Below are 58,952 nucleotides of genomic sequence, written 5' to 3' on the forward strand. Positions count from 1 at the left end.
GCTGAGCGTGGGTCAGGCATCCCTACTCCTCCTCAGAGAATTCTATGGCCACATCCATGAATGTCAGTTGTCCCTGCAATAAATACCACAGTCACCAAGTGGCCATTGACACAGTTCACGATGGTCCCTAAGATGAGAGAGGAAGTTAATGTTCACCTCTAAACCCAAGATCCAAACTTTATTGGCCCTGCTTGTACCCTCTGAACTTTCTACCACATTTTACTTACCCTCTTGTTTCCACCTTATCTTCATTTTATTCAAAACACCCATGGACAAAGTCTGCTCCCAGGAAAACAGAAACTATCCAACTAAGGGCACTTACAGCCCTGAGGAAGAGCTTGGTCTGGTGCAATTTGAACTTCACCCCCATGACAAGTAGATGGACCAAGCAGTAAATGTTGGAGTGATCTAAAGTCCCCTTTATCTCATGATAATATGAAAATCTCCACCGAAGAAGGTACACAAAGTCCATTTACATGAATACAAAGTATGTAGACAAGGTTTTCTTGAGGCTCTTGTGCCATCTAATGCCCAGCTCTACAGAAGACAAGGCTCCAGTTTCTGAATATGCACCCTAACCCCAAATAATAGGAAATCCTTCTCCCTTGTTCTAGGAGTCTCTATGTTGCAAGTTATTTCCTGTGATTTTTTTTTTTTTTTTAGGCAAATCAAGTTTGCATTCTGTGACAACACCATCAATTGTAGTTTCTATCTGTGACTCACCAAGCAGTGAACTCCTGTTAGTCCAGTTTTATTAGGACAACTGGTTCTGCCTTCAGAGAACATCCTCCTTTGTACAGGAAGATCATTTTTTTTTAAAGATTTTATTTATTTATTTGACAGAGAGAAATCACAAGTAGATGGAGAGGCAGGCAGAGAGAGAGAGAGAGGGAAGCAGGCTCCCTGCCAAGCAGAGAGCCCGATGCGGGACTCGATCCCAGGACCCCGAGATCATGACCTGAGCCGAAGGCAGCGGCTTAACCCACTGAGCCACCCAGGCGCCCAGGAAGATCATTTTTAACCCAGTAATAGGCTCTAATGTATTCTGTGACTTTGAGGTAAGAGGATGGCATAGGATCCACAAAACCAGTATAAATACTGTGGGTTTATCCAAAATAATTTGTCAAATGAAGTCCTCAACAAAGGAATACACGGTTTTGAGTACTGTGTTACTATCATACAGTATTAGTTGTGGCTACTTCTTAGGTGGGATGTTTTAGTGGGTTACAAATGTACTTATCACATTCTATTGTGAATTTGAATTTTAAATCAGTGCATTGGAGATCTTGTAAAAATGTAGATTCTCCAACATCACATCCCTGTACAGTTCCCGCTGAGCGTGGGTCAGGCATCCCTACTCCTCCTCAGAGAATTCTATGGCCACATCCATGAATGTCAGTTGTCCCTGCAATAAATACCACAGTCACCAAGTGGCCATTGACACAGTTCACGATGGTCCCTAAGATGAGAGAGGAAGTTAATGTTCACCTCTAAACCCAAGATCCAAACTTTATTGGCCCTGCTTGTACCCTCTGAACTTTCTACCACATTTTACGTACCCTCTTGTTTCCACCTTATCTTCATTTTATTCAAAACACCCATGGACAGAGTCTGCTCAAGTTCAGAAATACTGGGGTGGGATGGGAGTCTGCATGTCTAAGGAGGCAATAGCACATGACCCAAGAGATCTATTTTTTAATGAGAGTTAGAACTCCAAGGCATGAATTATTGGAGGACTTGGAATTGAAATGGTTGGTCTTTTGTTTTGTTTTACTGATTTTCATTTAATTTCAAACACAGAGAGAAAGAGAGCAAGAAACAGCATGAGCTGGGGTGTGGGCAGTAAGGTGAGGTTTGCAGAGAGAGAGGGATAAGCAGACTCCCCACTGAGCAGGGAGCCCATCACAGGGCTCCATCTCGGGACTCTGGCACCATGACCCAAGCCAAAGGCAAACAGTGCACTGACTAAGCCACCCAAGTGTTTCTGAGTAGGTTTTATACCAATGACAGATTCTAACTGGAATAGCAAGAAAGTCAACAACAATCCTTTTCTCACCATTTCCTAGTTTCTAGAGAGCATCTAACAATTGTTCATAAATTAAGGTGAAATGAAGAATAATAATCTTAGAGAAGAAAACATTATTCTTCTACTTTTACGGGAATATTTTGTCAAACATCCAGTAACATGGAAGGGATCAGGCTTTCACCAAGGTTATCTGACCTAGAGTTGATCTAAAATGGCACTCAGGTAAATATACAGAGAGACCCTAAAGCAGTGTTCATAGAAGGTGCCCAACCTGAGAAGAATGATGAAAACAAGAAGGATCCACCCAATGCTGATCTACCATTGTACATTCATGCACACATCCATATATTTACAAAGTACTTATACCCACAGGAAAAGTGATAGAATAGAAAATTTTTGTGATGCCTAATTTAAGAAACAGTTTCAATGACATGACATTCATAAATCTTTTTGCTGCTGATGATGCTTTTTTTAAAAAGATTTTATTTATTTATTTGACAAACAGAGAGTCAGTGAGAGAGAGAACACAAGCCCGGGCATTGGAAGAAGCAGACTTTCCACTGAGCAGGGAGCTGGATCTGGTGCTCCATTCCAGGATCCCAGCATCATGACCTGAGCCCAAGGCAAAGGCCAAATGACTGAGCCACCCAAGTGCCCTGATGATGATGCTTGTCTTTTATTACACTATCAACACAAACACACTGGATGACAGAAAGAAAACAACTCTTTATTTCTGACACTACCATGATAAGGGCTAGAAGCAAAAAATGTTCACTTGTAGTCCAGAGGGCTGACCTACAGCTGGCATAGTTTTTCTGTTGTTGTAGTTTTAAGATTTTATTGAGAGAGAGAGAGCATGAGCAGGGCAGAAGGAGAGGGAGAAGCAGCCTCCCCACGGACCAAGGAGTCTGATGTGGGCTCAATACCAGGACACTGAGATCATGACCTGAATCAAAGGCACACCCTTAACTGACTGAGCCACCCAGGCATCCTGCCTGCATAGTTCTAGAAGTATCACCTAAGGCCAAATTGCTACATTCTCAGTGGATCTTGAAACTACCTGTACATCTCCCCCATATTAATATCAAGTGGAATAAGTGTCCGAGGAATCTTGCAAAAGGAGTTTTACAAGTATAGATTCAAAGAAACATTTATGATCTTATACTCCTTGCACAGCCCCTCCCCAATGAACATAAAGCACAGAACCACCAGTTTGATGCAGCCAAAGTGCAGCTCTTCCTGCCCATTGATACAGTGCTGTTAAAATAAACTTACTCGGGGCACCTGGGTGGCTTAGTGGGTTAAAGCCTCTGCCTTCTGCTCCAGTTATGATCCCAGAGTCCTGGGATGGAGCCCCAGGTTGGGCTGTCTTCTCAGTGGGGAGCCTGCTTCCTCCTCTCTCCGCCTGCCTCTCTAATTGTCATCTCTGTCTTTCAAATAAATAAATAAAACCTTAAAAAAAGAAAATAAATTTACTAACTTGCACCATATATCCTCTCAAGAATTCTCTCTTTCTTGGCCATTGTAGTCAATGATCCTGTATCATAGTAGTTCATTGAAAATTTTGATTAAATTATGATTTGTGTTGTATTAGATCTCAGGATTTTAAAATACTGAACAATGTTCATTTTGTGATTCTTGGTTTTTTTCTGAAAACACAAAGAAGTAAATAGAAGAGTAAGTCTGTGATAGGAGTGTCCAATAGAAGAAAAACTATGGGATGGCGGGTTGACTGAATGAGAATCTCCAACCCAGAACTCATATATACCAACTACACAGAAGTGAGAGCCCTTCTTGTCCAGTGTAAACTGATGGATTTTGGATATGAGCCATTTGCCAAGAAAGAATTTTTGAGATGTTTTTGATGTGAAATATTGGGGTTCAATAGTGAATTATGAAAAAAAAATCATTGAGATATTATTGGTACAAAAAATATGGCCTTATTAAAGCACAGGTGAGGACCTTTTGGTCAAAGAGTTGCACTGGGGTTGTAAGCAGTGACTGATTACATACTTTCAAATGGGGAGAAGGTGAGGGATGGTGGAAGTGTCTAAGGAATTTGGAGTCTAGGCTTCCGGAACCTTATCAGGAGATCCATCAGATATCTATCAGTGGGTCATATGCTTGGAGGACGATGGCCAACACATATTTGGAGAGTAGAGATAAAAGAAGTTTCCAAAGGGATTTTCATATGTTAAAGAGTTTTTAGAGGATCCTGGAGGCCTGGCACATCAAGCTAAGGCTGCTTTTCACCTCCAACAAATCATGAACATTGAGGCAGTTGTGAATTCCTTGAGGAATGCCATACCCTGCTTGTCTCAAGTATTTATCAATGGGCTGCAAGTTGAAGGAAATGTATCCACACTTCTTAGGACTTTGTTCTCTTCCTCAGAAACTATAAGCAAGGGGCACCTAGGTGGCTCAGTTGGCTAAGGGTCTGCCTTTGGTTCAGGTAGTGATCCCAGGGTCCTGGGATGGAGACATTCCTGGGGCTCTCGCTCAGTGGGGAATCGGCTTCTATCTGTCCCCCACCCCTAATTCTCATATTCTCTCAAAATGTAAATAAAATATTTTTTTAAGAAAAGAAACTCGGGGTGCCTGGGTGGCTCAGTGGATTAAAGCCTCTGCTTTCGGCTCAGGTTATGGTCCCAGGGTCCTAGGATCGAGTCCCGCATTGGGCTCTCTGCTCAGTGGGGAGCTGCTTCCTCCTCTCTGTCTCCCTGTCTGCATACTTGTGATCTCTGTCTGTCAAATAAATAAATAAAAATTTAAAAAGAAAAAGAAACTAAAAGCAAGTGAAACTCAGAACAAAGAAGTTTCCAATTGGAAGTCAATGGTTGCTGCATGTGGCTCAGAACATCTAAGCTCCTTACAAATAATAAGAGGGAAAACATGAATATTATAAGGGATGAATCTGGCAGACAACACCAAGCAAATAAAAGCAGTTCTCATCAAGTGTATAGAAACAAATTGCTATCAGTGCCTAAGGCACACCCAAGGACACACCATCATGGGTGTTTCCTTAGAGTCCAGAAACAGGAATTCAGAATAAAATCTTATTATGAGAATGCAGTGGATTTATATACACTTCAATCACATGTAGATTCTGTAGAGCCTACTTTTAGGCAAAGAGGCTTCAGTAAAGGAGTGGAGAAAGTGCCCATCGTGACCCTCCTGCTGAGTCCAAATAGCCCCAACAGGGGGCCCACCTCAAGGTAGCCATAGGACCTAACAACCAGGTACAGTGACGAATAAAGGGTCCTAAGTCCCCACAACTCCTCACCTTCCCCCTTCCAACACAGCCCCACTCACTGCATCCTGGCAGCCAGCCTCTCCTCTGGTGCCCTGCCTGCAGCTCTCTGGCAGGGTGTTCAGTCAATTTATGTCTCCTGTGTTCTTCCTCAGGTGCATTCTTCTCAATGCCCACATGACTGGCTTCCTCCCAATCTTTGATCCATGTTTGGGGTCCCCATCTGACTGTCAGAGTCATTTAAACACCAGTTTCCATGACCTGTAATAGCTAGTATGTTTTAGTTTGGGGTTTTTTTTTTTTACTTTATTTAAAGATTTATTTATATTTTAGAGAGAAGAGGGGAAGCGCTGAAGAAGAGGCAGAGAGAGAATATCAAGCAGATTCCCTGCTGAGCATGGAGCCAAAACAGGGCTCCACTGAAGGACCCTGAGATCAGGACCTGTTCTGAAATCAAGAGTCTGACGCTTAACCCACTGAGCCATGCAGGTGCCCATCTAGTATATTTTATTATTATTTTTTTAAAGATTTTATTTATTCAACAGAGAGAGATCACAAGTAGGCAGAGCAGCAGGCAGAGAGAGAGGGAAGCAGGCTCCCCGCTGAGCAGAGAGCCTGAGGCGGGACTCCATCTCAGGACCCTGAGATCTTGACCTGAGCCAAAGGCAGAGGCTTAACCTACTGAGCCACCCAGGCACCCCCAGAAGCTTTTTATCCTGATGAAGTCCCAAAAGTTCATTTTTGATTTTGTTTCCTTGCCTTTGGAGACATATATTGAAAGAAGTTGCTGTGGCTGATGTTAAAGAGGTTACTGCCTGCATTCTCCTCTAGGATTTTACATCACAAAATGGGCAGAAGACATGAACAGACACTTCTCCAAAGAATACATACAAAAGGCTAAAAGACACATGAAAAAATGTTCATCATCATTAGCCATCAGGGAAATTCAAATGAGAACTACATTGAGATACCACCTTACACCAGTTAGAATGCTCAAAATTAATAAGACAAGAAGCAACAACTGTTGGAGAGGATGTGGCAGAAGAAGAACCCTCTTGCACTGTTGATGGGAATGCAAGCTGGCATAGTCACTTTGGGAAGCAGTGTAGAGGTTCCTTATGAAATGAAAATACTGGGCGCCTGCGTGGCTCAGTGGGTTGGGGCCTCTGCCTTTGGCTCAGGTCATGATCCCAGGGTCCTGGGATTGAGTCCCAAGTTGGGCTCTCTGCTCAGCGGGGGAGCCTGCTTCTTCTTGTCTCTCTGCCTGCCTCTCTGCGTGCTTGTGATTTCTGTCTGTCAAATAAATAAATAAAATCTTTAAAAAAATTAAAACATTGAAAAAATAAAATTAAATTCAGATGTTAAAAAAAGTTTCCATTTATAGATATAGCTTTACCCCATAGTCAATGCCAACAATGAATGAAGATTTAGAAATCTTAATAAACGCAGAGGTATGGTAGATTCTGACCTTCTGCTTGAAACAGAAGCCATCACCCCCTTCCCACTATGAGCATGGTGGGCAGACGTGAAGGTCCTAACAGCCAGGACAGGTGAGGAGAGGAGGCAGCCAGACCCTGAGATATGAGTTCAGGAATCTGTAACCTCACCAACCCCCTGACCGCACTTATCATTTCTCCTTCAGCGGCAATGAGAGTGCAGGCTGGGAGGAAGAAAGTTTCCAGAAACCTTTTTCCAGTCGCTAATTAAAAAAAAAAAAAAAAATCAACCAAACAAAACGATTACACATCTCCTTTCATTGTCTCCCAAGGGAGTTTTGGAACGTATGAGAATGACTCTTTCTCCATGATCCCTACAGGCAGATGCTGGCAAACATTAGCACATCTAAAGACCATTATCACAATACTGCAATGAAGTGGGCAGGAAACACATAGGTCTCCTTGCACTCACAGAGAACATCTGTAAGAAGTCATTCTGCCAGGAAAACATGTTCTTTCCCTCTTTGGACTGTCACGTGCACCAAAACATCAGTTATGAGCAGAGACAAAAATGAGGCAAGCATCCCCTGAGGATTTCCAGACAGATGCAAGTGAAAGCTATCCACGACACCAATATTTCAGTTAGAAATCAGTGGACTTAATCTGCATGACTCTGTCCCCATGTTGAGTTCTCGGCATAATTCAATGCAAATTAATATGAATTCATAGGAAGGTGAACAGTGACACTGACCCCCACTCACAACAGGAACAACAGAAGAGTGTCCATGGAAGAAAGAGGGAAATCTCAGAAGAGCCCCTCACAAATAAAAGCATTGGGGTCAGACTTTAAGAGGCAGATTGTACTACATTTTTTTAAATGATTTCATTTATTTATTTCACAGAGAGAGAGATCACAAGTAGGCAGAGAGGCAGGCAGAGAGAGGGGGCATCAGCCTCCCTGCTGAGCAGAGAGCCAGATATAGGGCTCAATCCCAGGACCCTGAGACCATGACCCAAGCCAAAAGCAGAGGCCCAACCCACTGCAACACCCAGGCACCCCAGATTGCACTATTTCTATCAATCACTTAACCCAATGGAACTTACTGAAATCTAGAGTAGTGAAGGATTACCATAGTTCTCATCACTTGATTTTTTCCCCAGAATTGTTAACAATAAGCACTGGTTGAAATCCCACTGAACGGGGTCCAGGCACTAGTGATGAGGGATCAGGAGGCAGGCTGAGGACAAAGCAAAAGCTGGCACCTTGCACCTCCTCTCCACCCGCTCCCCTTGGTAATATGTGTCACATTCCTCAGACACCCCTGACTGCCCTAAAAGGAAAACAAAGAGTTAACTTGCTGAGATCACAATCCTGCAAGGCAGGAGTCTCCCTTGGTTTACAAATGTCCTTGAGATTTACAACAAATAAATTACCTTATCAATAGCCCAATTTCCAAAGGCACAAAACTCAATTCCCCATGCCCTAATGTCACCCTCCCCTCCATAAAAACTGAAGGAGGCTGTGGTAGAAGGAAAAGTAAATAAAGTTAAATTTCTTCTAAACCCAAATCTCACTAACAAGGACGCTTGATAGCAGGAATGTAACATTCCACCAGGAGACTCCCAATTGTCTTTATGTTAGTGCCTCATCAGAGGGAAAGTGGCCTTGGCTTGATAGTAACCAGGTTTTAGTATCCTGACAGGCTTCTTTACCCCAATAGCCCTTGTTCTCACCTACCCAACTCCTGTGTATATAACCAGCCACTCCTCACATGCCTGGCGCAGCAGCATCTCCGTCTGCCCACAGGTCCTGTCCCTGTGCTCTAATAAACCACCTTTTTGCACTAAAGACGTCTTAAGAATTCTTTCTTAGCCGACGGCTCTGAACCTCACCCCATTGAACCTCACCTAGGTTCAAGAACTTCATCACTAGCACGGCTCCTGTGAGAAATCTTCAGTCCCATTCCTGAATGTCAACCATCTCTGAGATAAAGAATACATTTATCATGTGGCCATTGTGCAGAGTTTTTCATTTTGCCTAAGAGAGTTCAGAGAACTGACTTAGGTGAGTGGCATGAATTACACACTGAGATGATTAGACACAAAAACACTCCCTGACGTTTTCCCTAGTTCAGAGGAAAGAGGACAGCATAAGGTTCACAAAACCCTGATAAATAATACTTTCAGGGATGGTAAAATGTATTAGGGCATCAACACAGGCATACATGGATATGTTTGGTCTCTCTATTTACATCGTAAGTTGTGTATCTTTCTCAATGGGAGTCATGGTGAGTCAGAAGTGCACTTCTTCAAAATTTAATGTATACAGCCACAAGCTGGAGAACTTATTCAAATACAGGCTCTGATTCCATTCTGGGGTGGGACCTGAGTTTCTGCAGTTTTTTTTAAAGATTTCATTTTATTTATTTGACAGAGATCACAAGTAGGCAGAGAGGCAGGCAGAGAGAGAGAGAAAGGCCCCGATGTGGGGCTCGATCTCAGGACCCTGGGATCATGACCTGAGCTGAGCCACCCAGGTGCCCTGAGTTTCTGCATATTGAACAAGTTCACCAAGTGTTGCCTCTGGTCTAAGAGACACACTCTTTTTTTTTTTTTTAAGATTTTTTTTTAATGTTTTTATTTTAGAGAGAGTGTATAAGAGGGGAAAGGGTCAGAGGGAGAAGCAGACTCCCTGCTGCACAGGAAGGCCTATGAGGAGCTCAATCCTAAGACTCTAGGATCATGACCTAAGCCAAAGGCAGATGCTTAACTGACTGAGCCACCCAGGCGCCCCTAAGGGCTTCACTTCCGAATAGTAAAGAAGTAAAATCTTGAGGGAAATAGTTATGTGTGACTTAGAACAGTTTTATGGAAATTATAGATCCTTTTTAAAAAATATTTTATTTATTTGACAAGAGAGACAGATTACAAGTAGGCAGAGAGAGAAGAGGAAGCAAGTTCCCAGCTGAGCAAAGAAATTATAGATTCTAATATATGACCACAATCTTTTTTGAATATTTCCCTAGGTATTATTCAAAGAGCTTTCATCATTAACACATAAAACCACAAAAATAAACTAAGAGAATATTATTCTTCAACTTTTATGAGACTATTCTGTCAAACATCCAGTAAACAGAAGGGCCTGGGTTTTAACCTCATTTGTGAGATGTAGAATTTCTCCAAAAGAACCACATTGGTCAATGTACAGAAAGGTGCTAAAAGACTATTCATGACAGGTTTTCTAAGTGAGAGGAATAATATAAAGAAGGTAAGACCACAGAACTCATCTAACAACTTCTATATTTTATGCATATACTGATACATTGACAAGATAATTATATACACTTTAAAAGAGATAGTGTAGAGGCACCTAGGTGGCTCAGTGAGTTAAAGCCTCTGCCTTTGGCTCAGGTCATGATCCCAGGGTCCTGGGATTGAGCCCTGCATGGAGCTCTCTGCTCCGCAGGGAGCCTGCTTCTCTTCCTCTCTCTGCCTGCCTCTCTTCCTATTTGTGATCTCTGTCTGTCAAATAAATAAATAAAATCTTTTTTTAAAAAAAGAGGTAGTGTAGAAAATTTCTCATTGTGACTGCAATTTTAAATATTTTCAGTGGTATAAAACATACACATCTATTTGTGGATGACTCTTTTGGGTAGTTTCAACACACCATGGAGACAAATATACAGACTAAAATAAGAGCTACTGTTTCTGATTCTTGTTTTCATTGAAAATTTATTTTGTTGATCAATTGGGTGTTATCTTTTAGAATTCTGGGACCCTTGAACATATGTTAATATGATATGATTGTTTCCCAGCAATAAGAAGAATGTGTCTGTGTGACATGAGCGAGGAATGGGTGTAAATTTGCAGGACCAATGCCCTAATGATTTAGAACCTCCACCTGCAAAGTTAAGAATCTCCAAGTAAAAAAAGGTGAGAGCCTTCATTTCCCAAGCAAACTGTAAGCAAAAAGAAAGGAGAGAGGGGGCTTTCCAGATTAAACACCATGTTTTGGGGCTCCTGGGTGGCTCAGTGGGTTAAAGTTTCTGCCTTCAGCTCAGGTCATGGTCCCGGGTCCTGGGATCAAACCCCGCATCTGGCTCTCTGCTCAGCGGGGAGCCGGCTTCCTCCTCTCTCTCTCTCTCTCTCTCTCTCTCTGCCTGCCTTTCTGCCTACTTGTGATCTCTGTCAAATAAATACATAAAATCTTTAAAAAAATAAATAAAAAATAAACACCATGTTTTATACTCATCTCAAAGCAATTCACCCAGGACCCATATTAACAGTAAAAGACAAACTTTTTTTTATTAATTTTTAAAAAATATTTATTAGTTTTTCAAAAATTTAAAAAAAGATTTTATTATTTTTATTAATTTTTATTAATTTTATTTATTTAACGATTTTATTTTTATTAATTTTTAATAATTTTATTAATTTTTAATTTTTTAATTTTTAAAAAAGATTTTATTTATTTATTTGACAGAGAGAGATCACAAGTAGGCAGAGAGGCAGGCAGAGAGAAAGAAGAGGAAGCAGGGTCCCCGCTGAGCAGAGAGCCGGATGCGGGGATCAATCCCAGGACCCTGGGATCCTGACCCATGCGGAAGGCAGAGGCTTTAACCCACTGAGCCACCCAGGTGCCCCTTATTAATTTTTTTAAACATTTTATTTATTTATTTGAGAGAGAGAGAGAACACAAGCAGGGGGAGGGGCAGAGGAAGAAGGAGAAGCAGGCTCCCCACTGAGCACGAAGCCCAACAGGGGTCTCAATCCCAGGACCCTAGGATCATGACCTGAGCCAAAGGCAGACGCTTAATGAACTGAGCCACCCAGACACCCCCTTTACTAACTTTAAAACAGTATTATCTCAGCAATTGCACTATTTACCCCAATGGTAAAGATGTAGTGAAAAGAAGGGGCACCTGCACCCCAATGTTCATAGCAGCAATGACCACAACAGCCAAACTGAAAGAGCTGAGAAGTCCTTCAACAGATGAATGGATAAAGAGGTCGTGGTCCATATACACAATGGAGTAGTACTCAGCCATCTGAAAGGAAGAATACCCACCATTTGCATCAACATAGATGGAACTGGAGGGGATTATGCTGAGTGAAGTAAATCAATCAGAGAAAGACAATTATCATATGGTTTCACTCATATGTGGTACCATAAGAATAGTGTGGAAGACCATAGATGAAGGGAACGAAAAAAATCAGAGAGGGAGATGAACCACAGGAGACTCAACTCTAGGAAATGGACTGAGGGTTGCTGGAGGGCGGATTGGGTGACTGGGGGATGGGCATGAAGGAGGGCATGTGTTGTGATGAGCACTGGCTGTTAAATGCAACTGATGAATCACTGAACACTCCATTGGAAACTAATAATACACTCTATGTGGGCTAATTGAATTTAAATAAGGATGAAATGCTGTATTAGCTGTAGAGCGGGGTGATCCGGCAGAGAACACCTGAGCTGAGGGGATGAAGGTAACATCAGCCATAACATAGCACATCACAGCGCTGTCAGGTGCCTGATGTACCCAGGACACATCACCAATTTTTGTGTCATTGGAAAAACAAAATCCAGACGCCTCCTGCCTGCACCAGTGCCTCCCTGTCACTTGCTGTGGACCTCCATCCTCAGCTGGACTCCAAGTAGATCCCAGGAGCTCACATTCCACCAGCAGCCCAGGCACCTGCACCAGCTCTTACCAGTGCATCACACTGTGGGCCTGGCCTTGTGCCCTAGGCTGTGTCGGCATTGGACAAGTGGGGCTGCCGGCCTCCATGCGGGGGAGAGCCTGTTCCAACATGCACAGAGCTATAGCTTAAAAACAATTATTTTTTGTATAAACCTGACTTATTAGCTACAATCCTGTTTCCACAATATATGTAAATTACAATAAAAGTTGACTTTTTTTTAAAGATTTTATTTATTTATTTATTTGTCAGAGAGAGAGAGAATGCGGGAGAACACAAGCAGGCAGAGCGGCAGGCAGAGGCAGAGAGGGAAGCAGGCTCCCCACTGAGCAAGGAGCCTGATGCGGGACTCTATCCCAGGACTCTGGGATCATGACCTGAGCTGAAGGCAGTGGCTTAACCAACTGAGCCAACCAGGTGTCCCAAAAGTTGACTTTTAAAGAAAGAAAATTATAATCAGAATTGAATCATGAGAAAACATCGGCTTTATGCAAATATCAAGGCACATTTAGCTTCCAAGCCCTATAATCTGCAGGGTATGTAAGTAGTGTTTCTTTAGCAAACTACACAGCAAAGTTCTTTTTTGCAGAAAATTCTGAATTATTTTAGACCACCAATCCTTCCTGTTTATTTGCACATTTTCTTTTTTTTTTTCTTCTTCTTTTCTTTTTTAAGTGTGCTTATGGAGCCTGACTCTGGGCTCAAACTCATGACCATGAGATGAATACCTGAGCCCATATCAAGAGGCAGATGCTTAACCAACTGAGTCACCCAGGTGACTTTTAAAAAAAATGATTTATTTATTCTTTTAAAGATGTCTTAAAAAAAAAAGATGGTTTTTTTTTAAAGAAAAGATTTATCTACCCATTTTAGAAAGAAAGAGAGAGAAAGGAGCGGGGAGGGGAAGAGGGAGAGAGAGAAACTCAAGCAGAGTCCTTGCCAGGTGCAGAACCCAACACAGGGCTCGATCATACAACCCTGAGATCAGACCTGAGCCAAAATCAATAGTCCAACACTCACCGACTCTGCCACCCAGACACCCCAGATACCACTCTTTCTAAGAGGTGGAGACTGATTGACCTGCTAAACTTACTGACTCCCTTCCAGTCAGTACAGAATGGGGATGGGCAGATAGCAATTTTACAGTGGAGAGACTGGATAACACTACCAACTCTTGATAACCACGTGATCAAGATTACCATCGCCAATGATAAGTAGTAGCTAATTGCATGAATTCCCTGATGTGATATGATGTGATTAGATGAGATGTGAGATGTTTTTATAAAAATCTATATACATGTCTTAAATCCATCAGAATCCTTGAGGAGAACACAGGCAGCAATCTCTTTGACCTCAGCTGCAGCAACTTCTTCCTAGCAAGGGAAGCAAGGGCAAAAATGATCTACTGGGACTTCATCAAAATAAAAATATTTTGCCTAACAAAGGAAACAGTCACCAAAACCAAAAGACAATGAACAAAATGGGAGAAGATACCTGCAAATTAACTATCAGATAAAGGGCTAGTATTCAAAATCCATTAAGAGGGATGCCTGGGTGGCTCGGTTGGTTAAGCATCTGCCTTCAGCTCAGGTCATGATCCCAGAGTCCTGGGATCGAGTCCCGCATTAGGCTCCTTGCTCAGCAGTGAGCCTGCTTCTCCCTCTGCCTCTGCCTGCCATTCTGTCTGCCTGTGCTCGCTCTCTCTCCCTCTCTCTCTCTGATAAATAAATAGGGTCTTCAAAACCTATTAAGAACTTATCAAACTTAACACCCAAAGGACAAAATATCCAATAAATAAATGGGCAGAAGACATGAACAGACACTTCTGCAAAAAAGACATCCAGGCAACCTGGGTGGCTCAGTGGGTTGGGCCTCTACCTTTGACTCAGGCCATGATCTCAGGGTCCTGGGATTGAGGCCCATGTCGGGCTCTCTGCTCGGCGGGGAGCCTGCTTCCCCCCCCTCTGTCTATCTGCTGCTCTGCCTACTTGTAATCTCTCTCTGTCAAATGAATAAATAAAATCTTAAAAAAAAAAAAAAAGAAGAAGAAGAAGAAGAAGAAGAAGACAGCCAAACAGCCAATAGACACATGAAAAAGTGCTCAACCACTTGGCATCAGGGAAATACTAATCAAAACCACAGTGAGATCCCACCTCACATTGGTCAGAATGGCTAAAATTTACAAATTAGGAAACAACAGGTGTTGGCAGAGAATGCGGAGAAAGGGGAACCCTCCTACACTGTTGGTGGGAATGCAAGGTGGTGCAGCCACTCTGGAAAACTGTGTGGAGGTTCCTCAAAAAGTTCCAAATAGATCTACCCTACCACCCAGCAACCACACTACTGGCTATTTACCCCAAAGGTACGAACATAGTGATCTGAAGGGGAGGTCCAAAAATGAGTGCTATGAGTTGTGTAAGACTGAGAAATCACAGACCTGTATCCCTGAAACAAATAACACATTATATGTTAATTTTAAAAAGGGAGAAAAAAATCTATAAACACTATCGAATCAGACAAACCCAGGTACTAGAAAGTACCTGGCCAGTCATCCACACACCTATCATGTTCATAAAAACTGAGGAGACAGAGAATCTGACAGAATCTGACAGAGAGAAGAGGAGGTGGGAGACACATGTGGGCTACATGTAATGTGGTATTTTGGATTGGATCCTGGAAGAGGGAGGAAAAAAGACATTTGTGTTAAAACTGATGAAATAAGAATAAAGTCTACAATTCAATTTCTAATGTGGTGTCAGTGTTGGTTTCTTAGTTTTCCAGAATGTACTATGGTAACCTAAGATGTTAACAATAGGGGAAACAGACTGAGTGGAAGATGGGAATTCTCTGTATGTTCTTTGCTAAACTGACTCCAAAGTAAAAAAAATTACATTAAAGTTGCAACCATCTGGCATCTGGGTTGTTCAGTCGGTTAAGTATCTGCCTTCTACTCAGGTCATGATCCCACGGTCCTGGGATCAAGCCCCTGGTTGTGCTCTCTGCTCAGCAGGGATCCTGCCCCCCCCCCCCCCCCTCCCCCCCCTTGTGATCTGTCAAAAAAAAAAATAAAATCTTAAAAAAAAAAAAAAAAAAGACACCCTACATGTGATTTCTTAGACAGGGCAGTCCTTTAGAATTACCTGGGAGTTTCAAAAAATATATCAGAGATTCTGATGGAATTGTATCATGTGGCTATCATCAGGGATTTTGAGATGTACTGTCCTAGATGACCATATTGAAAACTCTACAGGCATAAGTACTTGTCAAATTCAACTATACCTTATATCTATGAACACTGAAGTTTTCAAAGTATTAGGATGTGGCTTTGGTAGCATTTCTCAGATGGGAAAGATTTTTGCTATTAAGAATCAAGATTGGGCACCTGGATGGCTCAGTGGGTTAAAGCCTCTGCCTTCAGTTCAGGTCAGGATCTCAGGGTCCTGGGATCTAGCCTCGCATCTGCCTCTCTGCTGAGTGGGGAGCCTGCTTCCCCCCTCTCTCTGCCTGCCTCTGTGCCTACTAGTGATCTCTCTCTGTCAAATAAATAAATAAAATCTTTTTTTTTTTTTTAAAGAAAAATCAAGATTGGGGCACCTGTCTGGCTCAGTGGAGCATGCAACTCTTGATCTTGGGGTTGTGAGTTCAAGCCCTTTGTTGGATACAGAGACTGCTAAAATGAAAATAAAGACTCAGACCTAGGCAGTATGCAAAGTGAAGTAAGTCAGAGAAACACAAACACCATAGGATTTCATTTATATGTGGAGTCTAAAAAACAAAACAAACACACAAAAAAAACAGAACTCTTAAATGCAGAGAACAAATGGGCGCTTGCCAGAGAGAAATGGTGGGGTGATGGGTGAAAGAGGTGAAGAGGAATAATACATACAAACTCCCAGTTATAAAATAAATAAGTCAATATGGGAAACATAGCCAATAATACTGTAATTAACATTGTATGGTGAGTAAATTTATCATGGTGAGCACTGAGCAACATATAGAATTTTCAAATCACTATGCTGTACACCTGAAATTAATATAACATTGTATGTCCACTAAACTTCAATAATAATTTTTTTTAATTTTATTTATTTGACAAAGATCACAAGTAGGCAGAGAGGCAGGCAGAGACGGGGAGGAAGCAGGCTGCCCGCTGAGCAGAGAAGCTGATGCAAGACTCGATCAGGACCCTGAGATCATGACCTGAGCTGAAGGCAGCAGCTTAACCCACTGAGCAACCCAGGCACCCCATAATAAATGTTTAAAAAAAAAATTGGGACCACTTCTCCATCAGTTTGCATTATATGTTCCAACTCTTTTCATGCTTTTGTACCTTCTTCATATGTTTTCATTGTTTGAGGAGAGTTGATCATTTAAAAAAATATATTTTATTTATTTGACAGAGAAAGATTACAAGTAGACAGAGAGGCAGGCAGAGATGTGGGGGGAAGCAGGCTCCTTGCCGAGCAGAGACCCCGATATGGGGCTCAATCCCAGGACCCCAAGATCATGACCTGAGCTGAAGGCAGAGGCTTTAAACCACTGAGCCACCCAGGCACCCTGAGAGCTGGTCATTTTAAAGATAATCAACATGGCAATATCTCACCAGATTGTCAGGAAATCTTATGAAATATTTTGAAACAAGTGAGAAATTTGAAACCTGTGAAAGATTTTAAAACCTGGTTTCCTTTCAGGGGAATGCTGGCATCCTAGGATTGGAGTTATTTGGCACATGTTTCCCTGTGATGATTGGGATGAATCACAGACTCATTAGTTTTTATCTTTGCTGAAATAGCTTATGATAGTTCTCTACAATAAAATATTTGTATTTAAATACTGTTTCTTCTTACACTTTTGTTAAACGATGTGTTTTGGTTTTTTTAAGTAAGCTCTACACCCAATGTGGGGCTCAAAATCATGACCCTGAAACCAAGAGTTGCACGCTCTACACACTGAGCCAGCCAGTTGCGCCTAAGAAATACTCTTTATTCCACTTGAACACACACATAGTGAAGCTGCCTTGGCCCCTCCAATCAATCTAGAAGTCTTTAAACTATAGCAAATACTCTTAGCCTCTGTGATTGATTATCTTATCTTTGAATATCTATAGGTCATACATTCTTTCCTAGAAACAGCAGAGCACCTCTGTGCTTCACCAAACAAAACCCAGACCCAGGGGCGCCTGGGTGGCTCAGTGGGTTAAGCCGCTGCCTTCGGCTCAGGTCATGATCCCAGGGTCCTGGGATCGAGCCCTGAGTCGGGCTCTCTGCTCAGTGGGCAGCCTGCTTCCTCCTCTCTCTCTCTGCCTGCCTCTCTGCCTGCTTGTGATCTCTCTCTGTCAAATAAATAAATAAAATCTTTAAAAAAAAAAAAAAAACCCAGACCCACTGTGTAATCTCTAGGTACTAAGGAACCAGACCCCTGACACCCTTGCACAACCCCTGGGGCATAAGGAACCAGACCCCCTAGTACAAATTCTAAGCACTGAGATAACATCTGTAGCTGGTGTCATCAGAGTCTGCCTTCTCTCCAGGTGGCCAGACTCCTAAATCAAGCCCAAATTCCTTCCCAGTCATTACTCATCTCTTGGGGAGCACCTGGGTAGCTCAGCCAGGTAAGCCTCCAACTCTTGATCATAGCTCAGCTCCTGATAGCAGGGCCTTGAGTTCAAGCCCCACGCTGCCCCCCATGCTGGGTGTGGATCATACTTTAAAAACAAAACAAAACAGAAATTCATGTCTTGTCTCTTGGGTATTGGTCTTTTGAGCCATGGGAACCTGGACTTTGGGTGCTGTAACAAAACATCTATCAATGTGGGATTACAGTAGGGCAAAAAAAATTCACCGAACAGAAAAAAAAAGTAGATATAATCCAACTATTTCAAGAGACATGGATTTATGGCTCACCTCCAGCATATAATATATAGATCAACACACTGAAGATAGATGAACAAAGTAACTAGTAACTAGTACCTATTTTCAAGGGTTTTTTTAAATTGATTTTTTTAAAATTTTTTATTTATGTATTTGTCAGAGAAAGAGAGAGAGAGCACAAGCAGGCAGAGGCAGAGAGAGAAGCAAGCTGCCTGACCAGCAGTGAGCCGGATGTGGGACTTGATTCCAGGAGTCTGGGATCAGAACCTGAGCCGAAGATGGCTTAACCATCTGAGCCACCCAGACATCCCCAAACTGGTTTTTTAAAAAAGATTTCTTCACTTATTTTAGAGAGAGCCTGTGTGCGTTGAGGGAGGGGCAGAGGCAGAGAATATCAAGCAGACTCCCCGCTGAGGAACGAGCCCTAAGAGGGGCTCGATCTTAGGACCCATGAGATCACGACCTGAGCTGAAATAGAAGTCCCACACTCAACCCACTTAGCCACCCAGTTGCCCCTATTTCATGGTTTAAAGCAATAGATTGGTGACCTAAACCATCAGATTCCTGTCCACCCACCCACCCATCCTTGTTCCTTGAAAGCTGCTGGACCTGAATCCTCTGGTTGCTCAGCCGTCCTGCGGGGGGTGAAGAATGGAAGCTGTGTTCTGGTGGAAGTGGGTACAAAGCTACAGGTTCTGCACAGGCGCTATGCCTGACCCTTCCAGCTCATGTACCCTGAACAGACAACAGACATCTCCAGTTTTCCATCAACTAAATAAGCCATTCTCCCTGTCCGGGCTGCAGGTACAGGTCCGGAGTGGAGCCAAGGTCGACACAGATCCCCGCGGAGGTCCCAGCGCCCCCTCACGTCTCCACTTGCTAGCAGAGGCAGCTTCAGACTCAAAGCTTTCCCGACTAGTAAGAGGAAAACATCTCAGCTTCCGGCCTAAGTGTCCACAGCACAGTAAGCTTTTACCCTGAACGGTTGGAAACGTTTATTGTAGAATAGTCAGGAGGCTTTGCTAGGGGCTCCGCGTGATGCCGGAAGAACACAAACGAACCCAAACCAGAAGACCAAGCTCAGCCTGGCAGATAGGGCAGGGCGCACAGAAGCCGACTCCCCGCTCACTCGTAGACCCCGCCCCCGCCCCCGCGACCGCCGTGGACCCGCCCTTTTCCACTCCCAGCACCGCCATGGCGTATTTCCGGCAGACCCGGAAGCGGTTCTGGAGCCCTGGCGGTCTCCCTGTAGAAGGTCACTTTGTTTCCGCTTCAAGCTGTAGCGCGGCGGCACTCAGTCGGCCAAGGTCCGTACATGGGTGTGGGGGTGGTAGGATACTAATGGCCCCTGTGTTCTCCAGTCATGAGCCCGGACGTCGCTGCGACACGATCGGAGGGCTGGGTCTCGCCTCCGTTGCCGGTAAAATCCTGGGGAGGCCACCCCTGGTCCCTCTCCAGCTCTGGCGTGGGGACACCACCTGCCTCTTCGTTTCTCTGCTTGGTACCCTTGGCCCACCTTCCTCACGCACCCGGTGCCGTGTGAAAGCCCCACTAGTGGCCGGATGCCACTCGCGGGGGCGCCGTCCCGCCAGCGGCCGCCCCCCTGCCCGGTGTCCTCCCTGGTCCGGGGCTTCTGTGCACCTCACCCTGTCTTGAGGCGCCACCCCCACAGCATCACGAAGGGCCTCTTTCGCCTGGGCTTCTGCTCACTGTTGCTACCCCTGCAGAAGGTGACAGGCTCGTGTCCCGTGACAGGTCGTGTTTGTTCCATCCCTAGGCTCATCCCATGAGGGGGATGTGCTAGTCGTGCTGTGGCTCGGGGGCAGCTGTGCAGCAGCAGCTTGATGTAAGAAAGATGTTAGAGCCTGAAGTGACGGCCAAGAAATAATTCTTGAGACGTCTTAGTGCAAAAAGGTGATTTTATTACAGCACCGGGACAGGACCTTTGGGCAGGACCTTTGCACTGGGGTCATGAGCGGTGGCCCATTGTATACTTTCAAGTTGGGAGAGGGTTAGGGATAGCGTAAGTCTCTAAGGAATTTCGGGAACAAGGTTTCCAGGATCTTGAGGGGGCTAGCTGTTAGGGTAAGGTCATTTATTACCATCTAATAAAACCTTGGTCATGAGACTCTTCCAGTGTATATCAGTGGGTCATATGCTTGGAGGATGATTGTTAACACATATCTTGGCGGGGTGGGGGTTGGGGGGACTAGGTTAGAGCTACAGGAAAATTCTAAAGGAGTTTTTATGTGTTAAAGTAGACGTGCAGGATCCAGGAGGTTGGGCTGGGATTGCCTTTTGCCCTTATCAAAGTATGAACATCAAGGCAGCTGAGTTCCTAGAGGAATGTCACTCCCTGTTTGAAGGACTTACCATTGGGCTGTAGTCAGTAAGAGCATTTAATAAGTTATCTTCTGCCTCGATTTCCCACATCACAGCGGAGGGCTGGGATCCACATCTTTTGGGGTCCTAAACAAGCCAGGTTCTGCCATTCCCGCTGACAAAACTCAAAGGCAGAGAAACCAGTGGTGGTGAAAGAAAAAAAGGATTTGCTTCAGGGAGGCGGACAGTGGGAAGACATCAGAGTAGCCTCTCAAAGACTGTTCTCCAAACTATTGAAAATACTGCCAAGTTTCTAAGGAAAATGTAGGGCAAAGGTGGGTGGATGAGTAGTAGTGCAGGTAGGCAGTGGAAGTCTAAGTGACGGCGTCTGTGAGTCAATCATTGGTGGGGACTGGCTGGCTCAGGGCCATTCTTTCCTTGAGGGGGTGGATTCACTTTCCCTCAGGATGATTTGCTCTCAGGATCTTCCATGTGAGCTGAGACTCGAACTGGAAAGAACCCAACCAGAAAGATTGAGGTCAAAATGGAGGCACCCAAAGTCCTCTTTTAGTGGCATGTGTACGGCCCCAGTGCCCCACTGGAAAGAGTATTCCCCATACAAGGGTTTTGGGGGGTTTTGTTTTTTGGGTTTTTTTTTTTTGGTTTTGGTTTTTTGGTTTTATTCTGTTTTGTTTTGTTTTTCCTATCTTTGTATCCTCACGTTTCCTTTAAATTTGATTCCAATTTTTTTTTTAAGTATCCAGTGTTTTTCCTTTAAATTGTATCACAGATGAGTTCTCAAGGGTTTTATAATAATTATATATTGAAAAGACTCTTAGTATCTGGTACATAATTTTACACTATTTCATTGTGCACTTGCTTAACATACAGGAGTCCTAGTGCTGCTTTAACAAAGTACCACAAATAGGGATGCCTGGGTGGCGCAGTTGTTAAGCATCTGCCTTCAGCTCAGGTCATGATCTGAGGGTCCTGGGATCAAGTCCCACAAGAGGCTCCTGCTCAGTAGAGAGCCTGCCTGTGTGCATTCTCTCTCTCTCTCTCGCAAATAAATAAAATCTTTAAAAAAAAAAAAATACCACAAATAGGGTGGCCTAAAACAGAAATGTTAAAAAAAAAAAAAGAAAGAAAGAAAGAGAAGCCAAAATAAAATAAAAACAAATGTATTGATTCCTAGTCCTGAGTGTGGAAGGTGTCTGCAAGGCCCTGTTCCCTCTGAAGCCTGTCGGGAAAAAAATCTTTCCTTGGTTCTTCTAGCTTTTTTTTTTTTTTTTTTTAAGATTTTATTTATATGCCAGAGAGAGAGAGTACACACAAGCAGGCAGAGAGGCAGTCAGAGGCAGCAAGAGAAGCAGGCACCCTGCCAAGCAATGAGCCCGATTGGGGACTCAATCCCATGAACCCTGGGATCAGGACCTGAGCTGAAGGCAGCAGCATAACCAACTGAGCCACCCAGGCATCCCCTCCTCTAGCTTCTGGTCTTGGTGGGCAGTGTTTGACTTTCCCTGGCTTGTGGTGCATCACTCCAGTCCTTCATCTTCACAAGATGCATGTCTTTATATAGGGACACCTGTCATATTGAATTAGAGCCCTGTTCTACCCCAGGATAACCTCATCTTAACTCATTATATCAGCGATGACCCCACTTCCAGTAAGATCACACTGAGGAAGCCAGGGGCAAAGGGGGTGTGGGTTAGGACTTAACAATATCTTCTCTGAGAAAAAGCACAGTTCAACTCCTAATACTAAGGATATTGATGATCTCTTACATTAAGTCAAAAACTAATTTAACCAGACCATCTGATATGTTTAATGTTACGTTCTCCTTTGTGCAAATCTGGAAATGCTTCATAAGAAAGAGTCACAGTGTATTTGCTGATGGGAAATGCAACCCGTTCGATTTTTGTTTGCATTATTTTTTAATTACTGCTAGTAAAGCAGAAAGACTGATGTCACTGTGTTAAGGATTTGCTCTGTGTTCTTGTAGGGACACAAAGCAGGCTGCCCCCAAAAGTGGCACATAAAAGTTGTTCTGAGCTAAAAGTAATAAAAACCCAGCAGATGCAGGAAAGGCCCTCTGCTTCCCATGTAACTGCCTAACACACATCAGAAAGATCAGCCTGCTGCAGGAAGACAGGTGTTAACCGAGGCCCCTCATCTGCCTGATGGAACAATCTTGTTTTTCCAAGCTTCTCTTTCACCTTGCCAAGGAGTCTTCTTCCCTGCCCCTCTCCTTAGCTCAAGTAAGCTTCGTGGTGCCTAGTTGTCTTTGGACTTGCATGTCTGAGTTCCACGGATGTACGCCTGTTTCGTGTCAATTTGATTCTTAAGCCCAGTGAGAGGGAACACAGGGTAGGGGAAGTTCTCCCTCACTGACATTCTCAATTCTCTTGTTAGTCTAACACTCGAAATACAAACTCTGCTGTTTCAGGTATGTAATCACGTCGCCCATGAATAATAACAGTTCTAGCCTTCTACTGTCCTTGTCTTGTTTCCACCTTTACCTGTTTATCTGGGTCCCCGCTCAGGCATCCTGTGTGTAGTGAACGGGAAGAACCCGGACTGGGCCCCTAGTCCCAGACTCACTTTCACGAAAATGCTCTCAATGTTGACTGCTGATCATAGTGTTTGCTGAAACTTTCTTGCTGAGATGTAATTTTAAATGTTGTATTTGGCATGATTTTACTACCAATTATCTTGCTGATGGGTTAATTGTACTCAAATATGTTTTGCTTAAATCTGTTATTTTGAGGGGTGCCTGGTTGGCTCAGTGGGTTAAGCCTGCACCTTTGGCTCAGGTCATGACCCCAGGGACCTGGGATTCAGCTCAGCATCTGGCTCTCTGCCCAGCAGGGAGCCTGCTTCCCTTCCTCTCCCTGACTGCCTCTCTGCCTACTTGTGAACTCTGTCAAATAGATAAATAAAATCTTAAAAAAAAAAAAAAGTTAGAAATCTGTCTTCAAGGTTTGTCCTCTAATACAAATGGCATTATTATCTTCTGCTATGATGCCGAGTTATATGTGTGTGTGTGTGTGTATTCAAGAATCAATTAGATGGAGGACCTTTATTAGGAAGAGAACTGATCATGATGTGGGAAACAAAGGCAGAAGAAAAACTACTAATATCCTTATACCTACAGGTCATTGATATATCCTTGAAACAGGCGGAGTGACATTTCTCCAAGGATTCAACTGCCATGATGTTAATAGGTTGCTAACGGGAAAAGACAGTCCTGACCTTAACTCCCCAACCCCCACCAGGATCCTGTAAGTCTACTTTAACATAAAACATTTCCTTTGGAAACTTCCCCTTTCTCTCAAACCCCCTAGCTATCTATTGGTAATCATCCTCCAAGCAGATGGCCGGCTGGTAGACATCAGAAGGGTTCCCTGACTAAAGATTTTTGGTTGGCAATTAATGACCTTTTCCCAAGAACCGATAGGCCCCTCAAGGTCCTGGATACCTTGCTTCCAAAATTCCTTAGATTCTTGTGCTATCCCAAACCCCATCCAACTTGAAAGTATATAATGGGCCATGCCTTATGACAGAGTGTGGTCTTTCTTCCCCTGGGTCCTGTCCCCATGCTTTCATAAAATCACCTTTTGCACCATAGACATCTCAAGAATTCTTTCCTTGCCATGGGTATCAAGCCCTAATGTTCTTTCCTGCATAGATACCAGAGATGAACAGTTTATATCACAAACAGTTGCCTACCTATAACAGACACATGAAAAAAGTTTCAACATCATTAGCCAACAGGGAGATTCAAATCAAAACCACATTAAGATACCACCTTACACCAGTTAGAATGCCCAAAATTAACAAGACAGGAAACGCCAAGTGTTGGAGAGGATGTGGAGAAAGGGGGGCCTTCTTACACTGTTGGTGGGAATGAAAGTTGGTGCAACTACGTTAGAAAACAGTCTGGAGATTCCTTGAGAAATTAAAAATAGAGCTACCCTATGATCCTGCAATTGCACTCCTGGGTATTTACTCCAAAGATACATATGTAGTAAAAAGAAGGGCCATCTGCACCCCAGTGTCCATAGCAGTAATGGCCACAGTCATGAAAGTGTGCAAAGAGCCAAGATGCCCTTCAACAGATGAATGGATAAGGAAGATATGGTCCATATATACAATAGAATACTATGCCTTCATCAGAAAGGATGAATACCCAGCTTTTCTATCAACATGGATGGGACTGGAGGAGAGAATGCTGAGTGAAATTAAGTCAAGCGGAGAGAGTCAGTTATCATATGGTTTCATTTACTTGGAGCATAAGGAATAACAGGGAGGACATTAGGAGAAGGAGAGGAGAATTGAATTGGGGGAACTTAGAGGGGGAGATGAAGCATGAGAGACTATTGTCTTTGAGAAAGAAACTGAAGGTTATGGAGGGGATGGGGTGGGGGTTGGGTGAGCCTGGTGGGGGGTATTAAGGAGGGCACATACTGCATGGAGCACTGGGTGTGGTGCATAAACAATGTTGGAACATTGGAAAAAAAAATAAAATTGAAAAAAAAATAATAAGAGTTGTCTACCTGGAGGACAAACATTGATAAATATTGATAAATATTTCATCTTTCCTTTCTCTGAATATAATCCCCTCTTTGGAAATTCGAAATCCTACCTCCTTCTTAAGTCACCGTGACACAGAAGCTTCAAACACCTGTCTTTGCGTCTCATGTCTTTCTTGTTTCCATAATTAAGAACTTAATTGTTTTCTCTACTGAAATTGTTTTCTCTACTCTTACATCATTTTAAGTCTTAGACCAGCCGAAGAATTGAGAACAGCGCAGGAAAAACAAACTTTCCTCTCCTCACATTCATTCTGTTGTGTGAACTGACCTCCATGCTTCACACCCAGAACAGAACATGCAGACAGCTGGGGATCAAGGGCAGCCAGAGTTTCATTGCTTTGCCAGCCATGGAGGCCTCAGCAGGTTGGGGCGTGAAACCTGCAGCCGACCCAGAGGAAGGGGTTGGGGGTTTGTAGGAAAACACTGGATTATGTCTGAATTCCAGAGGAATTGTATCTGTGCTGCCAGTGCTGTTAATCATGTCATCGGGGTGGAACCAGGTTCCTGAATCAAAGGGCTGAGAAGTGAGGAGAAGAGGTCTGTGGAGAAGGAAAAGGTTACGTATTTGGGAATGGAGTCTCACTGAGGTGGGAAGCAGAGGCAGAAGAAAAATTACTCAATTTCCTTACCCCCTGACAAGCCCTTCATACAGGCAGAGTGACTCTCCTCTAGGGACTCAACAAACTCCACATTCAGGCTTTGCTAACGGCAAATGGGAGTCCTAGCCTGACAGACCCCTACCCCCAACCAGGATCCTGGAAGTCTACTGTAACTATTCCTTGTAAACTTTATCTCTAAACGCTCCAAGATATGTGTTGACAATCATTCCCAAGCATATGGCCCACTGACATACATCTAAAGGGTCTCACGTCAAAGGTTTTATTACCAATAATGAATAACCTTTTCCCCAATAATACCTAGCTCCTCACTGTTCTGGAAACCTGGCTTCCAAAACTCCTTAGAGACTTACACCATCCCTGACCCCCTCCCAACTGGCGAGTATATAATGAACCACTCCTCACAGCCCCAGGGCAGCAGCTCTTTCTGCCTAGGATCCTGTCCCTGTGCCTCAATAATCCACCATTTTGCACCAAAAATGTCTAAAGAATTCTTTCTTGGTCATCAGCTCTGCACCTCACACACCAAAACTCACTTATATTCTTAGAACCAGATTCCTGAAAGAAAGGGCTGAGAAGTGAGAAGAGGTCTGTGGAGAAGGGAAAGGTTCCTTTTTTAGAAAAGGAGTCTTACTGAAGCATTAATTGCTTTTTTCTTTGTTCCTCCTGATACTTTTCAATTGGTTTTCATTTCAGTCACCAAGACAGCTGTTTTAAGAAGACTGCAAACTTTACAGTGAGAAACCACTCCGTGTTTTCTGGAATGGCTAAAATAAAGAAAAAGGATAACATCCAATTTTCCCGAGAATGCTGAGAATTAGAATTCTCATATCGCTGATCCGAGGGTAAAAAGAACATGCCGTGTGGAAGACTGTGTGGTAGGTACTTATGTACAGAAACACTTACCTACTGAAGGAGAATATTTTGTTACCCAAAAATATGTCTCCTTGAACTGAACATTATTTTTGGTCGGTTATTTTGAAGCAAAATAAGATAAAGGAAAAACTCTGAAATCCTGTGTTTACTTTGAAAGAGACATTTGCATTTATACAGGAAAGTTCAGTCTCTCAGTGGTCTCCCTCTGTAGCAGAAAGAGAGAGAAGGAACCAGTCTTCAGAAACTCTGATGGTGGAGAAGGCAGGGCTCAATCTCTGCTCCCAGCCCCAGCCTTGGTTCCCCTGCTTGGACTGGTCACCTCCTCAGTTCCTTCCCAGCAAGGTCACCTGTGGAGTTTCAGAAAGGATCTCTGTCACTTGGTTTGACCTAAAACAACACTGTTTTGTTAATTAAGTGCTCAGGTTATTCTCAGTGAGGCCAGTGGGGGGGGGAGCCTGAGGGATTTGGTGGTTTTCTGAGAGTAGTTTTTCAGCTTTGGTCCTGGAGAGGTGGCAGAGTCTCTGTTCCATGAGTCTGGGAGGGTAGGGGCCCTGCAGCCTGCGGTTCCTATGCTGACGCTGAAGTTGTGAGTGGCGGTGGCAGGAGACCCCTCCCTCCCCACAAAGCAGGTGAGGAAAATGCAGGGATGGGTGTCCTCATGGGAGCTCACAGTTTCTGAGCTGCTCCGGACACAGAGGACTGGGAAGTTGGGCCTTTTCTGCATCTCCGAGTCCTGCCCGTGGGCGAGCAGTGTGAGGACAAGGAGCTCTGTTGCTGGATTTCAGGGCATTTTCTCCTGATGCAGCTGTGATTTCCCACAGATCCCTCTTGAGGACGAAATCTAGAGGTGGAGGCAAAAGCAGAAATGGCTGGTTCTCAGGTGAGCCTGGTGTCCTCGCAGAGCCGTGTCCTCTGTTTCTCCGCAGACCCTCGCATTTAGAAGCTGCAGATGTGGATGCCTTGACTCCGGGTGCTTCTTCCTTCTGTGTTCACCTGTTTTTAAGATCTGGTCAGAAGTGATAACTCACAGGTCTTTAGAATGCTTCTCAGAGCCTTCTGTCTTGTCCCCAACCTGACTTTGATAGGGCATCAGTCATTGTCACTTTGAATTAAAGTCCCACGAGGAGTGACAATATTCCATTGGTGGCAGATCCAGAGGGGAAGGTGTTGAGTCCGAGATTCCTGTGGCTGATGAGGTCTGGTCCTGGGATGTCAGTGGGGGAAATCATTTCTCATTTGGGCTCTCGGGATTCTCGATCAGCTGTGTGCAGTCTGGGAGTAAGGAAATGTGGACATAAGCTCGGTGGCTATGAGTCCAGAAAAACTTCGAAAGTTTTTATTCTAAAAATGGGTGTGTGTATCTCCATCTTTAGCACTTGAAAGAGATATACTACTTAAAATGCACTAGATGAGGGGTGCCTGGGTGGCTCAGTGGGTTAAGCCTCTGCCTTCGGCTCAGGTCATGATCCCAGGGTGCTGGGATCGAGCCTGCATCGGGTTCTCTGCTCAGCAGAGAGCCTGCTTCCTCCTCTCTCTGCCTGCCTCTCTGCCTGCTTGTGATCTCTCTCTCTGTCCAATAAATAAATAAAATCTTTAAAAAAAAATGCACTACAGGAAGGTGCCTGGGGGCTCAGTCAACTAAGGTTGGACTGTTGATTGCCACTCAGGTCAGGATCTCAGGGTCCTGGTCTGGTCTGGTATCCCCGCTTCAGGCTCTGTGCCCAGAGGGGAGTCCCCTTGACATTCTCTTTCTCCCTCTCCTGCCCTTCTCCATCTCCTCTAAAATATAAATCAGTCTTGGGGACCTAAGGTGGTTCAGTTGGTTAAGAGTCTGTATTCTACCTCAACATCAGGTCCTGATCCTGGGGACTTGAGTTCCAGACCCACATCAGGTTCCCAGGTGGGCAGGGATCCTGCTTCTTCCTCTCCCTCTGCTTACGCCTGTTTGTGGTCTCTCTCTTGCTCCTTTTGAAATAAATACTATAGTTTTGTGGGGTTTTTTTCAAAATTTTATTTATTGTGGCACTTGGGTTAAGCCTCTGCCTCCAGCTTAGGTCATGATCTCAGGGTCCTGGGGTCCAGCCCCACATCAGGCTCCCAGGTGGACAGGGATCCTGCTTCTCCCTCTACTCCTGTTCTGCCTGCTTGTGCTCTCTCACTTGCTCTCTTTGAAATAAATACAACCTTTGTAAAAAATTTTATTTATTTGTAAGAAAAAGAGTGAGAACACAAATAGGCTGTGTTATGGTCAGAGGTAGAAGGCTCCCCACTGAGTAAAAACACACCCCTGGGCCTCAATTTAGGAGGCATTCTCAGGACCTTGTGTCTTGGCCTGAGCAGAAGGCTGATGCCCACTGACTGAGCCACCCAGGTGCCCCTATAAATAGAATCTTTAAAGAAGACAAAAATAAAAATAAATCTTAAAAATTAAAAGAAAGGAGTAAGCTAGGTATTACTAGCACAGGGACGCTGTGCTATCTCAGTGTAGTGTCTCTGTCAGTCGCTTGGTGCCCCAGACATGGGTCTATGATCAGATGGAAGCCTGTCCCGCAGCACTGCCAGAATTCCCCTGAGGCAGGACAAAGGTGGTGGGAGTTTCCTGAAGACCGAAGAGATGAGAAGGAGGAGGGCACAGGAGAGCCTGTCTGCAAGGGGCTTGGGGGTGTTGTTCCTTAAAGGGGGAAGGAAGGTGAGGAGTTCTGGGGAACCAGGAACTTGTTCCTTTCTGCTCACTGTACCTGGTTGTCAGAAGCCCATTGGTTCCTTAGGGTCTTGGTAGTTTTGAGGTGGGTCCCCTGCTGGGCCTGTCTGGACTCAGCCAAGGGGACACTGGGGCCCTTCCTCCACTCCTTTGCTCAAGCCTGCTTGCGTAAAAGCAGCCTCTACAAATCTTACAGTGATTCAATTGTTTAGGTATATCTACTGTATTTCAAAAATCAGATTTATATTCTGAATTCCTGTTTTCAGTCCAGTGGAAACTCCAGTGATGATGATGTGCATTAGGCACTGATAACGTTTGTTTCCATTCAGCTGATGGGAACTTCTTTTATTGGCTTGGTGCTGTCTGCCAGATCCTCCCCTGAAATGATCCTATTTTCCCTCCTGTCATTTGTAAGGAACATGGGATACTGAGGAATATGCAAGAACTATCGCATTTCAGGTGTCAACTTCTTTCTTTTGTGTTTCGCTTGCTTGTAGGTTTGTTCTTTCTTTCTTTCTTTTACACATTTTCTCAGTTGTGAGACAGAGCACATGAGTGAGGACAGGGAAAGAAAGAAGCAGATCCCCACTGAGTGGGGAGCCAAACAGAGGATTCCTTCCCAAGAGTCTGCGATCATGACCTGAGCAGAAGGCAGACCCTTAACCAACTGAATGAACTATCTGGTTCCCCCTTGCTTATAATTTCTGAGGAGGAGAACAAAGTCAAAAGAGGTGTGGATAAAATTCAATTTCCTTCAGCTTCCAGTCTCTTGATAAATACCTAAGAAAGGCAGAGTAGAACATTCCTCAGGGAACTCATAACTGCCTCAAGGTTAATGTTTTGTTGGATGCAAAAAGCAGCCTTAGCTTGACACTAGCCAGACCTCCAGGATCTTGTAATTCCTTAACAGATGAAAATTCCTTTGGAAACCTCCTTGAACTCTATTCCCTAAATGTAGCTTGGCCATGATCCTTCAAGCTTGTGGCTCTCTGATAAATACCTGGAGGGTCTCCTGACTAAAGTGTTACTAAACAGTGAGTGGCCTCATCAAAACACCAGCTGGGAGGCCCTGAGGGTCCTGAAAACTTGCTTTCAAATTTCTTAGAGCCTCCTGCTGTCCCTCACCCCCTCTCCCCCTGAACGCTTAGAACCAGTCACTGCTCACAACTTTCCTCTCCCCTTGTGTTAGGACCACAGTGTTTGTACCATGACATCTCAACAATTCCTTCATCATTCACTCCATAACCCCAATATTTCACATCAGAAACATGTCTAGAATTTCTTTTTTTTTTATTTTTTTATTTTTTTATTTTTCATAAACATATATTTTTATCCCCAGGGATACAGGTCTGTGAATCACCAGGTTTACACACTTCACAGCACTCACCAAAGCACATACCCTCCCCAATGTCCATAACCCCACCCCCCTTCTCCCAACACCCCTCCCACCAGCAACCCTTAGTTTGTTTTGTGAGATTAAGAGTCACTTATGGTTTGTCTTAGAATTTCTTGACCATTGGTTCCTCTCCCACATCCCAGCACTTTGCACTGGACAAGGAGGGCTGTCACCTCTGTGTAGTGGATAGAGTTGACTTCTGGGAGTGAAAGGAGTGAAAGTTCTCAACCAGGCAGCCCCCTGACCCTTAGGTTTGCTTTTTTCCCACACTCATATCATGGAGATGAAAAGGTCAGGTCTGGTTCTAGCTGGTGACACTAACTTTCTCTTCATCTTATGGACCATCTTAGGGGCACAGTTTGTCTCTGGTCACTTGGTGACTGTGGTATTTGTTACAGGAACTGCTGACCTTCAGGGATGTGGCCATAGAATTCTCCGAGGAGGAGTGGGGACACCTGACCCACACTCAGCAGCAACTGTACAGGGATGTGATGTTAGAGAACTATGGACACCTCCATTTCTTGGGTGAGGAAGACCTACTTTCAGGTTTCCAAAGCCCCACACCGTGTTTTGTTGCTTCCTGTGAAGACTGCCTCTTGGGAGATTTCTCTTGGGATGACTGAATAACAGATCAAGGCAGAAAGGGAAAAAGTAGGGGTTTGTGGATGGAGAGAGAAATCATGATGTTTCCTTTTCAGCGTCAGCTTCTCCTTTCTCAAGGTAACATCATGGCTTGTGAAGAGGAGTGGCAGTTCTCAACATTGGGTCATAGAATGGTGCTGCTTACATCTGAGACTGAAATTTACCCTTCTTATCATGTCTGCTACTTGGAAGTGGAGGTCAGGATGTGAACATTGGAAATGCCTCCAGTGTGTTCTAAATGGACTGTTGGGCAACAGCTTTTGGGAAACCATTTTCTAGAATTGTCTAATATCATCTCTACTCTACTGAACACAAGACTCATGGGAAGTTAGAATCAGCAGCAATAGTCATTTTCCTTTTTCCTCATAAACAGGTCTCCTTCTGTCAAAGCCAGACCTGATCATGTTTTTGGAGCAAGAGAAGAAGCTCGGGAATGTGAAGAGAAAGGAGACTGTAGCTGTCCATCCAGGTGGGTGGGAATGGGTGAGGCAGGTGACAGAGTGGACGTCCAAGTCTTAAGGAGGGAGGTAGACCTTAAGCTGTGGTTTGAGTAGCTCTCCTTGAAGGAATGTCAGTTGGAGACATGCCCAGTTTTATGTCTCTGTCTCTCTCAGAAGGGTATCTGCTCTTCCACTAGGCTAAAGCCTTTGTAAATTCTGGTTCATCATGAGACAAGTAGGTCAGGGTTGATGCATGCACAGTGAGGTTTGATGCAGAAATTTCCAGACCACTGGAGACAGATTTCTAATGTTCTCTGCCTTGACTTTCTAATGTTAGAGGCTTTAATACTAGTCTTAAACAAAACTGAGATTTAGTAACATCATCAGATAACTTAGCACTGCTCTAAAATGAGAATATATACTGCTTTTTTTCCCTTCAAGTGTTCTTTTTTCTTATTTCCTTTTTTTTTTAACCTATAGAAATTTCCACTCTGAGTTCTGTTCCTCAGTAGTCAAATAGTGCAATGTCTCTCTTGTTTCCTAGAATTCCTACGTAACAAATACTACTGGGGAACTAGCACATTTAGTGCTTGGACTTGTAGCCTTTAATAAAGTTTAATTTATTATCTCATTTGTTAATAATTGCATCATGATTCTGTCTTCTGTGAACTTCTCGTGACTTTGTCATGTGTGTTTTCACTTTCTGATTAGTTCTATATGTGATTTAGCTCTATATTTTGTACATCAAATGTCCTGATACAACATGCACATGTGCTTTTTAAGTAGTGAGTTAGACAATTAGTAAGATTCCCATATATTTTGTTTAAAAATTTTATTTGTTTGACAGACAGAGAGAAAAAATGAGTAGGGAAAGGGCAAAGGGAGAGGGAGAAGCAACGTCCCTGCTGACCAGGGAGTCCTGGATCCAGAACCCTAAGCTCATGACCTGAACTGAAGGAAGCTGCTTAACTAATTGAGCCCCACAGGTACCCTGAATCCCCATGTTGGGAAATCCTTTTTTTCAATAATGCAATGTTATTTCTGGGAAATTAATCATGAGCTTTTCCTTCTACTTTCCTCAGAATGTATCAGGATTTAATCCCAAATATTAATTTCATATACACTGTCTCTCAGCATATTTTTCAACTTCCATGGTGTTTATATACTGAAAAATGAAGAGGTTGTTTCCTCTGTCTTACAGAATGGATTATAGGATTACATTCTGTGCAGGAGGGGAAATATATTAATAACGTAGTACATTTCTTTGAAGCTTTTTTAAGTGTTTATAAATTTTTTATTTACAGCTTTTTATAATTGATTTTAATGAGAATTCTTTTTTTTTTCTTTTAAAGATTTTATTTATTTACTTGACAGAGATCACAAGTAGACAGAGAGGCAGGCAGAGAGAGAGGGAGGGAAGCAGGCTCCCTGCTGAGCAGAGAGCCCGATGCGGGCCTCAATCCCAGGACCCTGAGATCATGACCTGAGCGGAAGGCAGCGGCTTAACCCACTGAGCCACCCAGGCGCCCTAATGAGAATTCTTTACGATGTTATAGTTCATGAATACATGCCAATCAAATGCTTGTTATTCATGGGCACGTGGACACAGTTTTAAATTATGGTTATATGGAAGTATTCCTTTTCTGTCATACATCAGTGTTTTATTTAGAATTTCTTGGGTTGAGTTTGGTCTTACTCTAATTTGGTAATTTCCTAATAAAATGTTTCTTCTGTCTGGCTTATTCCACCATATTTGTTAAGTGTGGATTTAGTCTTACCTGTGTGTGTTGTTATAGGAAGGGAATTTTCAGCTCAGTATATTTTAAGACCATGTGAGCATAACTCAAAAAAATGCTGTTTATGTTTTTTGCCAGTGAATTTTGTGTGTCTTTGTCTTTGTTTGTATGTCACACATACATACTGTGTGCCCCTACTTTTTCTCTCCTTGGTGAGTGGTCAGTGAATGTTGTACCATGTCTAGGTGAGTTGTCATTAACATAGAATTCATTTCACCATGTTTTTGTGGGTGAATTTTTATTCTCTCTGCATGAGAGAAAGACTGTTTTGAATTCAAAGTAATTTTCAAACATTTTACACTTCTGTATCATGTTTTGGTATGAAATATGAAAGATATATTTTATCTGTAATTGTAAGATGAATACCCATGATATGCCTTGGTACCTTTCTCATTGCCTTTTGTGTCTTCTGGGAGTATTTTCCTTGTGATTACCTTAGAGATTCCTTAAAACAACATTGTTATAAAACAGTTTAAAACTCAGTACCAATACCATAAAGAATTCTTCTTCCTGTCTCTACCCCGGCACCCCCCCACTTTGATATTACAAATTCTTTTATGTTGTGTACTTTATGACCTACATTTGTGATTTTAATACTTTAACAAAGTATTAAACAAACAAAAACAAAAACAAAGGTCTGTAGCAGAAATAAACGTGACTGGTATCTCATTACAACACTACAGGTTTGTGTAATTGTCTACATATTTCTGCTCAGTGGAGAGCTTTGTGTTCTTGTGTGGTTGCAGGTTCTGGGTAGAATCCTTTTATTTCATCTAGAGAGTGTTTCTTTAATAGTTCTTGTAGGATAGATCTACTGGTAAATGTAGAGGGGTCTTTACTTGGGAATGTCTTCATTTCTATGTCTGCGGAAAATAATTTTGCCGGGTAAAGTATTGTTGGTGGTATTTTTTGATCTTTCAGTACCGGAGTGCATTATGCTGGCCCCATTCTTGTTGGGACTGCTGGGATCCCACTACTGCTCTTCTAGGAGCTCTTGCACAAGGTGAAGTGCATTTGCCTTGCTGTTTCAAAAGTCTCTTTTCATCTGTGGTGTTTGATGGTTTAATTGCAACATGTCATCAGTCTTCCCATTCTTTGTATGTGGTCTGCTGTATATACCATAGTTTTATAAGGAAGTAATTTGAGGGGCGCCTGGGTGGCTCAGTGGGTTAAAGCCTCTGCTTTTGTCTCAGGTCATGATCCCAGGGTCCTAGGATCAAGCCCCACATCAGGCTCTCTGCTCAGCAGGGAGTCTGCTTCTTTCTTCTCTCTCTCTGCCTGCCTCTCTGTCTACTTGTGAGCGCTCTCTGTCAAATAAATAAATAAAATCTTTTAAAAAAATTTTTTTTAAAAAGGAATTAATTTGAGGAAATAAAATATTAAGGCAGTCATAGTGCAAAGACATTTACTGTGGTGCACTAGATTTATTAAGATAAACTTGTCTGTTGTAAGTGGATTGTTACTTATGAAAAGCACGTTATTCAGTGGTCGACTGTATTTGTTAGTAGACCTGAAAGGATTCAGGGGCAGATGGATCTCTAGAGAGGGACAGTTATTTTCAGTGTGATTCATTTTTTTCTTTTGACTCTATTAGTACATGTAGATGGATGTCCAAAGAAAGCCAGAGTAGCAGAAAATTCATGAGATAAACCAGCCTTTTATCTTTTGTTTATACTACTTTGGTATCAGGGTATGCTGACCTCACAGAATGGTTTTGAGTGTATTTTTCTATTTCAGTACATAAAAATTTCTTTTTTATTGCTAAGATTTTGGTAAGGATTGTCATGAATGGTTTTTGTAAATGTTAGTTTCTTTTTGTTGTACTGAACTAATGCCCAGGATTTCTACCTAACAAGTGCTAATTGAACAAAGTCACTAAAAATATAATGATATGGCCTAGTCAGAGAATTCTCAGGGACTCTCAATAAAATTTTATCTTGTATGTTTCTCCAGTTGTTCTGTGAGCATAGAGAACACAAGCAGAGTTTTAGGGTTTTGATATGCACAGAATGCAATGTGTTATATTAAGCTAAAGACTGGGGTGCCTGGGTGGCTCAGTTGGTTAAAGCCTCTGCCTTCGGCTCAGGTCATGATCCCAGGGTCTTGGGATCGGGCCCCGCATCGGGCTCTCTGCTCAGCAGGGAGCCTGCTTCCCCCTCTCTCTGCCTGCCTCTCTGCCTACTTGTGATCTCTGTCTGTCAAATAAATAAATAAAATCTTTAAAAAAAAAATATTAAGCTAAAGACAGATTTGGGGGTCAGAGAACTAACTAGGAAGAAGCACGTGTACATACATATGTGTGGGTACCTGTATCTTCAGAAGGAAATGGAATCCTGTGTGTGTGTGTGTGTGTGTGTGTGTGTGTCCCCAACACTAATGTGACCACAAGCACAGGGGGTTTCTGAGAGGGACTTTTTTTTTTTTTTTTTGACTGACAGAGATCACAAGTAGGCAGAGTGGCAGGGGGAGAGAGAGAGAGAGAGAGAGAGAGAGAGGGAGGGACAGGAGGAAGCAAGCTCCCTGCTGAGCTGAGAACTTGATGCGGGGCCTGATCCCAGCACCCTGAGATCATGACCTGAGCCAAAGGCAGGGGCTTAACCCACTGAGCCACCCAGGTGCCCCTGAGAGGGACTTCTGTGGGGATAACTCAGATTGACCTGTGACTTAGTTCCTGCAGAGGTTGTGCAGATTGGCCTGGGTCAGAATCACCGGGAGCACTTATAAGTCTTGGATCCCTATGGCTAACCTTACACTACCATGTCAGTAGCTCTGGGGTGCAGCCCCTCACCTTTCCTTTCTTACCTAGTCTCAGGTGGCTGTCTGGGGACTAGACCTTGAGAACCTGTATCTGGCAACACATTCATTGTTGGGTTCTTCAGGGAAGGTAGTAGTCTGTGGGTAATGTAGTGAGATACTCAGGTGTGTAGTCTTGGGTCTCCAGGTGTGAATGTGGACTCCTGTGTGTTGGGCCTTTCCTGTATTGTTCCTTGGATGCCTGACCTTTGTGTCTACTTCTGAGTAGTCAACCTGGAAACCACTCAGGCTATATATGTGTGGTGTGGACTGGAATGTTGACTTTAAAGTGTCCTTTCATGGAAGCTGTTCTGTGTGAGGACAGCTGCGTGAACCATTGAGTGTCCAGGAGGAAAGAGAATCCAAACCTGGGTCACCTTCTAGAAGGGTCTCTTTCTCCTTTGTCCGTATGCCTCATGTTCCTATGTAGGGCAGCCAGATTCAAACCCTGCTCTACCAATAGGGGCTCACTATACCTTCCTTTATCTACATCATTTCTTTCAAAATAAATAAATGAAAAAATAAATAATTTATTTCAGTACAAGGAAAATAGTGTTAGCTCTAAACCATAGAATCCAGAGCATTGAATACATTAAGAGCAGATTCAATAACCGTGGGACATACATTGTATTCAGTATGCAGAGGAACATGTCAGATGCTAGTGAATATTTGGATTTTCTTTTTAATGATAAAAAGTAGCCCACAAGCCATGTTTCATGGTGAATCATCTCTGAAAATGAATATTGAACCCTGTTTAAAAAAAAAAAATACCCTGTGTGCATTTGAAACGTGAGAGTATCTGTCTGATGCCAATTTTCATTGGAATCCTTTGAAATTGTGGTTTTATTCGCAGTCATCTGAATGTAGCCAACTGTTTGGCATTCCTTCTTGAGGTATCCCATGGACCTCAGCAACTTCTGCTGTAAAACATGTGCGATCATTTTGAATATACACTTATTCTCTATGAGCACAGAGGGCTAGACATCTGTCCGACACATTTGGACTCCTGAGTGCCTCCAAAACCTATGCTGGCAACTCTGTGATCAGCCAGGGCCAGAGGTGATGCTGAACATGTGGCGGAACCAAAGGCCATTCTCTATTGCTGGGCAGGACCATAGGCTGGGCTCAGAGGCTGCCCAGGTTCACTGAGGAGGCTCCCTGCTCATGCAGAGTAAGAGGTTATGCTCAATGCTTGGTCCCTGCTGCTGGCTTGGTTTTCTCCCCAGAGGCCTGTTAGAGAGGCTCTGAGGTTGTCTAGGGTCTCTGTTCAGGCTTCTAGCGGAGCAGGATTGGAGGCTAGGTTCAGCCATGGGAAGTAACTTAGAACTTGCATAGCTACCAGACAGAGAACAGAGAATGTTCTAGTTCAAAGCGTTGGCTGGACACCCAAGTCAGTCACAGCTGCTGACAAATCTCCTTAGCCAGGTAGGTTCATCTCCTCTCTGCAAGTGGGCAGATTCCCATGGATCTCTGATTCATTGCCACTACAAGTTGGAGCACTCTCTTGTCCGGCAACTCTATGATCTGAGCACTGGTTGCTGTAAGCGCTGCCCACCTTCTCTGTTCTATAGGATCCCCAGTGGTCCAGCACCACAGATTCCCCCAGGGATCCCCGTGAGGTGAGCTCTCACTGGGCCACCCAGAGAGTGGTTTGCCCTTTGGGGAATGCTGGATGTCCACTCTGTGCTGTCATTTTCTTTGTGGAGCCATTGTAGTTCCTTCAGGTCCCTCTTAGTGGCACACTTTGCTGGCCCGGGGAAGGCATACTGGGATGCATGTGAAATTGCTCCTGTTACCCTTCTAGAGGTGTCCTTCTTGGTCTCTGGGGTCCCGGGGTGCATCAGCCTATGCTTTTGTATTGAGAATCATGAATTGGTGTCTCATGTGAACAATTGTTTGTTGAGCGAAGGTGGAACTACTTTTTCACTATCTTCATGAGGTCCTCACTCTGTGAGGAGCAGTCTTCTCTCTCCTGGGGTAAAAACAGTTGTTTCCCTGTATACATGTATTTGTGGGTTTTTTTTTTATATGTGTGTATGAATTTGCACATATACATGCTTGATATCCAAGAGGTAGTATGTTTAAATCATGATTTTTTTGATATTGAAACATAACCCTAACAGAGACAAATGCCTTTCGTGTTAATGATTATTCTGTGAGATATGTCTGTTGCCATGCTGCTTATTTGATTGCTTATCACCACATGGGTTGTTTCTTCTTCCGTCTCTTTAAATTTGATCATCCAGTTTTTTATTTATAGCTAAAAGAAAAATTTCAGTTTCTGCGTTGTCCCCATATTGGCAGCTTATGTGATTTTGATGTTTGGCTCCTGGTTCATACATGATCATACCATGTCCTACTTTTATCTGCTTTGTTGCTGGTGGTGCTTCTCTCTATTACTACAAAGTTGGGCACTAACTGTTGGCCAATCTCTTTCTCAAAGTGTCTAGTGAGTTCTTGTCCTCATTTTTTTCTGTTATGCCTTTTTCTTCAGTCTTTGTAGTTCTCCATGTATCATGAGAATGTGTCCTCTATTTCTCTCTCTTGAGCTTGTGATACAGAGATGTTTTTAATTCTTTTTGTAATCCTTTTCTTCATTTCACCATTCATGGTTGGTGTGTTGTTGTTTTCTTCCTCTTAGCAATTTTTTCTTATACCATACCCCAGAGATTGAGTCCTTATATTTATCAGTCAGAAATGTAGTATAAACTGATGTGCTCTGTGGTTTCCTTAGTGTCTGGGGTTTCCTAATTTTTTTTCCCTACATGGCTAACAAAATGAAATGTCCTCTGAAAAAGTTGAACCATGTTTTCTTTTCTTTTTCCTTTTTTTAAAAAGATTTTATTTATTTATTTGACAGAGATCACATATAGGCAGAGAGGCAGGCAGAGAGAGAAGGGGAAGCAGGCTCCCCAGTGAGAAGAGAGCCCAATGCAGGGCTTTATCCCAGGACCCTGAGATCATGAGCTGAGCTGAAGACAGAGGCTTTAACCCACTGAGCCACCCAGGCGCCCCTGAACTATGTTTTCTTTTCATTTCCTTACACAGATCAGTTTTTCTACAGACTTTACTTACTTATTTGTGTGAGAGAGAGAGAATGAACACAAGGTCAGGGGAGGACCAGAGACAGAAAGACAAGCAGACTCCCCACTGAGCAGGGAGCCCCAGGCAGGGCTCTATCCCAGGACCCTGCATCAGGATCCAGTTTTTAGGCAGAAGCTTAACTGACTGAGCCACCCAGGCTTCCCTACACAAGTTGTATCTTGATATGGATTCACATGGCCAAGATCTTAGATGCTGACTTCTCCGTTGACTTCTCTTTCTGTCTTCCTCCTCTAGCAGTGTTTTTCAGTCTCCCAGGCCCACACACCCAATGTCAGTTGTGGTGTCATCGATCTTCCATGGGCCTTTGTGCTCAGATGAATGATTATTCCTCTATTCCCACAGCAGACATGCCTCGAGGAGCTGGGCAAATGCCATAATCTTTGTCTTGCAGGCTGTCCCTGCAATCCTGGCAACCTGATCGATGCACCATTGTCTCTCTTTACTTCACTGGAGGTAGGATAAGTTCTACAACTTTTATTGCCAAACAGGTGAGCATAGGCAACTCATTGTCCATTGTCTGTAATGGAGTCGCACCCACATTGACAGCTTTTGGATGAAAGATTTCTGCCATGATGTTGGATGCACACTTCATTTTTAGGTTTACAGAGTAGCCAGGGATGTGTCTTTGGTGGTACCATGTGCATCTTAGGTATCTTCCAGAGCTTTGCAATTGGCCCTATGGCCGATGGTTGGAAAATCTTAAAGTCAAACCTTCCAGGTACATTGACTTTGTGACCTACCCTGCATGTAACTGTATATCACTCCCAGATGAGCAGCAAAAGATCATGAAGGAAAATGTATTGGTTACTGTTGTGGATACCTGCATAGAATCACAGATGTGACTTATATAGTATTATCAATATTCCTTGAAGTCATGTGGTGACCTCATGATCTGCACAGGTGTTTCCTTGACTGATATTTTAGTTATAATTGTCATTCCACTCATATTTGGTAGTATAGTGATGGCATCTTGATTGTGGGTAGCGGACAGATGAGTTTATTGTATTGGAAAACAGATGTTTCTTTTCATAGCTGAAGATTGGACATATACGCTAGCTGTTCCTTGAAGATACTGGGGTTTCCTATGCTCAGAGTGTCCAACATAAACCAACCGCATGTGCAGTGCATCCCTGTATGAGTTGGGGGTGAGCAGCTGGCCAGTGTTATTAGTGTGATGAAGATGTTTATGATGTTTGCTATGTCATGAGCCATAAGACACTTGGACTTTGACCTGGGAACCTCTTGTCTTCTGCCCATATTGGAACACTGTTACATACCAATGGGTTACAATATGGAATGTGTGTCATCTTGGAAGTTTTATATTTATTGAGATTATCCATGGACTTTATTCAAAACAAAATAGATGTTCATAGGTCTGTTTCTTGTTTGTTCATTTACATTGTTGTTTTGATTGTACATATAAGTGAATATGTATGGTATTTGTCTTTGAATCTCTGACTTAGTTCACATCACATAATTACTTCTGGGTCAAACCTCATTATCGCAAATGCAAGACACAATGAAAAAAGCATAAAGAGACACACAAATACAATGTATAGCCTGAATGTTACCAGTGTGGAATGGAGAAGGATGATGGGCATCATGAGGAAGTGGGAATGGGAACTAGAGGCTTCCATGGGTGAAAAGAATACAGGGAACTCCTCCAATGGTATTTTCATAGCATATTATGGTGCCAGGTGGTAGTTACTTGTGGTGAGCATAGTAGAACCTACAGAGTTGTCGAATCCCCATGTTCTACACCTGAACTAATGGAACATTGTCCATTATACATTCATAGAAAAGAAATCAAGATGGATACCGAGAGGCATATGCCTATGTAGATTAAACTAGTGTCTTAAGAAGTTGCAGGTAGGGTGCCTGGGTGGTTGACTGGGTTAAGCCTCTGCCTTCAGCTCAGGTCATGATATCAGGGTCCTGAGATTGAGCTCCACATTGGGCTCTTTGCTCAGCGGGGAGCCTGCTTCCCCCTCCCTCTCTGTCTGCCTCTCTCTCTCTCTGTGTGTCAAATAAATTTAAAAATCTTAAAAAAAAAAAAAAAAAGATTTGCAGGTAGAGAAAACTAACCCTACTCTTCCAAGGAAGCTACTCCTATGTATTCATATAAGGATAAAGTCCTAGGAAAGCAAATTGATCTGTACAACAGTAGAGATAAAATTTCCTTAATATAGAAGGGAGGGGACAGGGAATAAGAAGCATGTACCCAGCAGTGTGAAGAAGTGAGCCGGAAGACCAAGAAGAGCCTGTGGTCCTCATAGGCTGAGCAGCCACGAGGGTACATGGAAAAACAGTCATTTTTGTGAGAGCTTTTTTTTTTTTCCTTTTTTTAAACTTGGTTTTGTTTTTTTTTCAGTGTTCCAAGATGCATTGTTTATGCACCACACCCAGTGCTCCATGAAATATGTGTCCTCCTTAATAGCCACCACCAGGCTCCCCCAAACCCCCACCTCACTCCCCTCCAAAACCCTCAGCTTGTTTCTTAGAGTCTGCCAGCTCTCATGGTTCACCTCCCACTCCGATTCCCACCAGCTCACTTCTCTCCATCTGCCAATGTCCTCCGTATTATTCCTTATGCCCCACAAATAAGTGAAACCATATGATACTTGACTCTCTCTGCTTGACTTACTTCACTCAGCATAATCATCTCCAGTCCTGTCCATGTTGATAAAAGTTGGGTTTTCATTCTTTCTGATAGAGGCATAATATCCCATTGTATATATGAACCATATTATCTTTAAAAAAATAAAATTTAACATATCATGTGTTATTAGCCCCAGAGGTACAAGTCTGTGAATCACTAGGCTTACATACTTCGCAGTACTTCTGTGAGAGCTTCTTAAGTCTGTTTCCTTGAGTGTGGTCTCTCTCATCTCTCCCCATTTAAGAGTGGGTAGTAATGGCCACAGTTTTCAGGATGGCTTTTCTTTTTTTTTTTTTTAAAGATTTTATTTATTTATTTGACAGAGAGAGATCACAAGCAGGCAGAGAAGCAGGCAGAGGGAGAGGAGGAAGCAGGCTCCCCGCTGAGCAGAGAGCCCGATGTGGGGCTCGATCCCAGGACGCTGAGATCATGACCTGAGCCGAAGGCAGAGGCTTTAACCCACTGAGCCACCCAGGCGCCCCAGGATGGCTTTTCTGTGTAAGTGTATTCTTTGGAGAAGACCAGAAAGTGTAACCAACTTTTATAAAGTGCTCATTTTCACCAAAGTCAGTTTCTTTCTTTTTTTTTAAGATTTATTTATTTATTAGACAGAGAAAGAGATCACAAGTAGAAAGAGAGGGAGAAGTAGGTCCCCCACCGAGCAGAGAGCCAGATGTGGGACTTGATCCCAGGACCCTGAGAGCTTACCTGAGCTGAAGGGAGAGGCTTAACCCACTGAGCCACTCAGGCCCCCCACCAAAGTCAGTTTTCAGGAGGAAGCCTAGGTGGAAAGAAGTGATCCTGTAGCCTGAAGCCATGAGTATTAGGAAAAAGTGCAGGGGAAACCTGAAATTCATAAAGGCCATGGACACAGTGGGGTCCAAGCTACAAAATCCAGGGTTGCAGCCAGAAGTAGATTGCACCTGCATTTCTCATGAAAGAGGGAGCTATTTCTGTGAATACGGTGGCGTGGTGAATTGAAGAAACAAAAATAAGAGGAGGTCCAGAGAAAATTTTACAGGGGTAGAGTTGGCTTGAATGAAGAGGGAAGGGAAGGGAAGGTCTCCATGCTCACCTCTATGCTCTTCCCGCCTTTTAGGAACCTTTGAAACTCTTCATCGTGATTCAGTTGTGGAGTTCTGTGGGAAGCATGCATTGTCAATGTAAGACATCAGTGGCATATTTGTGAAAAGTAGAAACTCAGACCTCATCCAAACATCCAAATCAGAATATGGGGGTGCCTGGGTGGCTCAGTGGGTTAAGGCCTCTGCCTTTGGCTCAGGTCATGATTCCAGGGTCCTGGGATCGAGCTCTGCATCAGGCTGTCTGCTCAGCAGGGAGCCTGCTTCTGCCTCTCTCTGCCTGCCTCTCTGCCTACTTGTGATCTCTGTCAAATAAATAAATAAAATCTTTAAAAAAAAATCAGGATATGAATTTTAATAGTCTCTCCAGTTCATTGTCATACACATTAACACTGGAGATGTGCACATCTAGCTCAGCCAGACTCTTCCATTATTCTACTCCTGATGTCATGTCTATAGGACATTAGTTTGATATCTGTGCTTTGTATGCTATAAGTCAGGATATATGCTCTTCACTTCCCAGATTATTTTGGGCATGGGTTATCCCATGACATCACATAATGTTAGGATGGATTTTGATCTTCGTGCAAAAATGACATTGGCATTTTGTAGAGATTGCATTTTCTATAGGTCACATCAAGATTTATTGTGTTTCAGTTATTCCAGTGAAAGAACATGGATGTGTTTCGTAGTTATTCATTCTTTGAATCCAGCACAGTATATTACACTTTTCATCGTTTCTGGTTTGACCTCTACCATTATGTTAAATTGGAAGCATTTTGTTGGGGGGGAGGGGGTTTGCTCTAAATGTATGATATCTCTGTTTGGGAGTTGTTCTTTGTTGTGTAGAAACAAAACTAATTTTTATGTGTTGATTTGCATACCAGCTTTATAAAATCCATATGAGTTTTAACAGGATTAAAACAATAAGGATTCCCAGGAGAAGCAAGGGCAGTGGAATAGGAGGATCCTAGACTCCTGTGTCTTGTCATGAGCACTACTAGGTAACTGTCAGGTCCTCCTGAATGCCCCAGACATTGGGCTGAGGAGTGACAGGACAAACTCTCCAAGTAAGAGGCAGAAGAGGCCACGTGGAAGATGGCAGATTGTGTGGAGACATGGTTTAGGGAGGAGAGGAGTATAGCATTGTGGCGGGAAGGGAGCCCGGCTGTGCAGTAGGTGTCATGACAGAGGAGCACTCCGGGGATACATTTTTGGGTTCCCCAAAACCATTGGCTTGGAGAGGGAGAAGGGCTGAATTTCATGAGTTCTTGGAACCAGCACATCTTAAAGCCTGGAGGTTTAATGGTCAGCAGGTTTGGATGGGATAGAATCAGGAGGGCACTGGGGTGCTCCCGGACAGAAGGTTGGCAAACAACCTGGGGGCACCGAGCATGGAAACAGTCATCTGAAGAACACCTGGGGCACACAGTGGGGAGAGTATTCAGTATAGTCTAGGAGCACATTCCTGAGAGGAAACATTCAGTGACATGTGGCTTCCAAAACATGGGAGCCCTCTCCTGTCCTGTAGCATAAAGACTGAGTCCCACTCAGTAAGACACTGGCTGTCTGCCTTGCTTGCACCAGTCCCCACCCCCTGTGATCTGAGGGAACTTCCCTTCTCAGTGAGGCTTTCCTCGGTCTCAGCAAGGTCAGCCCCTGCCCACCTCACATCTCCTGAGCAGAGAGTTCTGCAGGGCCACAGTCCTGATGGAGTAGTAAGGAGCTTGATGGAGAATTTAAGGTCATAATCATAAGGATACTCAAGGAGTTGAGAAAACAATAGTGAGAACTTTACCACAGAGATAAGAGTTAAAAAATAATTGGGTGCTTGGTGGCTCACTTGGGTAAGTACCAACTCTTGATTTCTGCTCAGATCTTGATCTCAGGCTCCTGGGATGTAGGCTCAAGTCACCCTGTGAATTCAGTGTGATGCCTGCATGTGATTCCCTCTCTCTGTAGCTCCCACCTGGAATCTTGTGAGTGCCCCCCTCAAATATATAAGTCTTTTTAAAAATCAAACATAGATGAATGATGCAGTAAGTGAGAGTAGAAAAAGGTTTGATCTAGAGAGCAGGCTTGAAGAAGCAAAAAAAATGACTTTGTCATATAAAAGGCAAATGAAGTAATACTGAATCTCAACAAGAGAGGGAGAAGAATCATGCAACACAGGATTGCATTTAGGGAACTCATTGACCCCATCAGTTGTAGTAAAATTCCTTGGTCTTGGGCTTTTCTGTCTGTGCTGCTAGAGTATTGATTCCAAGTTCAATTTTCACCCTTCTTACTGATCTCAGGAGATGTCCCATTTCTTTGGTTCATGGTTAGGAAATCAGTCTTAATAACTTGTACAATTTTAGGAATTCTCTGTTTTGTTTTTGTTTTTGTTTTTAATAAATTTCCCTAGTTGGGCGCATTGGGAAGCTCAGTGGGTTAAAGCCACTGCCTTCAGCTCAGGTCATGATGCCAGGGTCCTGGGATCAAGCCCTGCATCAGGCTCTCTGCTCAGTGGGGAGCCTGCTTATCTCTTTCTCCCTGCCATTTGTGATCTCTGCCTGTCAAATAAATAAATTAAATATTAAAAACACAAATTTCTCCATTTGTTGTTATGTAATGGTTTGTGGAGTTAAAGCATTGCCAATTTTGTTTTATTGATTGAAATTGGCATTACTTTCTGTGTTCCATTAATGCTTATCTTCTACTGTATTTATTTCACACTTTTCTTTATATCATCCCTCTACTAAGTTTCATCCTAGTCTCTTCCTTTTTTAGTTCTTCTGGTGGAAATTGAGTTGTTTGTTCCAACATTTTTCTTAATTCTGTATTGTATAACATGAAAAACTTGGGAAATGGGAAGTCTAGTAGGGAAAAACTGGCAGAAATAAACAATACAAACAATGACCAAAAACAGTAAAAAAAATTAAAATGATGATCTTTAGGGATTTCAGTAATCATGTCCCATGTGAACAATGAGTTTTATTGTTTTTCAGTTTAGATTCCTTTACTCTAGTTTTGGTTGCATAATTGTTCTGAATAGAGAATCCAGTACTATGCTCAAAGGCAGTGGTGGGCTCACTTCATTACCTACCTGCTGATGATAGAGGAGAAGCTTGCAGACTGTCCCTACTGAATAGGTTTCAGCTTTTCATGCATTTGTGGGATTCATTAGGTTGGGGTTTCTTTCTGTCTCTCCTGTGAGTATGTTTATCATGACATGTTGTCTGGTATGACGATATTTGTATTCTGTCTCCCTTAATGTGATCATGTCATTTTTGCCCTTCATTCTGTCAATGTGGAGTCTTGAATTTATGGTTTTCTGTATGTTGGAGTGCCCTTAATTCCAGGTCCGTTTCCCACTTGATCATCTTGTAAAAAGGGAAAATGTGCTTTTGATTCCATTTCCTCTATTTTGTTGTGGACTTTGAGTGAATATGTATCACAGGTAGAGTTTTGCAAACTTCGTTCTTTGTAGTGTCTTTGGCTTGCATGACCTGGGAATGCTGGTGCCACAGAGAGAGTGTTCTGTTGTTTTCTCTGGTCATCACTCCTTGGAAATGTTTGAGGAGATTTGCAGTCCTTTCTCCTTTGGTGTCTGTTTGAATACCCTGTGAACTCAATTTCCAGTGAACTTAATTTCCACCAGTTTTTGTTTGTTCGGCTTTTTAATTTTATTCCCCTTTCATTTGGCTTCATGTTTGCAGATCAGCTGAGAATTTTTTTCTACTTTTCAGAGTGATGGAGTCTAAATTGGTTATACCTTTTTTGAAATGTATACTTGTCTTTTATTAACAATTTATGGGCACTGATTATCCATTGTTGCCTCTTATAATTACTTTTATTCCTACAGTCAGTTACATTGTGTCTGCTTTCACTTCTTCCCCTGTCATTTTAGTTTGTCTTTTTTGTGTTATTCTTAATTTAGTTCATGGGCTGTCAGCGTCATTGATCTTTTCTGCCAAACAACTCTTCCTGTGCTTGATATGTTCCTATTTTTACTATACCCTGTTTGGTTCAGTTCAGTCTTCTCTTTCTATATCCTCTATTCTTATGCTAATTTTGAGCTCATGTGACCCTTTTCCTGATTGTTAGAGATACAGGAAAGTGATTTGTGCTACACCATGACCATACCGCAGAATTCTCTATTATACTCTGCTGAGTACGTTGTGTGCCATGGTGTGTTTCCATGGAGAAATGAGGTCCTGATGACTCCTTCTCAGCCATCTTTCTGACTTTGTATGATTGACTTGATGCTTCTGTATTAGACCTCATCAGTATATTCTTCTGAATGTAGTCAGTGCAATGGTTTTACTCTTGTTTGGTATCTTTCAGCTGTATCTTCACATGACACCCAGAGTTTCCTGCTACAGCGGAGCATAGAAGGTTCTTTCCAGAATGGATCAATTCCCAGATACAAACATAGTGCTGTTGAGATTTTACACTTACACATAGACTGGGACAATGATGGGGAGAGAGAAGGGCATCAAAGAAATTCTGGGCGATACACGCAAACCAAGGCAATTGCCCTTAATGAGAATCTCATTGCCCCAAATGGTGAAGGATATAAACCATTGCAGAAAACCTTCCCTTTTAAGTCAACTGTTTCTGCAGAGCAGTGTGTTTCTGTCAGCACAAGCTCCAATCAGATATTCAAACATAGCTATTTGTGGACAGACCATTTGGAACATCTGAAAAGTAACCTAGTCCATGCTGAGAATAATGATTTGAGCCATTTGGAAGATAGGACTAGTCTGACCTTAAATCAGAGATTTAGAAATGAAGAGCAAAGTGCTCAGTGGGATTCATTCAAGAGGGGCTTCACTGAGGAGTCGACCCTCCAGAATGACCAGAGGCTTTTCACTGGAGACAGATTTGCTCAATGCACTGTATCTCAGAAAACATTGAACCAGGGCTCCAGTGTTCACCGATGTGTCAGGGCTAGGTTTGCAGAGAATGAATGTGATAAATGTGGGGAAGGCTTTCATCCAAGCTCTAACCTCAGTATACTCCCTTCAGGAGACTGTCTTCATAAAGATAATGAATGTGGGAAAGCTTGTAACCAGTCTTCCAGTGTTGGTGATCATCAGAGAATTCATGAGGGAAAAAGCCCATTCACATCTAGTAAACCAGGGACCATGTTTACTCAGCCACCAAGCCTAAACATCAATGAGATAATCTCTCAGGGAGAGGAAACTTACATCTTTAAGGAATATGGTAAATCCTTTGACTGCCACTCAACACTATCTCAACATCAGCGAATGCATACTGGAGGAAAAGTATACAAATGTGAAGAAGGTGGTCAAGCCTTTAAGGATTGTTCATCACTAAATGGTCATTTGCAGATCAATTCTGGAGAGAAACCTTACAAATGTCAAGAATGTGGCAAGGCTTTTAATGGTCACTCAAGTCTTAATAGACATAAACGAATTCATATTGCAGGGAAAAATTACAATGGTAATGAATGTGCCAAAGCCTTTAAATCATTCTCAGAACTTACTCAACATCACAAAATTCATTGTGTAAAAAAACCTTACCAGTGTCAAGAATGTGGCAAGGCCTTTAAACACCCTTCACACCTTACTCAGCATCACAGAATTCATACTGGAGAGAAACCTTACCAATGTCAAGAATGTGGGAAGGCCTTTAATATGCACTCTCATCTCACTCGACATTGCATAATTCATAGTATAGAGAAACCCTGTAAATACCAAGAATGTGGCAAGTCCTTTAATTTGAGCTCAGGGCTTACTGAACATCAGGGAATTCATAATGCCAAGAAAACTTATGAAAGTCAAGAATGTGGCAAGGCCTTTTATGATAGGTCAACCCTTACTCAACATCACAGAATTCACAGTGGCGAGAAGCCTTACCAATGTCAAGAATGTGGCAAGGCCTATGCCTTCCCTTCACAACTTATGCAACATCACAGAATTCATACTCGAGAGAAACCTTACCAATGTCAAGAATGTGGCAAGGCCTTTATTTGGAGGTCAAGTCTTACTGAACATTATAGAATTCATACTAAAGAGAAACCTTACCAATGTCAGGAATGTGGCAAGGCCTTTTATGACAGGTCAACCCTTACTCAACATCACAGAATTCATACTGGAGAGAAACCATACCAATGTCAAGAATGTGGCAAGGCCTTTAACCACAGCTCAATCCTTATTCGACATCACAGAATTCATAGTGGAGAAAAACCTTACCAATGTCACAAATGTGGCAAGAGCTTTAACCGGAGCTCAGCCCTTATTCAACATCACAGAACTCATACAGGAGAGAAACCTTACCAATGTCACAAATGTGGCAAGAGCTTTAACCGGAACTCAGACCTTATTCGACATCACAGAATTCATAGTGGAGAGAAACCTTACAAATGTCACGAATGTGGCAAGGCCTTTATCTGGAGGTCAAGTCTTACTGAACATTACAGAATTCATAGTGGAGAAAAACCTTACCAATGTCAAGAATGTGGCAAGACCTTAAAGGACAACTCAACTCTGATTGAACATTACAGTGTTCATACTGGAGAGAAATGTTACCAATGTCAGAAATGTGGCAGGAGCTTTAACCAGAGCTCAAGACTTATTCAACATCAAAGAATTCATTCTGGAGAGAAACCTTACCAATGTCAAGAATGCGGCAAGGCCTTTAACTGCCTTTCACACCTTACTCGACATCATAGAATTCATACTGGAGAGAAACCTTACCAATGTCCGGAATGTGGCAAAGCCTTTAACGTGCACTCACACCTCAGTCAACATAGCAGAACCCATACCAGAATGAAACACTATAAATACCAAGAATGTGGCAAGGCCGTTAACTGGTGCTCAAGGCTTACTCAAAATCAGGGAATTCCTAATGGAAAGAAATCTTACCAATGTCAAGAATGTGGCAAGACCTTTAACCACAGCTCAGACCTTACTCGACATCACAGAATTCATACTGGAGAGAAACCTTACCAATGTCAAGAATGCGGCAAGGCCTTTAGCCACAGCTCAAGCCTTACTCAACATTACAGAATTCATACTGGAGAGAAACCTTACCGATGTCAAGAATGTGGCAAGTCCTTTATCCACAGCTCAACCCTTAAACGACATCACAGAATTCATACTGGAGAGAAACCTTACCGATGTTGTGAATGTGGCAAGAGCTTTAACCGGAACTCAGGCCTTATTCGACATCATAGAACTCATAGTGGAGAGAAAACTTAACAAGTCATGAATGTGGCAAGGCCTTTAAGGACCACTTAGCCCTGACTCAGCATCACAGGGTTCATCCTGGAGAGAAATCTTACCAACGTCAAGAATGGTGTTAGGCCTTTGCAGGCACTCTGTCCTCGTTAAACATCATAATATCCATATTAGATAGAAAGCTTACCAGTGTACAGAATGTAATAAGAGGGATGCCTGTGTGGCTCAGTCAGTTAGGGCACTCCCTTGGGCTCAGGTTATGATCCCAGAGTCCCGGGATTGAGCTCTGCATCAGGCTCCCTGCTCAGCAGGCAGCGTGCTTCTCCCTCTCCCCCTGCCTGACCCTCCTCACTATGTGTGCTTTCTCTCCATCTCTCTGTCAAATAAGTAAATAAAATCTTTAAGAAAAAAGAAAAAAAAAAAAAAAACGTGAGAAAAATCAGTTAAGGAGTGCTCACCCATTCATGCCTATGAGAGAATTCATATTGGACTATAAGCTCCCAAATATAACCAGGGTGGCAAGGCCCTTGTCCAGCATGCACACCTTCTAAACAGAGAATTCATATTGGATGAATGATGTGGCCAAACTCCTAGCAGGCACACAACCCTTACTGCACATCACAGAATTCACCCTGCAGAGAAAATTATAGATGTAATGAATGTGTGAGAGTGCTAAGGACTGCTCCCTCCTCACTCCATATGAGAGATTTTAAAAAGGAGAGTAAGTGTTAAAATACTAAGAATGTATCTGACCTCTCAGTGGGACTCCCAACTTTCTTCACATCGTTGTTTTCATACAGGAGTGAAAGTGTGAAATGTAAAGAATCTGGCCAAGCCTGTAACTAGAATTCAGTGCTGACTCAGTATCTCAAAATGCATAGTAGATTCGAACCCTTGGAACATCGTGAATGTGGAAAGATTTTCATTTTAGTACATTGGAGCACACACCAGGGGGTGCATTAAGAGAAGTCAGTAGAAAATTAGCAGTGTTTAGAAAACTATTGAATTGAACACCTGATGCCAATGAATGTTACAGAAATCAAACATTATTTACTCTATTCAAACATTACTCTCTATGAAAATAGTGATTATAAGGAAAAATCAAACTTACACACTTAGAAAATGTATGTGGTATTCTGTTGCAGCAGATTTAGCGGATTGACTTTTTCATATATATAAGGATTTCAGTATTTTTTAGTTTTTTACATTAACCCTATTTGAGATTTGTGAATAATGTATGAATGTATTTCCTCTGAAATCACTCCAGAAAATTCTTCCTTTCCTTGTAGGTATGTAAGACCACGTGGTTGATTGTTGCTACATCAAATTAGATGTCCTGCTCCATTAAGTGGGACCCATGCGTACCTAATTTTCCATGGAAGATGACTGTATGATATAAAACATATGAAGTATATCTCAGTGGAGATGGTGCTTATGGTTATAACATTGATGTAAGATTCCATGGAAGAGGTGTTCGGAGCACACACTTCTGCACGCATTGAAACTAAATAACTTACTCAATATTAGAAATGAGGTTTTCCTGATTGTTCTTTAAGGAAAAAGAGGTAGCCGGTCAATAAACTACCAATGTATCTCCCTAAGTGCAATCGTTAGAGAGTATGACTTGATGTGGTTAAATGAGGAAACCCTGACAGATGACTGCAGGAGGGTAGCTAACTCTTCTTTACAATGCCATACCATTGAACATAGACATTTCTGAGGAATGTACCTCTGTCCTGAAATTTTTGGAAACAGGTACTCCATATCCTTCTGAAAACACTCGAATGCTTTTGCACATGTGTTCTGTATTTCGAATGGTGACAATAGAGTGGATTTGAAATGCATAACTTAGTGTTTGTGTGAACTTGATACATTTTCATTAATAAAACCTAGGGTGTTTTAACATCTGGATATAGGTGTGTCATGAATGATGTATGATCCTACATCTAGTGCTCATTTATCTCATTGAAGTTTGTAGGGATCTAATTGAGTCAATCACCTATATGATACTGGAGTAAAACAATATACTAGGAATCCATTTTCTCTGAAGGTTTAAGTTGTCTGAAGGTTTAAGGGATAACTGATTATTTTTCCCCTAGTCTATGCTGTGATTTTCTCCTCTTTGTGAATACAGTGATATTAACCATGGGTGTATTACCGAGGTATGTAACATAGAGGTATTGTTGGTGTTTTAGCTCACATACTCTGTGTTACTGCTACTTGGCATCAATTTGTGTAGCCAACATTTTTGAAGGTCCTTGCACTGACAGGAGCCATTCTCAAGAGTGCAGTCCTCAGTCACCACACTGCAGGGTGTCAAGTTAGTGGAATGTCTCATAAGACATCTGCACTCTGTTCTTGTGAGCCACCATCTCTCTTTCTCCCAATGCTTTCCTTCCCATGTCCCTTAGAGAAGACTTCCCCTCCCCCAGAGCTTCCCTAAATCTGTTTCAGTTGGAATGGCATATTCTGGACTTAGACTTTGGACTCTCTAGCACTGCACCATGGACCCAAATGAAGTCATGTGCCCCATGTCCTAAACTGAGTGGTATTTTGATGTGTCTGTGAGGTGTACATGCGCATATGACCATGTTATGTGTGTCATAGATACCCCATAAGAAAGAGAAATCTATCCCAATAGGAGTGACGTGGTAGCCCGGGGAAGAGACAGAAAATATTCAAGATGAAGAATTAGCATGTAGAGGAGGAGAAGTGTCCCTAGTTTCCCAAGGGACTCCCTAGATGTAGAAAAATAACTTCTAATTGTTTACGACCTAGTTATCTCCAGATCTCCAGTTGAATTTCCTCATTCTTCTTTCCAGCTACATAGGCACCACAACCATTCCTTTTTGCCTGTGCTGTGGAGAGAGCGTCCTTAGAAAATGCTTCATTGAGATTAGACAGGTGGAAAGCTGATGGGTATTAGGACATTTAGCACGGGGATGTGGGATGTGAATCTAAGTAAAATTTGAGGAAGGTACCATCCTTCAAGAGAAAGACAAGACCTATTAAAATGAAATGTGAGGAACTCTTTCCAATGTGGGGAGGGACCTGGAGGTGACTCCCTTTAGTCACTGCAAAGGCACAAGGAGCTCTTGCTGGTGTCATCTGATGAATACATATAATGGGGGAAAGAATTGACTAATGTGGGTTTCTCAGGAGTAGAGAAGTCCTGCTTTATCCTGATGATTTGATTGATCTCCTCTGTCTTCCTGAGGACTAATGCTGCTGGATGTCAGTGATTACACTACTTTCCTTGCCTAGATCCATGACAAGGGATGGAGGAGGGTATTGGATGATGCAATCATGTGGACAGCTTTAAGATGTCACATGGTAGAATAGATGTTTGAGATGAAGAATCCTTCTGGACAGTGGAATAGGCAGGATCTGCAAGACATGTGCTGTGGTTACTCCCAAGCCCTCATTTCCCAGGGAGATCACCCCAGTCAAGGTCAGATCCAGTGTGGTTGGGTGATCTTCAGGGAAGCTGCTTCACTGCTGTGTGGGACTTTCCTCCCTTTTCTCAGCACCATAATGAGTGTAGTTCTGTATTGTGGGTCTTTGCATGGCATGGATTTGTTGGTGAAGCAGTTCAGCAGTGAGAAGCAGTGAGTATATCTGCTTGAAACAGTCCAACCCAAGCGTTTATTGACCCCTCAATGAATAAAAAAGATAGAAATCAAAAGACATATTTATAACCCTAAAAGTGATGAAATCTTGCCATTTGCCACAAGATGGATAGAGCTGGGGTGTATTCTTCCAAGTGAAATAATTCAAAGAAAGACAAGTATTGTATCATTTCACTCATGTTTGGAATTCAGAAAACAAAACAAGTGAGCAAACGGAAAGAAAAGAGAAAGGGAGAGGCAATGCATGAAATAAACTTTTTAAAAAATGATTTTATTGTTTTTACAGAGAGACAGTGAGAGCGGAAACGAAAGGAGTGGGAGTGGGAGAGGGAGAAGTAGGCACTCTGTTGACCATGGAGCAGGATTTGAGGCTTGATGCTGGAACCTTAGGATCGGGACCTGAGCTGAAAACAGATACTCAATGACTGAGCCACCCAGGCACACCAAGAAACAGATTCTTAACTTTGGAAAACAACCTGATGGTTGCCAGAGTGGACATGGTTTAGTGGATGCATTAAGTAAATAATGGGGATTAAGGACTGCCCCTGTGATAGTCATAGAATGTTATATGGAATTGTATAATCACTGTTGTACACCTTAATCAAATATTACTTCATATGTTAACAAAGTGGAATATAAGGAATAATCTTAAACATATTTTGTGTTTTGCACATTTAAGAGATTTTTTTGTTTTATATTGTCTGACTTGTAGCTGTTGCCCAAAATACACCTTTGCCCACAAATAGAAATACTTATTGTTCTCCCTTCCTCATTCTTCCCAAATTCAGAAAGTTTTGGTGACTGTTCTTAATTTTTATGCCATTATATGTTTTAGCTCTGAATGAATATGCTAATCAGAGTGATCTTACTATATTTCATGTTATGGTTTTCTCTGTAGTTAGTCTGCCTAAATTCAAAGTGCTTAGTATGTTAAGTGGCTGATTCTTCTACACTTCCCTTGATGGAATACCTAAATTATTGGTGTCCTGAATGGAAATCCCTGTGGGATGGCTGTTGGATGCTGAAGCTGACTCTGCCGCTGTCTACTGAGAGGAACTACTGTCGTTTTTGTGTTTGGATTCATTCAGAATCTTACTGCAAGAATGCATCATTTCAATGGGTTACATTGTGAAGGATTTAAAATTTTAGGGGTGTCTGGGTGGCTCAGTGGGTTAGGCCTCTGCCTTCAGCTCAGGTCATGAACTCAGGGTCCTGGGATTGAGCCCTGCATCAGGCTCTCTGCTCAGCGGGGAGCCCGCTTTCCCCCCCAACCCTGCCTGCCTCTCTGTCTACTTGTGATCTCTCTCTCTGTCAAATAAATGAATAAAATCTTTAAAAAAAGAATTTTAAATTTCAAAAGACAGTTTTATCTGTGCCACAGACTTGCAATTTGTGCTTCTCCTAACTCTAAAGTGTGTTGTGGCCATGCAGTATTACAAAAGAAAAGTACCTTCCTTTTAGTAGATTCATAACTGAATTCCTAGTGATTTTTTAAAATTATTTATTTATCAGAGAGAGAGGGAGAGAGAGCAAGCATAGGCAGACAGAATGGCAGGCAGAGGCAGAGGGAGAAGCAGGCTCCCTGCTGAGTAAGGAGCCTGATGTGGGACTCGATCCTGGGATGCCAGGATCATAACCTGAGCCGAAAGCAGCCACTTAACCCACTGAGCCACCCAGGTGCCCCTAGTGTTCTTAATGCTAACTTTTTGATATACACAGTCCCTTTACAGTAACTTTTAAATTTTTTTCTCTTTGGTTTATGACAACTTAATTCTAGGATTTATTTTGTAGTCTTAACATAGAACAATTGCTTTTTAAAAATTCTTATGATATGGGGTGCCTGGGTGGCTCAGTTGTTGTCTGCCTTCAGCTCAGGTCATGATCCCAGGGTCCTGGGATCAAGCGCTGCATTGGGCTCCCTGCTCTGTGGGAAGACTGCTTTTTCCTCTCCCACTCCCTCTACTTGTGTTACATCTCTTGCTTTGTCTCTCTCTGTCAAATAAATAAATCTTTAGAAAAAAATTCTTTTTTTTTAATTTTTTATTTTTTATAAACATATATTTTTATCCCCAGGGGTACAGGTCTGTGAATCACCAGGTTTACACACTTCACAGCACTCTAGAAAAAAATTCTTATGAGAGAGACTACACTTGTTACTGGTGGTGTTGGGGGAGGGCAGTGGCAAAGGGAGAGAATTTTTAAGTACCCTCCACCCTGGGGACAGAGCCAATCCTGGGGTTCCATCTAACCCTGAGATCTTGACCTCAGCCCCATCAAGAGTCAGCTGCCTATCCAACTTAGCCTCCGGTTTTCCTTTTTAAATAATTTATTTTGATTCCAATTAGTTAACATAACATGTTTTCGGTTTCAGGTGTTGAATTTAATGATTCCACAGTTCTGTATCTCCCCCAGTACTCACCAGGTGTATGTCCCCCTTAATCTTTGAAATGGAGTCTCCCTGAAGCATGAATGCAGCCGTGTGATTTTTTTTTTTAAGATTTTATTTATTTATTTGACAGAGATGACAAGTAGGCAGGCAGAGAGAGGGGGAAGCAGGCTCCCCGCTGAGCAGAGAGCCCAATTCGGGGCTTGATCCCAGGACCTTGAGATCATGACCTGAGCCGAAGGCAGAGGCTTCACCCACTGAGCCACCCAGGCTCCCCCAGCCACATGATTTTTGTTCCACTTGATTCTATTATGTGGTTTCCTGTTTCAGTCACCAGGACCACTATAGAAAGACCACTTCATCTTTTACAGTGAGACACCATTCAGTATTTCCTGGAATGGCTAAAAGAAAAAGGATAACACCAATTTTCAGTGAGAATGTTGAGGAATTAGAATTCTCATATCGCTGATGGGAGAGTCAAAAGGACATTCACTTCAGAATGTGTGGCAGTTACTTATGAAAAGAAACATTTACCAACTGAAGGGGAACAATTTGTCACCCTAAAATGTATCTGGCATAAGCATTATTTTAGGCTGATTATTTTAAATAAAAGTCAGATAAAGGAAAGGCTCTGAAATCCTGTGTTTACTTTTGGAAGACTTTTGCATTTGTAAGGAAAATCTCCACCTGTAAGGTGTCTCTGTGTAGCAGAAAGAGGGAGAATGTGTCTCCAGAAACTCCAGTGAAGGCATGGATCTTCATCTGTCACCACCACAGCCTTGGTTAATGTGCTTTGCCTAGTCACCACCGCAATTACTTTCCAATAGGATCACATGTGGAGTTTCAAAAAGGATCTTCTCGTGGCTCAGGGGGTTAAGCCTCTGCCTTCGGCTCGGGTCATGATCCCAGGGGCCTGGGATCGAGTCCCGAATGGGGCTCTCTGCTCAGCAGGGAGCCTGCTTCTCCTCATCTCTCTCTCTGTCTGTCTCTCTGCCTATTTGTGATCTCTCTCTCTGTCAAATAAATAAAATCTTTAAAAAAAAAAAAAAAAAAAAAAAGGATCTTCTCTGTTAGTCTCCCGCTCAGATTCTGTTGGTCAGTTTGGGTGGAAACAATCCTGTTGCATTAATTAAGGGCACGAGGGCTTCAGGTTATTTTATGAGAGTGAGAGCAGGCTTTGGCTCATGGAGAGGCAACATGGTCTCTGCTACGTGAGTCTGGGAGGGTCAGGACCATGCAGCATATGGTGCCTATGCGCTCTCTGTCTCTCTGGGCATTTTGGGAGCAGAGCCCCCCTGGAATTAGAGAAGGAAAATTCAGGGCCTGGTGTTCAAGTAGGAACTCCAAGTTTCTGAATAGCTCTGACACAAAGCACTAGGATGTTGGGTCTATCTGCATGTCAGGGTCTTGTCTTCAGGAGAGCAGTTTACAGATGAAGAGTTTGTATTGGTGGGTTGAGGGGCATTTTTTCCTGATAGAGCTGTGACTTCTCTACAAAAACCTTATGAGAAAAAAAAAATCTACAGGATGAAGTGAAAGAAGAAATGGCCGGCCAGTTCTCAGGTAAGCCTAGCATGCCAAGTCAGAAGTCTAGTCATGTTTTTCTCCTGAAATTCCTTGCATTTAGAAATTGCAAATGTTGGTTGCTCTAGTCCTGATGTTTCTGGTGCATGTGTTCTTGAATGTAGTATTCATTTTCTGAAGTGATACCATAGGCTAGGTCTTTAGAACACTACTCCCCTATATCCCAGATAACCCCTACCTCCCCTACCTCCCTTCTCTGCCTTCTTTCCAACCTGGCTACAGTAGGCCATCAGCAGTTGTCACTTTGAATTAAAGTCCTGCAAGTATTGAAAATATTCCCTTGGTGGCATATCCAGAGGGGAAGGTGTGTGGCGTCTAAGATTCCCGTTGCTGATGAGGTCTGGTCCTGGTTTATCAGGGAAGGGAAACATTTCTCATTTAGGGCCTGTCTGTATGCTTTACCAGGTCTGTGTAGCCCAGGAGGAAGAAAATGCACAAATAAAATGATGGATATAGGGTCCAGAATAACGTGGAAGTTGCTCAGATTAAAAAAGTGGGGGGAGGAGATTGTTGAGTCTTCCCCTTTAGAATGTGAAAAAGATGGGAAGCCTGGGTGGATCAGTCCATTAAGCAGCTGCCTTCAGCTCAGGTCATGATCCCAGGGTCTTGGGATTGAGTCCCCCATTGCGCTCCTAGCTCAGCAGGAGCCTGCTTCTCTCTCCACCTCTGCCTGCCACTCTGCCGGCTTGTGTGCACATACTCTCTCTCTCTCTCTCTGACCAAAAAATAAATAAAATATATTTTTTAAAAATAATGTAAAAAAGATGTTCTATGTAGAATACACTAGAGGTTTGCCTGGGTGGCTCAGTCAGTTTCGCACTGGACTGTTGATTTCAGTTCAGGTCATGATCTCC

At 42.8% G+C, this 58,952-nt stretch overlaps 1 protein-coding gene across 1 annotated transcript; it reads left to right on the forward strand.

Moving 5' to 3' along the window:
• The first annotated feature begins 19,501 nt into the window (after positions 1-19,501).
• On the forward strand, positions 19,502-51,781 carry LOC132005467 (zinc finger protein 11-like). Its single transcript, XM_059382638.1, is given in 8 exon segments — positions 19,502-19,702; positions 23,762-23,888; positions 26,516-26,697; positions 27,517-27,575; positions 31,191-31,317; positions 31,808-31,903; positions 47,639-50,512; positions 50,515-51,781. Coding segments are annotated over 5 exon segments (3,222 nt in total). The 5' UTR covers positions 19,502-19,702; positions 23,762-23,888; positions 26,516-26,697; positions 27,517-27,560; the 3' UTR covers positions 50,625-51,781.
• Positions 51,782-58,952: the final 7,171 nt, after the last annotated feature.

This window comes from Mustela nigripes, chromosome 17 (assembly GCF_022355385.1).
Source record: "Mustela nigripes isolate SB6536 chromosome 17, MUSNIG.SB6536, whole genome shotgun sequence".
Classification (NCBI taxonomy): domain Eukaryota; kingdom Metazoa; phylum Chordata; class Mammalia; order Carnivora; family Mustelidae; genus Mustela; species Mustela nigripes.